This window comes from Argiope bruennichi, chromosome 5 (genome assembly GCF_947563725.1).
Source record: "Argiope bruennichi chromosome 5, qqArgBrue1.1, whole genome shotgun sequence".
NCBI classification, from domain to species: domain Eukaryota; kingdom Metazoa; phylum Arthropoda; class Arachnida; order Araneae; family Araneidae; genus Argiope; species Argiope bruennichi.
This window is the reverse complement of record NC_079155.1, coordinates 46,874,066-46,945,876: the sequence shown is the minus strand read 5'-3', so window position 1 is coordinate 46,945,876 and position 71,811 is coordinate 46,874,066. Positions and strand designations below refer to the sequence as shown.

General features: G+C 27.4%; 2 protein-coding genes across 2 annotated transcripts; one reads left to right on the top strand and one right to left on the bottom strand.

Annotated features, from left to right (window-relative positions):
* Positions 1–11,199: 11,199 nt before the first annotated feature.
* Positions 11,200–20,571, top strand: LOC129969610 (U4/U6.U5 small nuclear ribonucleoprotein 27 kDa protein-like). The gene is made up of 9 exons (XM_056084255.1): positions 11,200–11,376; positions 11,581–11,622; positions 13,811–13,867; positions 14,641–14,686; positions 15,088–15,159; positions 18,041–18,114; positions 19,252–19,331; positions 20,170–20,231; positions 20,313–20,571. The coding sequence occupies exons 2-9, from the start codon at positions 11,586–11,588 to the stop codon at positions 20,365–20,367; spliced, it is 483 nt and encodes a 160-aa protein (XP_055940230.1). The 5' UTR covers positions 11,200–11,376; positions 11,581–11,585; the 3' UTR covers positions 20,368–20,571.
* A 3,127-nt stretch (positions 20,572–23,698) lies between these two features.
* LOC129969185 (probable glutamine--tRNA ligase) lies at positions 23,699–56,244 on the bottom strand. Its single transcript, XM_056083625.1, has 19 exons — positions 56,041–56,244; positions 54,379–54,532; positions 52,833–53,018; positions 51,312–51,436; positions 50,258–50,318; positions 49,460–49,593; positions 47,867–48,053; positions 44,808–44,995; positions 42,286–42,416; positions 42,110–42,202; positions 41,193–41,330; positions 36,060–36,147; positions 35,585–35,670; positions 29,323–29,482; positions 29,072–29,167; positions 27,157–27,284; positions 26,222–26,288; positions 23,925–24,050; positions 23,699–23,803 (listed from the first exon to the last, which is right to left on the bottom strand). Exons 1-19 carry the CDS (start codon positions 56,158–56,160, stop codon positions 23,753–23,755), a joined length of 2,319 nt encoding a protein of 772 aa, XP_055939600.1. The 5' UTR covers positions 56,161–56,244; the 3' UTR covers positions 23,699–23,752.
* Between the last annotated feature and the right edge of the window lie 15,567 nt (positions 56,245–71,811).

Sequence of the window (71,811 nt, the reverse complement as noted above, 5' to 3'; positions counted from 1 at the left end):
TATGCCTTTTTTTTATTTGCTATTTCCAATTTCCTAATTATTTCAAACTATACAAACAGGGAAGCTTTAAATAAAGATAATTTATTGCAAATATTTATTAACAACACCATAACTATTAAAAGCATAGTTTAATCTTCATCGTTTAATATCCACTCATTATCATGATGCACATTAGATACTAATTGAAAATAATATTTGAATGTAATAGATTCTAAAAATTAAAATAAACACCCAAATATTAATTTAATTATGTATTTAAAATTGAGAAAGTTTTCGAAAAAATTATGATTTTTATCAGATGTTTCTTTTATATAAATTTTTTTATGGTTTTTTTTATTCCATCGTCCGCTTCTTCATATTTCACAATGCATATACACCATGATCATTGTCATTTTTTTATCACTATTTACAATGTTTTGAATAACTCTAGCAAATATATTTAAACAGTATGTGAAATTTCCACATTTGTAAAAATATGTGTTTTTGGATTTTTCTCCTCATTGCTAAACTATTATTATATTGTTAAAATAAATTATTATTTTTTAGATCATTTGCTAAAATAAGTTTTTAGATTTATGTTAGATTTCACTTGATAACTTTATATTCACTCTTTCCCATTTGTAAATATACCAATCTATCAAAAAATGATACGAAATAATAGCGAAGCAACAATTGCTGTTTGATTTTTCAGAACTCCAACCTTTAAAATTTCATTTCAGATAATTTTAAACATTTTCTATCCATTTTCTACTCATAAATATTTTTAAAAAATTAAATGGAACTACCTCAGACTTTTCCACACCCGCTCATATCGATCTCTGACTGATAAAATGCTATCTATTCTCTAGAAATGGCGAAATGCTTATCTTGTAACATTATCCTGAATAGATTAATTAACCTGTATTTAAAATTATACGAAATTTTTAAAAAATTGCTGCCATTCAAAAAAATTCAAAATTTGAAAAAAAATGTGTTTAGATGAAAGCAGAATTTAGATATGTTTTCTTTGTTATTGTTTTCTTCTGGTATTTATTTTGGAACATTTATCTTTTTTGAACATTTATCTATCAAAGAACATTTATCTTGGAACAGATAATCCAAACAGAAAAGTTCGATGACCTTCTTCAAAAATTTTCATCTGTATTGTCAAATTTCAAAGAATATTTTTTGACGATTTTTTCATCGATTTTGGAAGTCGATTTTGCTGTTAACAGGACTACATTTATCTGACTAACTAATCAGCAAAATTATGACTGTTTCGAAGTATTATTCAAAATTGATTAATTTTGTACATATTTATCAATATATTATAAATACTCCTTCTGTATATTTTTAGCAGTTCGATTTGCTGGGATTTTTTCCCTTTTGTTTTTCGAAAAATAATTATCTAATTTAATTAGTGCATTATTTATTTATTTCAAAATGCATGCAAACATGCAAACGAAGCTCTTTGGTTTTTATCTTGCATACTTAATCTAATAATTAAACGCGTTATTAATAATAATCCAATAATTAAATACACTGTCTTTCAATCAACTTATAAAAACTTTAATGGTTATAGGCAGAAAGGCACAGGGCGGCGTTATATCTTTGATACCTAGTTCTGCAGAAAGAAGTAGAACGTTTCATTTCAAACTGTCGTTTACATGTAGGCAAACGATTATTTTTTTACGTCAGAAGTTTATACGTCAGAAGTTTAAGCGATACTCGGCGAACAATCTAAATCAAGTTATTTCAAATTTCATTTGGTTCTTTTCTTAATTTGGTGAAAAAAAGTCAAATTGTTATAGATGAAAAGTATGTTAAATATCAAGCTATCATAAGTATTGATTCGATGTCATCTCGATATGAGAAATTTATAGTCGAAACGGTTCCAATTAAGAAAGAACATGTGTTTAAAATGATATCTTCCCACCGTGACGCAACAGTCGCACGCTTCACTGAATCCAAATCACACCTTTGAATGTTAAATAAATCTGATGAAAGACAATTCATGGAGTACTATCCCACAATTTCATACTTCGTGGCATTAATGAAACGTGCCATCTGTTGTGTCATGATGTAGAGTCGTATTAGAAATTTAGCCGCGAAATGAATTTAAAAAAAAAATTGTTTGGCTTGGAATAAGGCATATCTTCCAAAAAAAATGCCTTATTATTTTAAACAGGCCGTCCTTTAGTACTTTTTAATTTGCAGTAACTGTTTCAGCTCAGGACGCGCTAAAAAATGTTCGCCCAAAAGTTTTATTGCAACCCAAACCTCCAGAAATAGTCATACAACTTCTATTAAATTTTTGTATCCAGTATCATATGATAAAATTTCCTTATTTATCAAAAATTAAATAACCAACTAAAATGGCTAACTATTTAATTTTTAAAATTTGTTACTATTAAAAAATATTGATTATTTAGTTTGATTAGAATAAAGAACATTATTATTATGCTTGATTATTTTGTAATTCATATTTCTTATTTAATTTTTTTTTTGTATTTCTTTCACCTTAATTAATATTAGAAATTTTTTTCTCTAAAAAATGATTGGCTTCCATTTCATGTATTGATACAATTCTTGAAATACAAATAAGTAAAAAAATTGAAGTACCGAGTTTGCACCTATAAATATTTCTTCCCGAAGGATAAGAAAAACCATTCTAAATTATAAATTTGATAAAAGGCAATTTTTAAAAATATTCTTTTATTCATGCGCTGATTAGCATTACTTTTTAAAAAAATTTTAATTATTTTTGTGCTATTTAATTTTAGCAAAAGAAAAAAAATCTTTATTACAAATAATTTGTCCATAAATTGTTCCACTTACATGACAGTCAGATGGCGTCATTTATATGGCAACCAGTTGGTTCTATTTGTATGGAATCAAAATTAAATAAAGCCAACTGCTAATTAAGTCTTGAAAATATTTAAATAATGGATAACATCGAGAATACACTAAGTGTACAAAATTTCAAAATTCTACTGCATGAGTGAAAATTAGATTAGAACATTATATTCTAACTATGGCAACATAAAACACGTCAAATTAAGCACAAAGACTGTGGACGCCGCGAATGTTCAGATTTTTATTTTCACACATAAGAATTGTGTGCATCGTAGTATGGTAAGGAAAATCAACACTTGTGAATTTACTGCACATTAATTATAAATGATCGATCGTTGGCATGAACCAACATTTTTACTGAATCTAACATGCTGTCATTGGCGATTAATCGCTGACATAAATATCAGAAAATCGAATATGTGTCTTCGACACTTTTTATACGACCGATTTCACGCATAAAATTCAAGTTTGTACTTTGACAGTCTTACAGACTGATTTCCTGTGATTAGATTTCGTTTCAATAGAAATCTACAAATGTGGTATAAAGTGCATCTGCCACATTTCGTCCGTCTAGCTCAGGGTTTTTTTTTAGTTACCGAATCGAATTCACAGACAGACAGACAGGTATAATTCCAAAAATGTATATATTTCAGACTCAGGGATATATAAATGTATATATTTCAGACTCAGGGATATATAAATGTATATATTTCAGACTCATAAAAATTAGTCAAAATCTGTAATTCAAAGCTTTGATAATTACAATAATTTCTCTTTCTGTAATTCTCATATGAGAGGATAAAAATGACAATTTTTCTCTAAATTTGTCTGTAAAAGAAGTTGGGAAGAGGAAGGAGGATTTGAAACTCTTTATCACAAATTTTTTTCATAAATTTAACCGTTGCACGAGTCAACAGAAATTTCTTATTTTAATACAGTAAATTCCAATAAAGAATTTTATAGCATATCTCGCACTTTACAGAAGTGGGAGTTTTTTATGAGCTTATCAAGATTTCTATTCCGTTTTGTAAGCAATTGTCGACTGTTCAGCTGCCTTTTCACTTCAAACACAGAAATGAGATCGAGTTCTTTACTTATTGACATTAAAGTAGTAATATTAATGTGCTTTATCTTATATTTTATTTGATTTATGTAGCAGTAAATACATGTTTGCAGATATTTTAGTTTGATGTTCGAACTTTTCTAACGGTTTCAAATTTGAAAAGAAAAGAATGGGAACGTAGCTAAAATCTTTTTCGAATACCGTCGCAAATAAAACAATTTCACATAATGGAATCAGGACAATGAACAACGTTTTAGAAGTTCCTGCGTTGCATTGATTTAGTGGGACCTTTACATCTCAACATCAGAGTTAATTCAAATTTATATTAAGTTTTCGAATTTGCATAGCAATGCGAATAAAAAGAATTTAATATATACTATGAGCAATGAAGAAAGTTTTCCCGTAAAAAAAGGTTTTCATACATAAGAAAAATGTGTTAAAGAAATAAAAAAACAAGTAATATATTTTAAAAAAATTTAAGTCAATTCCTACTTAGGTCAACATTTTTTTTTTATTTTAGTTACTTTTTATTAAATAATTACAATTAATATAAATATGTATATACATATGACAGATTACAATATTAAGTGGTAAAATAGACAGCTTCTCGACCATGTGGCGACATGGCGACGGATATGGCGACTTTGGCAACAAAATAGAAATTACTAGAAAAATTTAATTAATTCATTAATATTTGAAAAAAACTGTATTAACATCAAGTGTCATCCACTACAAGTTTAAAAAAATGCATTTAAACTTGAGTAGATGAATAAAAAGTATTTTATTAACGATTGAAAATTTGAACAAGATATATATAGAGAGAGTGAGCTAATAGTAGGAATTGGAAAAGAAATGACTTTCGTTATAATAAAGAAAGTCCCTGTGCCATGATGCCTAGCAGAAAGAATTCTTAAAGTTGTGGAAAATCAGACAGGCATTAGTAATATTGGCCTGTAAAGCCAATATTACTAATAAAAAGTATTGGCTTTACAAGCTATATCAAGAATTCTTGATATATTTTAAGCATGAAATCAAATAACTGGCATTGAAGAGCGCAGTTTGTTAAAACTCTTCGCATGATGTAAAATTTCTTTTCACTTATGATTTAGAGTTGTTTTTTATTTTGTTCGCAATAACATTGTGCTCATAAAAAAAAGGAGGATAAATGGGAAAAACAGACAAACATAGATGACGTTACTTCATCATTTGTTTTATTTCTGTGTGAGATTCTCAACTGAACTGAAGATAAATAGTTCATATTACACATTTAATTCTCTTTCTGTTCAATCTCTCTTATAATCAGTGCTAGTGGACATACGGATTGAATTGGAATTTTCTTTAACTGTGAGTCGAATGACAAAAGGTTCACACACTGAGATACAGAAGCAGGCTGTATACAGGATAAATGTTTAGTAATTTCTTGAGACAAAATCGATTGTCTGTACCTATTTATCTTCAGTTTCTTTTTTCGCTGTTTTTAAGATATCACTCCATTTATAGAAAAGAAAATGTTTTTACTTGTTTAAACTTTACTTTTTTATGCCACTTGATTGATTTTATATTTAATTTTAAACTGTGTTGAGGTTTTTTTGTAACTTTGTATATTTTGATAATGGACTCAATTCATATTCAACTTGGAACCTGTTGAGTGCATTTTCATTTTGATTCATCATTTTGATTTTGCTCTATTGCTCATCTTGCATTAGAGAAAAGCATATAATGTCATAGCAAATAGAAGAACAACCGATTTCAACATGTAATAATATTCAGATAAATTTGTCGTGTGGCTGTGACTTAGCATAGTGTGACACCTCCATCATTCAGCAATTCAATTTTAAATTAAAATGTACCCAGAAAATGTTATTTAACAAATCATTATGATATTTTGATCTATATCAGGGCTCCAAAAAGATTTGAACCTCAAAATGCTTATTGAATATAATACTGGAATAACTTAAGATTTGACGTGTTTTTCTTTATTCAATCTATATTAACAATGATTAATGTGAACACCTTCTGTTAATGCATAACTACCTTCAATATTGTTACGCCATCTTCACGACATTTCAAAATATGTGGAATAAGTAGCAAAATCGTGAAATATTGTACAATGTTTCTACGACTTCAACCTTGTATAAAAGTAAGGAAAAGATATTTGCGGATATTCTAACTCGATGGATAACAAATAGATGCCAGATCATTAACCTCCTTTCATGAAGACAAATTTGACGACTTTGGTGACAAAAATAAAGGTTGCAGAAAATGCGAGAATTAGGACTTTTTTTCTTTTAGGAACTGAAACCTGTAGATCTTTATAGGGAATTCCATATGATGTTACAACCTATCAGAAAGCTATAAAAACGGAGATGTTTGCATTAGAATAATTCTCCTGTTAGAGTATTGAGTCGCTGAACGATCTTTCTAGTTGTGCACTCTAGGTGCTTTTGCTGTTTCGAATTATCTATTTTCTGCCTCCTTGAGTTATAAATTTTTACAAGTGATGTTCGTTAAGAATGCCTTCTGCGTATTCGCTAACTGTGTTCCGCCTTTACTTGTAGAATATAAATCATGTTCCATTATCTAAATTGTTAGATTTCTATTACTGTGCATCCACCAAACGATTTTTGAAAAATATGTTGTGCTAAAAAGAAAACTCTGCTCAATTTATCAAACTTTTTTAATTAACTGCATTGATGATTTGACGTTAACCGAAGTTTGCTTTGCTTATCTTATTCCTATTTAGTTAGTACCACGGAAGCATTCTGTACCCAAATTTTTTCGCAGAATATTTAGGAAAGTTTAAACGAATGGTGAATAGTTAAAAAAGGTCATGAACTATCACAACAGAATCAAGAAAATAATAGATTTTTAAAATATTAATATGGGAAAAAGAAAAAATTTAAAGATTCTTTTACACATGTCAGTGATGGTGGCCAGCCTAGGATTCATGATAAAAGAGACGTGTAACATTTGAGCAGCTAAAGTAGAAGTCTGACTTTATTCTGACCTAAAATAGGCTGGTTTCTTGGAAGACTTTCATGAGAAGCCAGCATACATTTGGGTTTTGCTAGCAGGAAAACTTCTATCAGCATGCTCCACAGAGCCTGTAACATTCCACAGACCGCTCATTATTTTTAGTAGATTTCAATAACCATTTCACTTTATTTAAATAAGTTCTAACTCATTTAACATTTTTAACTAATATATGTCACTAAATAATTAAATAAAAAGGCAACAATTAAACACCATGACCATGATTGAACACCAACAAATTTTTCCTCGTTTTATTTTTAAAATCTAATAGAAAATGCGATATATTACCAAAAACGGACAATCATTATTATAACAAATTTACTGAAAATATATGTACAAAAATTCTTTAAAATTCCTGCACGTGCTCCGCCAAGAGTTGACAAAATTCATTTATTGGTTAATGTGTCTATGTCAATTTCATTGACTTTGAAATCGAATATTAGTACATCGTATATTAGGCTTAAGTGGTCATATTTTTTTGAATTTCAAAATATGATTAATCTTTATTATCATGATCGATATATTAGTTTATGCATTCGATGACTACGGCACTCCAATAGGCATTATATAAAAAATATCAGTAATTTTTTCGCATCTGCGTCTGGAGTCCTGACTGAATTTTTTAAAGGAAAATGAGTAGAATTTTGCCAGCTATTATCCATACTATGTCTCCACTGACTTCAAGCATTGAGCTAAATGGCGAGTTGTTGTTAATTGTTGCTTCCGCGTTATTATTTTGGTAGCGGTGATTTTTCTGGCATTCATGCTGTCATTTGTTAGGTCTTCATAGCCACTTTATCAATCACTGAAACTATTCGTTCAATCTTGGAAATTAATGTTATTAATATGTTGATAGATGGTTTCGACATATTTTTGAAGGCACTAGATGCTTTCTGAGTTTTTTGACAAGTCAAAGACATATTGGCAAAAATATTGTTTAATATCAAAAAAAGAAAAAATAAATATTTATCATTCGTATAAAGCACATCAATAAAAATGACTATGATAAATTTATATATTTGCAAAAAATTATGAATCGAACAAAAAGATTTGAGCAAGAATTTCAAGAATTTTAATACTTCCTCCAAACAGAGACTTGTAGCAGACTTGTAACAGAGATTTGTAGCAGATTTGTAACAGAGACTTGTCCCAAAGTAAAAATTGCTGCAACTTTGTCAATTCGATTGGTCACTCAATGGTGATCAATATAATTTTATTTGATGCATTGTGAAGCCAATCAGCTTTCACAATACATTTGTGACATCATAATGAAAGCCGTGGAAAAACTAATTACTTGATAATTTAGTTTTCCCAAGAATGAATGGCAATGGAAAGCACGAAAAATAATAATAAATAAATAAATACTGGTTATTAGTATGACGTTATTATGTAATCTGATAGCAATGATAAGCATAGCAACAAAGCAAATGCAATGAAGCAAAATGATTAATATTTAGTTATAATAAAAATAAATGTGTGTGTGCATAGACACTTTACAGACCAGACAGTTTCACCAATAACTATCAAATTTGGAAAAAAATGTATCTCGTAGGATGGAAATGGGATTTCAGAGCGATTAAAAATCTAAATTGATTAAAAATTTAAGTGAATTTTTTTGAAAATTTTAGTTTTCTCATGAAAATTTTCAAAAATATTATTACACAAAAATATAAATTTCACAATGCTCCAAAATTTAATATTTTTTTAATGATATCAATTTATTAATGGTCCAAATTTTTCCTGAATTTTATCAATTTAAAAAAAAAATATTTTTTGTCAAATTTCCAAAAAACAGATTGTATTGTTACAGTGAAATTTGCACCGTTTTCATTGTTTCATTAAATCGCCATTTCATCTATTTTTTCTATTGTTGTGAAGTAAAGAAGGAGGGTTTTGCTTTATATCAACCAATACACAATGAATAAAGAAGTGAAATTGCAATACCGCAAAAGTTAGAAGAAAAGTTAGATGAAACTTACATTTGCCGCACTCTAAATTTTTATACATGGCTTAGCTGATAAAACTTTGTTGTCCCATGAGAGTAGACTTATTAACATTAATGGTCAATAGTGCTATGATACCTTCGGACAGGTCTCCGTTGCACAGGTTCATAAAAATAGAATATATATAAGAAAAATTAAAATTATACGGCTTTAATAACAGCCAATTTGGTAAACTCATAGACATAAAATTATATATAAACGATTTAACTGAAATAAAACATAAATAATCCCGATGAATCAGCTGGTCGCCAATGTCGAATAGTTTAAAATAAAGCAATTTGTTATAACAAAAAAAAAATTTATTTCGCATTAAAATTATTATTAATAGGAAATGTAAATTATAATTTTTGTTTTTAATTTTTTATCTTTTAATTTAATTTTTCTCTTTCATTACTTAAATTGTATAATTTATAAAAGAAAGTATAATTTATAAATCTATTAATATTAATTATTTTTTAGAAATAGTATAAAAAATTTTAATTTCAATAAAATTTATAAACGATAACTGAATTGGTAAGTTTCTACCCCTTTGATTCGATCCATAACTATAAAAATTTAATGTTCTTGGAAGAATATGACTAAAATATATATAAATCAACTTTTAAATAATCATAGATGATATGAGAATAAAACTAACAAATTGGATTTCGTCTGTCTTGCCTTTTTTCAAAGTTCAAAAGCATAACAAGCCTTTTGCAACGCTTAAATTTTTCCAGTAATAGTAATAATTATCATCCCCCGCAGCATTCTCCAAAATTTTACATCCTGAGTTTTACTGACTTATAAGGTACTGCACACCAAACGAAGAGGTTTGTAGTTAGTCAGACTGAAATGTTTGTCTCTTGATGAATGAAAAGGAAAAAATGTTTTCCTCCATAAGAGTATGTGCATTTGGAAATTCATTCAGACTGCACGCCAAAGATATGCACAGAACAAAATATATCAAAGTATTTATTTAAAAAATCGGAAAGAAATGATATAATAAAACTAAATGCATAAATAAAATTATAAAATCAATCAATGGAATAATAAAAAGGAATGATATGATCAAAGAAACAAAATACAAAAGAGAAACGGTTATAAATCTTTTGAATATGTTCATTATCCAAATTATAGCTATGTCATAGATTTTTATGAAAAAATTAATGACTTATGGAAATCTCAAAATGCATGTCAGAAATATAAGTTGATTAGAGACTTTTTTAAAGGTGTTACAGTTGTTTAAATCTAACTTTTTTTTTTATTTGAACACTTCATTTATTTTTATTGATGATGCACTTATAATGTCTTCAGATGATATTTTAGGTGAGTTCGAAACATGATAAATTCTCCTGGATTTTATTGGGATTCAATCAAAATGAAGGGGCATGGAAAGTAAATGATATTAAGGAGTTGATTAATTAAATTTGTCATTGTAATAACACGTCGCAATAATCTTGTAAGTCATGGCATCTCTGAGTTTTAAAAAAATCAGAGGATCGTTGGATTAGCTATTGAATTAGAAAAATTTTGACGAAATTTTTGTGTCGTGCTAGTTTTAGATTTATGACTTTACATGAAAATAGTAGAAGAATGCAAAATCGTAGAGGCATTCACACTTGCGAAGTTTATATAGCGAGGATCTTCGATGGAATCTAATTTCGAACTGACCATGTTTTTTTCGAAATGCGTCTTACCACCAAATCAACTGTACCGTAACCTGCGTAAAGTTAAATTTTTAATGAGCTAAGAAAATGTCATCAGCAGAATAAATTATTTTAATATAAACATATTTAGTGTAATCTACATTAGTTTGATGTTAGACATTCCTTAGAAACATCAAAGTAAATGGCACATTGTTCAGTATCACCCCGGCAAAGAAATCTTAGACCATACAGAGTATAGTTTGAGTTCAAGATTTCGGATTAAATATGAATTCCAGAATTGGCATATTAGATTCCAATATTATATGTTTTTAACTTACAAGTATTAAATGTTTAATTTATATTAATGTTTTAACTTACAAGTATTCAATGTTTTTAACTTACAAGTACAACAGAAAATAGAACTGTGGAAGTTCATTTATGTATGCAAATTTTTCAAGCCTCTCAAGCCTTTCAATGCCTCTCAAGTTCTAATTTTGATATAATTATAAAACATTCAATTTCATTGAAGTCATAAAAGAAAAGCAAAATTTGGGTTTAGTTTAGTTCAGTTATTAATTAATTAGAAGAGACATGGAAGAGAGATTGAAAGAACTTTTGTACCTATAACCACTAGTGCTATTTCCTGTAACCGTAATGTAAAGTTAGACGCAAAACAGAGAATTTTGGATTTTCCTGTAAAATTAGGGTGAAAGACAAAAAGAATTTCTGTAATAAAGATATATTTTAACTAAAGATCTATTTACAGCATAGAGGCTAATATTGAGATTTATTCAACTTCGTTGTTGAATATTTACAGGTAAATATGAAGAGGCCTTAGTTTTTATTCGTATGTAAACAAATAGGCCTATGACACAAAATGCATACGATACATAAACAAATATGTATTACAGTAAATCCGTAGTTATAATTTTATGTAAAGAGACAAAAATTTGATAGTATTAGACTATGTGTTGTTTATGTTTCTGTTTGGTTTTAATTCATAAATTGCTTAATTTTGCAGCATACATGGGAAGAAGTCGTTCTAGATCGCCTGCTAGACGAGGTAAGATATATTTCTGTTGATAAGAAATTTGTCGCTTATGCATTTGTCCTTTTTCTTAATGTATTATTTTTAGAATTGTATTTTCCGAAAATGTTAAATGTTCAAAATGTTATTTGAGATTCAATTCCATTTGGTTCTAAATTAAAATTAATTTACCAAAATATGTAGATACCTTTGATTTTCGAAATTAAGCACAATTTTAGTTACGGTTGACTTACTGCTGAGATCCTTTATATTTACATAAGTTTATATTAGTCATTTGAATTATTTATCACTTTCTTGTTTTTATCCTATTTTTCCATATATCTTAGCTGCTAAAGAATCAAATCTTGATCTTCAAAGCATTATAATGTCATTACCATTCATTTTCTAACAAAAATATTTAACAATTGCAAATCTAGACTTCCTTATTTATCAAATGGTTAGATAATGAATATTTTAAGCTATTTTAGAGAACTAAATTAAATCCCTTGATATAATTAGATAATTTTGATTTGAATATGTAGTATAAATATAGTTTGAGAAGATTAATTATCTTGCATTTATAATAGAGTATTGTTTTGAAATGTGTTTTCATCAAATTGATTTATAAAATATGCTTGATTAAGAAATTTAATTTATTGTAGTGCAAAATTTTATTTTTCACCGAGCAATAATTTTTAAAATAAAAATTTATTGATACATAAAAGTGATCATTTGTATAATTTATCAATTGTCATCTTTTAGACTGCTTTTCAATGTTTGATTTGAACAATTCTAATTATTCATAATATTTATTACAATTATATAACATATTTACTGTGGAAACATTTGCTAAGATGAAAATTTAAAGTAACCAAGCAAATAATCTGAAAATATTTAAACTAAATGACAGAAACATAAGAATTTTCTGACCTAAAACCTTTGTTGAGTCAATCGTGCTTAATACAGTCGTATATTAGTCATATTTTATTAAAAATCTATCTCTGCTTTTTCTCTAATACATGAATATCTGGTAAGTAAAATCCTTTAATTTATCTAACTACAGAAAGGAAATCCGTGCAGTAACATTTGACTTTTATTCACACACAATAGGTTTTTTTCTTTTATCCGGTCATATATACAGAAAAGTTTTCCATTAGTATTGTAATTAAATTTTTTTAAAGCATGATTTTTTTATGGATATAGTTTTTTTCTTTTTCATTTAACAAACGGCTTTGTCACTTCAACATTAGTATAAAGGATCAATTTTTTATTCTTACTCATAAGTAGCTATGTAAAAAGAATCGCATGATCAGTGAAAGGCAAAATGAAATATGGGATTTATCTTTTGAAATGAGAGTTTGTATTGTACTAATGGACCAATATGACATTTGCTTTCAATATTTTTAATTAATGAATTATTATATAATTTGCTGCCTGGTACCATTTTGATTCCACAATTATAAATTAGTGTTTCCTTTCAAAATCAATTCGTTTTCATAATCTATATTGCATCCCAATGCAATAGATGTAATTATAATAATAATAAATTGCCGAGAAAGTCATTTTGTAAAAACGTAATGTGCATTCTTATTTTTGAGGTTAAATATTTCAGTGCTGCTTATTATTTATATTAAAACCTCTGAGCTATTTCCTTACTGTCTTAGATCACTTGCATCTAGATTTGTAAAAGGCAAGATTGAAATTTCTCTAAACTTGGAAACTCTTCGGCTGTTGACATTGATAACATTTTAGATATAATGAATAAAATCTATTATTTGATGGTTTCTGTATCATTTTTATAAAACTGAAATTCGCTAAGTATGATTTGAGGGATTTATATCAGTAATAAAAATTTATTAATAAAAAATGTGTGATAGTAAAAATGAACCCAATGTTATAACATGCATAACAATGTTATAATTTGTTATAAAAATAAAGTTTTTAGATTCTTCTTTTTAAATTTTTATTTTACTAAAATTCTGCATTTCTTTCAAATCAGCATGAATAGAACTGTTTGATAAAAATATCTTTGAATTAAAAAAAAAAAGGTTTTTATGGATTTATTTTTTTAAACATGATTCTGATCATCTTATTTTCATTATCTGTTCTATCTGAAATATACATAAAATTTATAATTTGATCAGGTAGAAAATATTTTGTGTAGTAATGAGTGTTTCATAAACAGTTTATATTTGACATACAAACTATTTCATTTCATTTGCAGAAAGGCATCGAAGCCGTTCTCGAGAGCGAGAAAGAGATCATGAACGTAGAGTTAGAGGTAAGAATTTTGATTATTATTTTTCCAAAAAAATAAAATTTGTTCAACATGTGAATAAGGGAGTGATATTTTTGTCTTTTATATATGGTGATAAAATTTGTTAACTGATCAAAATTAAAAACGTAACTAATTTTGAACTTTCTTGTTTTTCTTATTACTTGTTGTATCGGCCAATTCACTCGTCAATGTTGCTAGTTACAATTATTTTGGTTGATGTATAGATTTGACCCTGATAATGGTTTTGTATCTTTGTCAAATGTTATACATTTTAACTTTGTAATAGATTTTAGAAAGAAAAAAAAATCATGTATTTAATTACATTATATTAATAATTAGGTAAATTTTCTCAATTTCATGAATAGATAGGATAGATTATAATTTTTTTAAAATAAATTGCTCATATTTTTGTATTTGTTGGAACAGGAGGAGGAAGTTAAAATCATGCTGATTTATTTATGGAAAAAATCTAAAGGATTTAAAAAAAACCTATTTGAAGATAGTTTTAGATTTATTGTAAAATTATTCACAAAATTAAAATTTAATTATTAAAATTTGAATGATTATTAAAAAAATATTTAAAATATTAAACTCTGTTTAGCTTTTTGGGTATTGCCCATTTTAGATATATTTTTGTTTCATTTCCATTTTGGTTATGACTCATTTCCATTCTAAAAGAAAATGTCTTGAGAGGAACTTTAACTGATCAATTTTTGAAACTGTTTGAATGATAATTATGATAATGTCTTTTAATATATTTAAATTGATATTGGCAGGTAGATATCGTAGTAGATCCCCATCACCACGTCGCCGAAGAAGCAGGTTAGTTTTATTCACCTTTTGCTAAAGGATTTATTATAATTATATATTTCTTCAAATGTCATGTTTTGCTCTAAAATTATAAGTAATTTAAGTTTTAATAAATTAGTTATTATGTAAAAATGAAATTTTAATTAATGGTAGTAACAGATGGGAAATTTTAAGAAATTTTTCATATGTATTAAATTATTATTTAGATGTAGTAATTTTATTGCATATGCGATAAATTTAGTGCTTATCAATTAAAATGTGAATGAAAGTTATAAATGACTTTGCCTGTATTAAAATTGTATTATAGTTGTTGTAGCAATTACAGTTTATTTCAAAACCGTTAAAATTATTTAATGCATTAATTTTATTTTTCATCCAAATACTTATTAAAAGAAATTTTGATTCTGTTCAAGGTCTCCAATTCGAAGAAGATCAAGATCTCGCTCATGGTCGCCACCAAGAAGAAGGAGCAGATCTGGTTCTAGGTACGCAGATTATTTTAATAGCAGTTTAAAGCTAAATATTTTTTGTATAAATCTAGTACCTTTTTAGGGTCTTAACAAGTAATGTCATTTAAGGGTACCTTACTGTTAACTTGGCATCAGTCATTGTGAAGCAGGAATGTAAACATGGGAGAAAAAAATCATTTCTTACTACGCCACATAGTTACTAAAATTTGCAATAAGAAAAGCAACATCATGCCATCAAATTTGTGCAAAATCATGCTTTCCTCAGGAAAAAAAAAAAAAAACTGGCTGCATTAGATGCTTAAGGTATTCATTTTCATTGTTGAGTTAACTGAAAATGCACTTATATTAGTGTACATGTAGTTGATATTATTTAATTATCTTGTATGTTGTTGATTTTTGCTAGGATTTGTGCAATTGTATAAGCACAACTTGAAAGAGAAAATGCCATTCTGTGGAATATGTCATTATGTTAATCAAATTTCGGAATATATTGAAACAGGTGAGTTGATATAATATTTTCTGATTCTATTCATCAGTTTAATAAAGAATGAACAAATTAATAATTTCAGCATATACAAGTATAACTAAGGAACTTCCCTAAAAAAATGGAACCTAGCATTATGTTTATTGGAAATTAGTAACAAATATGAATCATATTTGTTACTAATTTCCAATTTGACATGAAGAAGTGGTTTATTTTTAGGTTCTCTTTTTAATATAAGAGAAATTAATTTAAAAGGGTTATCCTTGTTGATAATGAAAATTTAGAATTTGAATAAATTGAATAGGAATGAAATTCAAACTAATCTATGTAACTAACACTCTTAGAATTGCAGAATAATTATTAAATTTCATCAAAATTAAATTCTATTTGATTTAATTTATAGTTTGTGCCAAATTGATATAAATATCTATCATATATTTATATCATATAAAATATAATATCATATAAAATTCTCTTTTATCAGATATTATTTATTACATATGTTTGTTTTTTATCTCTTCTTGTATACCTACTGTTCATTCTCAGATATGAAAACTCTCGATACTTTTGCACCTGCATCAGGATGAATGTATTTAGTCAAAATAGGGGTGAGAAGAAAAATTAAAGAATATGTTTACATTTGACAATAAAATGAGCTCGGATTATTCATAAACTTAGAAAGTGAAAAAATTGTTGAACAATTTTTTTATTTACTGTAAAAGACCCAAACTTTAAATTCTGATGATGAATGAAATAAAAGATTTTTGTTCTTAAAATTTGACAATTCACTTTTTTACAAAATAATGATTTTTGTATGCTAAAGCATTTCTCTCGTGTTTGTTATTGAATTTTTTGATAATATTTTGAAAATAACATTAAATAATCCTCAACACATTTAATGATATTATATAAAATATTGTTTGTGTCACACTTGAAAGCTTTTCTGTTACTTGAACAAGTCAAATAAGCAAGCAATATGCAATTTTGATTTTTTTTTTTTTTTTTTTAAATAGTATGTCCTGAAACGGCACAGCACAAACATACATGTGGGGAGGAGGGTTGAATGAAAAAGTATCTAATGAGGTGGAAATCAAAGTTAAAGAATGATGAATTCCAGAAATGCACTCATCCTTCCCCATCTCACTCCTTAGCAAGTTAGAATTGTCGAAAAAAAGATTTGGAATACTGAAACATAGTATATATAACATAAATTATTGGAAATTGAAATTATCCATAAAGACAAATACTAATCTTTCATTATATTGACGATTTTATATGTTGACATTTAATTGCTTATCAGAATCCTTTATTTAAGTATGAACTATAGTTTGATCTGTGACTTTTTGTGTGCATGTGCATTGCAAGAAAAAGATTTTTTGGAGGAAAACTACTTCAATTCCTTCTAAAAAAAATGTTAAATATGAATCCTAATAACCTAATAATTGAAAAAAGTTTAGTAATTTTTAAAAAATAGCATTTCTTTTAATTAGCAATCAGATTTTTGAATTTTTTTCCAGGGGGGGGGGGGGCATTGCATTGTTAAGTGTGTTGAATACTGAAAGAGCTATTTTGGAGGTGATTTAATTTTTCATAAATAAATTTAAAACTTATTATAGTGTCCATTCATTTTATAAATTTAATATAGCATTAGAAATATTGTGTTTATTTGGAAAAAAATTTTTTAATTAAAATTAGAATCTGAGAGTATTTAATATCGGATATATATTTTCATAAAATGTTACAGTACCAGTGTATACATAATATATGAATCTTCACTATATGTTTTCACTTCAAAAATGAAGTGAAAACATTTGTGATGTACCAATTTTAAAATTTCTAATTTGGAATCAATAATGTAATAAGATTGTTAAATCAATAATGATAAAATGTTACAGTACCAGTGTATACATAATATGTGAATCTTCACTATATGTTTTCACTTCAAAAATGAAGTGAAAACATTTGTGATGTACCAATTTTAAAATTTCTAATTTGGAATCAATAATGTAATAAGATTGTATTAGCAACAATATAAGATGTATTAATCTTTTTTATTTTTATTTTATGGCAAATCTTTAAGTGTTTTCTCAAAATTTATTTTCTAATTTAACCATCAGAAGTTTTTGTTACTATTCGACCTTTATAATCATTCTATATGTAAAAGTTCAGGCTGAACCTTCCAAGATATGGCATTTTCTCTATCAAGTAAGTAATATAGAAAACACATTGGGGAAAGTAATTTTTCAAAATTTTGGATTTTTTTTTTTTTTTTTTTTTGTAAACAGTTTATTGTATTTCAAAAGATTTCAATAATATTGCTTTCTTTTTTTATTTTTGCGCTTAGCTTAGAATACATTTTTATTTTATTGAATATACATAAGTTTTACTGGATAATTTTTATTTGATTTTCAGGGGACGCGAATCTACTAAAGAAGCTCCAAAAAGGGCTGTATCCAAATTTTTAATGGAACGAACTCCTATTACAGGTATTTATCAAGGTTTTGTCATCTTATTTAAAAAAATATTTATTGGTATTGTATATGTGTAAAATAAAGAATTGGAAATAAGTTTGAAATAACATTTTCAAAAACAGTATAATGTAACGTATGAATTACAGTATTCTTTCGTTGGAGAGAAATCTCCCCAAAGGTTAGTAAGATTATTGAAACAAAAGGAATTGAAAAGATGAAAAAATCCTTGTTTAATGGAATGTAATGCTGATGACTTTTTTTGTTAAACATTTAACAAGAGCTTACATTGCTGGTTAATCAATGATTAAATAGCCATAATAAAAAAATTAAAAGTGGATTTATTTCATTGTGAGATAACTCAATTAGAAGATTTGTCATATATATATATATAGCGAGAGAGAGACAGAAAGAAAATTTTCATATATATATATATATATATATATATTTGTTTTTTATAATTAGGAATATTAAATTTTGCAGCCGACTTTTATAAGACAATATTACAATTATTGATATGGTTAAAAAGTGGAATGGAATTCATCGTATATCTTCTTTAAAAATGTTTAAATAAAATACAGTTTTGTTTACTTGTGAATAAATTCTAGATGAGTTTTGCTATCTAAGCTGAATATTTAAAATTAAGGTCTTGTGTGAAACAAAGAGTGCTAAAAAGGTTATACTCTAAAAATTCTTAAAAGCATGCTTTTATAATTAAAAGATATAGAACAGTTAAAGATAACTTTTTACAATAGCCTGAAATATTAATTTATATTGTTTTCTTGCTTTTATATTAAAGGATTCTACATTCAAATATGATATGATAATAAATGCTCAAAAGAGAAGTGTGAAATGAAATGCCTTTTGCTCTTAAGGCTTTATTATTTTTCATTTTATTTGAATTTATTTTATTATTTCTTGAATCATGTTTTGTGTAATGGTTTTTTTACATTTCCCAGTTCATATTAATACAAAATTGTTAACAAACTATATTTTGAAATATAAGTTATTTTTTTATGTGAAATATTTTGTCAGTAAATAAAATTACAGCTTCAAAATTTAAGGTGCCATTACTTTCTTGAAAATATTTTAAACTGTCAATTGCCCTCCCCTCCCTTAAGTCTACAGTTTATTTTATTTTTATTTTTTTTCCAGATAAAGATCTTGAAGGGAAAACTGATGATGAAATAGAAATGATGAAGATAATGGGATTTGGTAACTTTGATACAACGAAGGTAGGAAAAAAGTTATATCTAAAAGTTTAATTTTTTTTACTTCTGACTCAATAGAATCTTTTGATAGGACAATGCAGATGCCAGATTTTTACAGATAATCGAATATATGTTTCGAGAATTTTATCTTGTTAAGTCTATTGGCAGTATTTTGCTATGTCAACCACAACTACATGAATAATATTAAAAGTTATATAGATTAAATTATATGTAGGGAAACAATTCAATATTCGATGGAGTTTAATCATATGTTTAATAAGCAGAGGTGTTTTATTTGAGGTTAGCAAAATATTTTCATTTACTTTTGTATAATTGTGGTTAAATGAAGTAAAGTTGTAGTACATTAACTTTTTAAAAGGTGTATAATTGTAATATTCTTACTTTTTTAACTAAGAAATGAGTGATAAATAATTTATATTTTTAAATACCCTTAACAATTAGCAGAGTTGGAGGCTGATCAATCTGAAAAGAAGGAGAGAAAGAAAAAAAAGTTTGAAAGCAGAATGTTATTTCATTTTCATGAGACACTTCCATTTGTATACAATAACAAGTCATCCACTACACTTTCAAAAATTCTATCTTCTTGAAAATATATTAAAAGGATGAGCATATTTCTTTAATATTTTTCCTTATGTACCTTGCTTTATTTAAAATTATTAGAATGATCAGACTTCAGATTTATCTAATTTCATTTTTAATATAGTATGTTTTATTAACCTTTTAATCAAGTGTTGGGATGTATTTCCTTGCAAAATAAGTTGTAATAAGTTTATAACCTGGTTGACAGGTTAAAATTTAAATTATTGCATGCTTCATCTAATTGAGATTTTTAATTTTAAAGGGTAAACATGTTCCAGGAAATGTTGCATATGGTGTACATGTTATTCATAAAAGAAAGTACAGGTATGTGTTCATTTTATGTACATATTTTTATTATGCAATATTTCAAATATGAAAACTATATTATTCTTACTTCTTCTTTAGGCAATACATGAACAGAAAAGGTGGTTTCAACAGACCTTTGGACTTTGTGGCTTAATTGAATCATCATTTAGTATTTGTATATATGCACATTATATCCTTATGGCTGTTTTTATAAATAAATTTCAGTTACTTAAATGAATACATTCATATGTATGTACTTATAAAACTATATTTTTTCTTTTCGTAAGATATAGGTTAACCATTTCATTAATAACAGAATTGAATCTGTATTAGTTTTTGAAAGTAACATAGAAATGTAATACTCTTATAAATAAAAATCTTGAATTTTTAAAAAAGTCTGATTTGAAATTTTTGTCTGAAATCAGAGCTTTATTTTAGAAATAGAAAATATACCAACATGTATTGAGTATATTAGTGAAATTAAGATAATTATTATTTCAAAAGATGTCCAACTGCATCACTAACTTCCTTAATTAAATCAATTACATCAAGGAGAAGAATCTAAATGTATTAAAGCATTAATATTGTGATGGAATACTACACCATTTGGTAAATATATGTTAAATTTATTGTAATGAGGACACATTAATTTCTCAAATATATATAAAATAGCAGTGCTCATATATGTTTTATTTTTAAGTCCTGTGCTAATTTTTTACAAATCTGATCCAAATTATCTTGAGAATTTTAAGTCGATGAAATCCTCAATCTTATTAGTAGGGAAAAAGTTAGGAATCCAATAATATATCAATAGAAGTAGTACTATTATGCTTACATTGAAGTTTACAAGATAGAAAATGCTGTCTAGTGTGCATAGAAGTAAACTTATATACTCTTTTAACGCTTAGATGTATTTACTTTCTGACTTATAAAGTGGATTTAAATTTTGTGAAGTTCTGTAATTGCAAGTTTCTAAATGTTCAGTATTAATTTTGGTGATTTAGTTACATTATAAGATTTTTTAAATATTTTTATTTTTCATTCTGTTAATGTCGTCAAAACGAGAATACAAAATGAAACATGTCATCAGGGAGTTAAGCAAACAACAAAAAAAAAACCTGTCAGATAGTAATAAAAATGAACCACTTGACTAAATTGCATTTTAGTATAATATGGAAATTGAAAATAACTTGCATTCATTTGTAATATGAATAAAGTTGGCCGAAACTGCAATGCAATAAAATTCAAAAGAACACGAGATGTTATTTGAATGGTAAAGTTAAAGCCACGCATTGACCTACTATTCTCATTAGTCACTGGTGTTATAACACAACTGAATAATTTTTTTTTAAAATACACAATTATAACACTTGCTTTTAAATGACATTGTTTGTTGCAATAATTAGATAATGACAACTTTGAAATATAACTACCAACCTGAATTGTTAAAGTGGCAAAACTAATCTAGTTGTTGAAGTTAAAGGCTCTGTTACTATTTTATACTTCAATATCTCTTGAAATGGGGAAAATTTCAGATTAACACTGATGATATATCCTAAGCTTGATATGAAACATTTTTTTTTTAATTGATGTAATTCCTATGTTTAGAGATCTTTATTAAATATCCCTAGAGAATGTATAGTGAGGCAGGGTTATCCCCCCTCTCAATTTATTAGGAGAATAGAGTGTGGGCTGGGGCTGCCAATCATTGATATCTAGAAGCCATGAGCTTTATTATGAAAGTTTACGAGATAAACATTAAAAATCATCGTTATTACTTAATTTTGTTAACATTAATATCATGAATACTGCTAATTTATTAGCAAAGCATAAGTCAACTTTATTTTCCATCTATGCTTATGTTTTAATGAAGGTACAATACAAAATCACCAGGTGGAATTACTTTGCTTTGTGCGAAAACAACTACCAAGATTAATTCTCACCTAATTAGGCTAAAATTTTTCATATCACTAACTTACCAGCTATCTTTATGCAGTTGACGTTCTGATGGCATTATATCAGAAGCTTGTAATAATTCATTGTTTTCAAAAAATATATATGCTATGCAAGTTGATACAACAATCATATCTGTATAAGTTTTAAAATACATCTTTTTTGTATGAATAGTTTCAAACTTGCCTAAATAAGATAAAGTGCATTTGCATATCAAAACAGCTAGGATTATATATAACCTAATATTACATTTGTTTTGAAGGACCAATTAAAAAAATACATATATTTCCAGGAAAATCAATTTGCAAAAAAATTTTTTTGTCAGGCTATTATTTTTTATTAAGCCATTTTTAAAGATTTTTTTCCCCAACCAGACAAAATTGTAATAAGATGGCTAAAGTGGTTACAATATCTGAAACCTGAGTTAACGGATTTCTTTCATCGACAATTCTTAACCTCTGAAAATGGTTGTTAAGTAGTAAAATAACTTTAATTCAGTTACATTATGAATTATATTTACAATGAAGCAGCATGTGAATTTACTTTAAAAAGAGAGATTTACATTGCAAAAAAAAAAAAATCTTAGCAATATCAGCCAAAAAGAATAAATCGTATCCAGTTGCTGCAAAGAAATAAAGGAAGAACCAATCTGAAAACTTAGTTACTAAGAAGATTCAGAGAGAGAGAGAGAAAAGAAATTTTCATTGAAATTGCAATAAACAGAGAAACATAAGCTAAAAATGTGAAGATTGAGCAAAAGGTTTTAACTTATAAGAATAAAATCCAAGGAGTGATAATTTTCATGAATTTTACTAACTTAATAAAATTAAATTTAAGCAGTGATATTGCTTATCAGTTTGGTCATTAATCACCTATAGGGGAAAGATGTGCTACACATCAGCATGCAATTGTCACAAAAGTAAAAATGATGTTCTCGAACCTTTTGATTGAGATTGTATTTTGGAGCACAGTCAAAAATCAATTCATAAATCTTTTTCCATTTTCTATAAGGTATTGAATACTTTGTGTGACCTTGCTGCGAGTTACAGAAAACTGTTTTGGCACATACACCTGTGAAAGTCTTGCCACCACAAGTGGTTAACTGTTTTTAGTTGAGTTGTAATTTGGAGATATCTTTAATGCTGCAAAAATTCTTGATTTCACTAAAAAGAGACTATGCATCTTTAATACTGTTGCTGTCTTCTTTCTTGTTATGTTACAATGTAGGTTTTAACTTGAAATAGTAAGAAATAAACTTGACAGGAAGTGTTGCTGTTATCTTTAAATAACAAGACAAAACTTTTGCCCAGTCGAATTTTTCTATTAGGAAACAATAATCGGAACAAAATTTTAGAATGATTAAAGAATACAATTAGTTATTCTTATAATCAGTATATTTTCCCTACATATTAAATTCACATATTTTACTTGGAAAAGAATGGAGTCGATAGTAAATTTGTTTTGGACAATAATTTAGTTACTAGTACAGTGTATGTGTTTCAGATTCATGAACATTAAAGATTTTAGAAAGATGCAATTATTTTGAATTTATTCAATCTTTTAAAAAAATGTAGTCCTCATGGGTATCACTCTTTTCCAGCATCTTCTTTAAGGCTAACAGTTTGATTGAAAACTAACTGTAAAAAATCAACAAAACAAAGAATCGGTTACTTATATATTAAATGAGCATAAAATAAATCAATATTACATTGAGAAATTTCTATAAACAAGTAAAAAAAAATGTTGATTCACACTTACTTTATCTGGTGTAGAATCTGGATCAACACTGAAGAAACCCACTCTTTCAAATTGGAATTTATCATAAACTTTAGCTCCTATCACATATTTGTCCACCATCGCATTTTTAAAACATTGAAGTGAATTCTGTAATATTAAGACAAAAAGAATTTCATATATTTTGCCTTTCCATTTGTTTTGGTTTTAGTATAGAAGTAATGGAAGATTTCTTCCAGAGGCATTCATGTTGAGGGGAATTAGTACCCTCTATATTCATGTATCTTTCTTTAAAAAAAAAAATGTATAAAATATGCAAGTATGTATATATACAGGGTGATTATAATTAAAGTTACGATTTAAAAATTGATTGATATTTTAGAAGAACAATCGTCAGGCAGTGGTATTTTGTTTGGCGAAGGGGAAAAAAATAGTTCCAAAATGTGTCGATAGATGACACTGTCAGAGGAAAGACCAAAAATGGATTCGTTAAAAACAGGAATATTGTTAGCCAAAAAGAAACAATAGAATTCAGAGGGATACTAAAAATTTATTAGCAATAAGACAAAAATACATGTTTATATCGACAACATGATAATGTAAAAAAAAGGAAAAAGAACTTCATGGAACAAACGCTTTACCGATGTTTGTTAAGGCATAAGTTGTTCGATATGTCCTCCGCTTTGTTCCGCTACTAACTGGAAGCGCAAAACAGCATGCTCCACAACAGATCGGAGGGTATCTTTAATGATAAAATGGATGTGGCGTGTGATGCTTACCTTCAAATCTACTAGATTCTCAATCCGCCCGCTGTAAACAACATTCTTCAGGTACCACAAATCCAGAAATTATACTGGTTTAAGTCGGCTGCCACATTGATGGAAAATGGCGGCTTATGATCCTGTCATCTCCGAAATGAGCAGCATTCAGCAGCTGCTTCACAGGAGTAGCAATGTGCGGAGGAGCGCCATCTTGCATGAATATTGTGCGATCCACACACTGATGCTGCTGAAGTATCGGATGGACATGGTTACGTAAAAGTACTTCATAACGCTTGACAGTAACTAAGTGGATCCGCAGGGATCTCCTTGAAGAAAAATGGATAGACGATTTCATATCACTCCGTGACCTTTTCAGATTGAAGAGCTAATGGCTGTAACTGGAACGACTTCTCGGTTGCCCATATCCTGCAATTTTGCTTATTTATAGAACCATGCAAATGGAAGTGGGCTTCATCAGACCACATAATGTTTCATGGCCATCCGTTGTCCACTTCCATCGGGCAAGAAATCGTAGTGCAAAAGATTTACGTGCTTCCAGGTCAACAAGTAGCAACTGCTGCACATCAGTTTTCTTGTACGGATAACAGCGCAAGATGTTCCGTAGAAATTAACGCACGTGCTGATCGGCATACACAGCATTCGGCCAATTCCCCCCTGCATTGCTGATTCCAGCATCACTGTTAATCTGTTCTTGTAATGCTGTAGTCACATCTTCCACTGCCACAGCCGAAACTGGTTTCCTTCCTCTACCCCTTTTCACGTCAAATGAACCGGTTTCTTCGAATTTATCAATCCTTTTTCGCAGACTATTTGCCAAACAAAATTCCATTGCCTTACGATTGTTCTGCTAAATTATTAAATCATTCTGATCAGTAGTTTTAAAATTATCGATTTTTGAAACCGTAACTTTAATTATAATCACCCTGTATTTAAAATTTTAAGTAGGAACTTTTTCTAACATGAGATCACTTCTATTAAGAAATATTTGGGTGATATCAGAAAAATCCTACTCCAATATATATATATATATATATATGCATTGAAAAAAAGGTGTATAGTATTTTGAAAATACTGTTCTGAAATAATGCAATTTGAAGAAGAAAAAAAATACAATGTACATATGTCGAAAAGAGCATGGTACATCATTGAAAATGTCTTTTTAAAAATACTTTTTGTAATATTTTTAATTTCTAATATGAGTATGGACAAAGACTTGCATCATTGGAAAGGTCTTGAAATAGAGATTTCAGATACATAAAAATCAAGATTTTGAAAATCTTCAGACTATTGATACCCCTAAAAAAGTCATAGCATAAATTATCAATTATTTCAGATATTTTGCAGATAAGCAGCTGGTTTAATTTACAATAACGTATTCAATGCTTTTCAAATAAAAGAAATTCAAAATTAATGCTTTACAAACTAAATATAATAAATTCTAAACCTGCTTATTCTAAAGATTATAAAATAATTCATATTATATTTCTTGAATAAAACAAATGAAATTGACATTTTAAACCAGACAAAATAAGTTCTTACAGGATTGCAATCTGTAATAAATCCACCTGGTACTTCTTTTGCGTCTTCTGGATTTTTATGATTGAATCTGGAAATTATAAAATCCAAATTATGAAAACTTAAATACAAAACATTTTTACAGATTTTATTAATATAAAAGATTGCCTGGAGATATTTGATATGGTCATTTTTTTGCAATTTCCAAAATGAAGGGCAGTGTAGTAATGGAAAAACAAGCTTTTGTAGAAGTGCAAAAAAAATTGATTACATGAGAACCCTAACAAATCATCTGTATTAATTTAATTCACTTTGAAAAATGTACAGATTCTTTTATTTCTATTTCTCAAATTTTCCTAATGAAGGGGGGGGGGGAACTACTCTTTTTCTCTCTCTTTTCTTTTCTAAATGTATATTTTTTATTTCACTTTAATCTGTGACTTTTTATACAAAACCTTTCCAAGACATCTTACCCGAATAGTATTTATCACTAAATGGATACTTAGATAAAATATTTAATATATACTTTTTATATGTAGCTTGAAAATATAATTAATCTGTGCATCATCTAATTCGTATATATTTTTAGTATATTTGGTAATTTAACATATGCATTTTTACAGATTTCTTATATTAAAGGTAACAATAACTATGAATAAAATATAATAGAAGCAAAATAGTAACATCTCCATAATTGTTTTATTCAAGGAAAAAATTCTTTACCTCTTATGGATTAACTACTTCAAACTTATTAATAATTATTAAAGATAAATAAAGAATCTTGAAATATTGAGTTCTTGTAAATAAAATATATTTCATGCTACATTAAAACTTTTGAATCTTTAATTAATGATACGAATACTTCTTAAAATTCCAGACAGTTTTCTCAACAAAAAAAGCAAATTTTTTCATTTAAAACTGAGCAATGATATATCAATGTAAATAATATAAATACTTACAATCGTTCATACAGTCGGACTTCACAAGTAACAGGTTCTGAAACCCAATGAATGAAAGCTTTTGGTCTTTTGCTTACAGCAACAGGTGTGCCAATAGTTTGGACCTCAATTATTTGATTATTTCCATCCTGAATATAAGTGGAAGTATTTTAAAACTAAATATAATTAATAGGCTTTATAACAAATTACACTTCAGAAATTTCAGTTTTTCAAGCAAATAGATTGGTAGTAACAAAAACAAGTTGGCATTTCGTAAAATTTATATAAATGTGCATTGAATTCATACCAAAAAAAATTTCTTCATACAAATTAAATAAACGGGAAAGTCAATAGAAAGTTCATAAAATATTACTGTTTAATTTGCACAACATTCATTCAAAATTTCAAAACAAAAAAAATCAAAATTTTTGGCCTTAAATACAGGTTTTTGCAAGATAAAATGATTGTAAATCAGTATAATACTTTTGATTAGGAGATGATAATCACAAGTGAACTACCCTTATCCCACATTATCATCTTGGTCAATCCATACAACTGTCCCTGTCAAAGTGGAAGACAAAAAATTGAGGTTCAGTCTCAGTTTCCTGCATGTCAGTTATGATACAGTTTTCCTATAGGAAGTTTCTCTGCCATTGGAAGGAGTAACTTGATTTAAGCGTTGCTAATCCCATTAGGGAAGCCAAATCTAACTAATTTAACTGCAACCTTCTCATTAGTAATAAAATAAATTACACTAATTAATAAGTTATAATAGTTTGCAATTTAACAACTTGTAATAATTTTATTTAAAAATTCACTTTATATGTTGATTAGGAGATGATAACCACTGGTACAAATTTACCATAAGTTTAAACTGGTTCATTTCAATTTTTTAATAAGTGGATTGTAATCTTATTTAAAATCAAACGACAATTCGAAAGCCAACTTTTTACTTCATCGAGGTTCACCGACCCCGCAACGACTCAGTACGAAACTGTTTTGAAAACTGATCCCATGTCAGCAGGGTTACAATACATTTTATTGCTGAAACTAAGTCAGCGCATGGTTGCCATTCTTTAACAAAAAGCGCCAACGAAGCAATAACAACCACAATTGAGCTACCCTTATCTCACATTATTATCTGGGTCAATCTTTACAATTATCACTGTCAAAGTGGAAGATAGGAAATTGAGGTTCAATCTCGGTTTTGTACATGTCAGTTATGATACAATTCTCTCATAGGAAGTTTCCCTGTCACTGGGAGGAGTAAGGCCATTAAGGAAGTTAAATGCTGCTAATTTAACTGGTACCCTCTGATCACAGCAAAGGATTAGGAACTAATAAAATAAATTTTATTCAATATGTAATAATAGTTTGACAATTTATTGACCTATAATTTTATTTAAAAATTCGTTTTATATATCATGGCAAAATAAGATTTAAAAAAATGAAGTGATTATTTGCAGGTACTGCCAAATTCTTTCATATGTTAAATTGTTTTCTCTGTTATTTTTCTTAAATAATTTTTAATCTTCTCCTTAAGATTCTGAAATATAAATGTACTTTGGAAGATTTTCTAGTATTTTGGCAAAAGTATATGATGCTTTTGGTTTGTATTATCTGGCTTTAAACATTTATTTCCCAGGAATATGATTTAATATCCTAAAACATTTATCAAAACATTGCTTTATGAAATTGCACCTCAAATTTTAATCAAAGATCCAATTCAGATGAGCTCCATAGAATTGCCATTTATCATTAAGAAATTTTAAATAAGCTGTTATTGTAGATCCAAAGTTAATAGGGTTTTTTTTTTTTTTTTTTTTTTTTAAATTACAGTTTTCATTTTAAAAAATTACCAAATCATTAACGGACATTAACATTTTTTCTAACCAGAGTTAAAAGAAAATATAATACAGCATTTTATTTCACAAACCTTTATAACTTCGGTAACTGAAATAACATATCCAGCATGCCTTAGTCCAACAGGTTGCCCAATAGTCAGTCTCTTATATTGGTTATTGGGCAGAATCTGCAAAGATTTTCAGCATAGAATCTAATATATCACTAAACTAATGAAAGTGTCAAAAAATATCTATAACAGTCAGAATTTTAATAAGTTTTTTAATGCAATTAACTTTTTATTATTCCACTAATTTCAAAAATTATAATCAAAAACAGACATACCTCTCTAAAATCCGACTGATCAATGTAAATTACATCTGAAAATGTCACTTTATGATGTCCTCTAGAGGGATCTGCAGGAAAATCAGGAACATCAATCACGATAGGGGTTTTGCAAGGTAAGCTAATTCGAACTTTCAATGGTTCAACAATAGCCATGGTTCTATAAAAAAAATTATTTTAATAATTATTATTATATTAATATCAAAATATATTTAACATATATAAGAAAGGAAAAGTCATTTTGTATTGTAGATGCATCTGATATAATGCATAAGAAATAAAATTTATCTAAAGTAAATTTAACAATAATACATACAAATACAGTACTTTCATTAATATAAATAGAAGTAGGAAATAAAATAATCATATTTTATAATGAAATGAATACTAATAAAGCATAATTTTATCATCATATACTCAGATGTTTTATCATACCTAAAATGTAGATATGTTTATTGTACAAAAGATAGATTCCAAATAATTCCTTCTGCGAAGAAAGTTACCAAAATGCATCTGCATTTTGGTTTACAACTTGATAAGCGATTATAATATAAAACTATATTAATAATTATAAAAGAGTCTTCAGAAAAATCAGGAACTTTAATCAAGATAGGAGTTTAGCAATGTAAGCTAAGGTATCGATAAACTATAATATAAAAATCTACATTGTTTTTTTTAAAAGGCAAACTGTTTTCTTCTATCACTTATCATAAAAATTCAAGAATATTGGATTTGCAAAACAAAACTGGCCTTTCATAGCCCAAATTCTTTCAATATGTGGTGCTAATTCCTTAAGATATAGAGCAATTTTAAATATTTCTGGAGTAATAAAAACATCTTTTCGAACAAGGCATTGATCATGAATAAGGAACAAGAAATAATAAGAAGAAAAAAATAAAATAAAATTTTAAAAAAACAAGAAATAAGAATAAGAAAAAAAATTGAAAAAGATTAAACAAAACATAGTTTCAATATAAAAGAAGCTCCATAATTATTATATATACATTAAACCTTGAACAAAAATCTTCAACATTTTTTTTTAATTTGTCCCAGAACAAGTGTACAACATTTACTTTTTGTGTATATATGATGAGTGAAGCCTACAATTTAAAGAAAATAACATCTGACAAGCAAAAGGCCTAGTCAAAATTTAAAGGAATGCAGTGGTGGCTTGTTAGGCCTGAAATTAGCAGTACTGCAATATATATATATATATATATATATATTAAGACACTACAATTTTAAAAAAAAAAGCTACTCTGCCCATAAATGGTTAAAAAGTTTTAATTTCAAATCCTCATTTGAAGTTTCTTGCATTACAAACATTTTAAATGACCAGTATATGATATAAATCCCTTGTTGATTTGTCAGTAAGAAGTTATATGGATATTAAAGTGATAATGTAACAAAAGTATCTGTCTCCTACTACCCACACATTTTTGTCTTCAATTAGTCAGATTGATACTGCTAGTCCAAAAATGAACTGAAATATTTATCACTGCTTACATATATTAATTAATAATAATAAATTGCTCATAAGAATTTTCATCTTAATAACATTTTAGCAAATTAACTATTCAGCTTTTTATTTAAGAGTTTCATTTAAAGAAAGTAAATATTTAATTTGATAAAACAGACATGTTCTTGTCAAGACAATAAGAATCAAAAACAAAATTCACAAACATTCAGTCAGAGAATTGGAGCGAAATACTCAGAAAACAAAGATGAAGATTATGTTAAGAGCGAAAAAATATATCAGCATACCCAGCTGAGTAGCTTCTCACTGCAGTCTAGCTAATCTAAATTCAAGAAGAGAAAAAGGTAATTTCTGATCATTCCAATCTTCATTTCTTTTGTTTGTTGATTCATTTTCTAATTTTTATTCTTTTTCCCTCATTTTCAGTTATTGTTGAACTTTCAGTATAGAAAAGAAGTGAAAAATTTGATTTACAAAAAATTTAAATATATCTTGAAGTGAAAATTTGAGGGGAAGGGGGGGGAGTTTGAAATTTTAATAAAAAAGCCATACTGGAGAAATGCTGAACAAATTCATTTGAATGCATGTCCTAGCTAGTGTGTGTGTGTGTGTATATATATATATATATATATATATATATATATATATATATATATATATATATATATATATATATATATATATATATAAACTCTATTTCCTTATGGACTTAATAGTAAATTAAATGGGGAAGGTTACGGAGATTTAAACAATAACTGCATTTATTACAAATTTAATATTTTTAAAGATTTTCTAAATAAAGAAAACTATAGTAAAAGATTTAAGAGAGGTAAAGGTAAAGATAGCAATTTGCAAATTATATTTCAGGAATTTCAGAATTATTGTAATCTGGAACACAGTAGTGAAAACATTCATAAAATTAGGAAATATATTTTTGGTCTTAGAAATAATAAAACTAAATGGTTAATAAATAATAAATTTGAAGATTTAAATTTTAAAAATTCATACATTAAATGCATAATTCTTGATCTAATTAAATGTGAGCTTAATATTGGAAAAAATAATTTATTAATTAAAATAATTTAAATAAAGAATTCTGTGTGATAAAAGTTTTTGATATTAACTTCGAAAAGCTAAAATTACCTAAAATTGTGCATAACGATAATATATATTTTTCCTTTAACGGATAAAGCAACTGTTTCAATAGTGTTTAGTTATACATCAACTTTAAGGAAACAAATTTGTAATTATAATTGCTATAGCAAAAATTTAGATGAAATAAATAAAACAGTTTGTAACTATTTTATTGTAACTGTAGATTCTAACTATAGTTATAGATGTGGATAAAGGTCATATTATTACAGGAAATTTAAAAATTATTGAATCCAGTTCTTTAAGAGAGAAATGGAAAGAGGTACTAAATTTAGAGAAAAAATAAACAATAATAAAATCTTAATTTCTATTGGAAAAGGTTTGGATATTTTTATTGCTAAATTATCTAGAAAATACCATTGACCTGTAGGAGGTTTCGGAGAATGGAAAGTGAGAATTTTAGAAGAAATTAAAACAAAAATGAATACAGATATTGACAGATCTAAAGAACAAGGGATTTATTTTAGCAAAACATTAAAAAAAGAAATAAAAAATTTAAAAGAAAAATTTGTTATTATAGTAACAGATAAATCGGCAAATAAGTTCTGCTTAATTTGTAAATATTATTTTTAAGAACTATTAATTAATGAATATAACTCTAATGCAACTTATATTTTAAAGCACATGGGGAAAAAAGAATTAAAGGATTAAACTAATAAAAAAATGCTAGCTTTTGCAAAAAAACCAAAATTAAGACTTGCTCTCTAAACTATCCTTATTTGTTCCCAACAGTTAAATTTCATTAAAAAAAACAATCAAATTCAGATTCATGACTTGACTTGTAGCACTGGCAGTTATAATTACTATATGGGAAAACATTTACTTAAATACTTAAAAATTATCCTGGACAAAATCAAAGAGGAAGATAACTTTATAATTAATAGTAACAAAGAAATTTTGGATTTTCTTAAAGATAACAATATTAATATGCTTAATACTTATGATTTCGAAACTTTATACGCTAATCTGCCTCATGAAAAATTAATAAATGTTTGTATTTTTATATGTGACGAATATTTAAATGAAGGTGTTATTACTAAAAATAACTGGTTAGAATTATGTAATTTTAATATTACCCAAAATTACCTTTTTAATGGAATTAATTTTTATAAACAAGTAAAGGCATCCAATGGGAGCAGCTTTCTCAAGTGCTTTAGCCAATATTTTCCTACATTACTATGAGAAAAAAATAAATATAATTTAATAAACGGTTGGAGGTATATTGATGACTTACTTTTGATAAACTTAGATAATACCAATATTGTGACTAATAGCTATCCAAAAGATTTAGTGCTAACTAAAACAAACAAAAATGAACTTGAAGCTACCTATCTGGATTTAAAAATTGAAATTTCTAATGGTAAAGAATTAGTTGGTATCTACGATAAAAGGGATGAATTCAACTTTAAAATAATTAAGCTTAGTAATTACCATGCTATTCTAAACTCTAAAATTTTCAAAAATTCAATTTTATCACAATTTAATAGGAAGAAACGAGTTTGTAATAACAAAATTTCTTATATTGAAGCAGCAAATAATCTGATTAAAAACGTAACGACTAATGAATTTCCCAGAAACTATTGCAATATAGAAGTTTTATTAAGAGAAAGCTTGGCTTCTTACTAATCTTTTAGCACAACTAAAAATAGACTTTCGATTACATGTCAACTAACTCAATAGATAGTGCTGAGACCCTCCAAATATTTATTATTTTGAATGACTTAGCGTTATTTTGAATGACTAGCCCCCTTAGTGCAGGGGCAGTAAATGATGCGGGAAGCAAGAATAGACAGTGATGTGAGCCTTTTTTTGTAGAGGTTTTACCTGCTACTGTTATGTTCTTTCCTTTTTGTTTCAATAATTGGTTGTGAATGTTCTTTTATAGTTTGTATTATGTTATTATAATTTTCACTTAAATTGGAGATTGTAATTTATTATTTTATTTCTGTAAAAAATGGTTTATCTCCAAGGCCACAATTTCAGAGGATTTTCGGGTCACGAGGGGTCAATATTGTTGGACAAAAGTCAGACCCCTCACAGAAAAAAATCCTTTGTTTGAATCCTTTGGTTTAATTTTGATTCTATTTTTCTTTTTAACTTGGTATTTATTACTATTTAGTCTAGATTCATCTGTGTTTTAGTAGTAGCTGCATATGCGCTCTCTAAATATAATGGTGTATTTTTTACATTTTTTAATTTTTAGTTTGATTCTGAAATAATTTTTAGTTTCGATTCCGAACTAATTTTAATTTTAGATTGTTTCAGAAATAGGTTTTAATTTCATAATGCTTATATTTTTGTTTACTATATATATATATATATATATATATATATATATATATAAAGCATTATTTTATGTGAAGCAGAATGCAGTTTTGAAGACAGTGAAGAAACTTTCGATTTCGTGACGTTATTTTATTTCATCTTGGAGAAGCACGCATTATTTACAGCAGAAGCGATGAGCAACACACGACACAGAAATGAGGAAACAGCACTTGAACATTTTATCCCTGGTCTTATATAACCTAAGATTTTGATAGGGAAAATATTTCTTTATAGTGCTAATATATAATGAGATTTCGATAGGGATTTTCGTTACACGCGCCGACAAGGCAGGGGAAACACAGGGACGTTTTAAAAAGAAAGTGCTTACTGGACATTTTTCTGTTCCTTCTCCCGGAGCGTGGGAATGTGAAGTTTTTAGCTGATTCAGCAAATTTACACAGCTTCTCTTGAATTAAGTACAGAAAGTGGAACTGGATCACGAAATAAGAGATTATTTTAGAATTAAGTTACAATGGGCTAAATTAAGATAAAATCTTGGAAATTAATTAAATTGAAATTAGAATTAAAATATCATTACATACATATATATATATATATATATATATATATAAAGGATGTCCCAAAATTAATGCAACATTTGAATTTGCTACCATTCATGCAGTTAAGTGTTGGCAATCCTATTTAAAAAATCAATTTGAAAGCTGATAGTTTAAGGTTAGGGTTAATAAAAATGGAGCGTTTTATGATAGAATTTGAATTAAATAAAAAAAAGTTTTTTTTTAATTGTTATATTTTTATTGAATTGTAAAATACACAGGATAGCGTTATGTGTGGAATAAAACATAGGGCAAATGGCCTCCATGGCTTTACTGGCACATATGCACTCTTTTGTCAAAATTTTCTATGACCATTTTGCATAAATGTGACTGAATTTCATTGATGCACTGTTGAATTTCCTCCTTCAATTAACACACACTTGTTTACTTCTATGCATAGACCTTTGACTTCAAATAACCCCATAAAAAGAAACCCAGTGGTGTTAAATCACACGATCCAGGGGGCCAATTCTCTAATTTTTGTAGTGTGGCCATCAAACTTTCATTATTTTTTATATGTTTTTCAACAATGAAAACATGTTATTCTAACTATAATGCTTTATTTTTACTAATCCTAAATAATTAGGTGTCAAATGTTTTTTTTTTTTTTTTTTTTTTTTCAAAAAGGGTTGTGAGCATTTTATTGCATAAATGGTGGCAAATTCAAATTTTGCATTAATTTTGGGACACCTTTATACCGTCTATACTGTATAAGATCCATTATAATATATATGCATATATAAATTCTAACCTTGGTGCAGTATTATTGAGGACATCTCTCACATGGGCCTCCAACATTTGGGGATCAACAATAGACTGTGCTCCAGTAACTCCAAGCTGAAAAGAGTAATGTAATTTAATAGCTTCCCAAATAACTGGCAATAAAAGATTCAATAAAAATTAATTATAGGATAAATGAAAAAAATGCTTTATTATAAACATTAAAATAATATTTTATGAAAATATTCTTTTAATCATTCTATTAACCATATTACAACAACAAATTTTTACTACAAATTTAATGCATCTAGATAAATGATATGCAATAATGAAATTATCAAAAAGAAGGGCATTTAAAATCAATCAAAATCAAATAATTATACAAAGGCACATACAGAAAAAATCAATTTGCAAAAATTGATTTCAACATTTGATTACTACACCATGAAAATTTTTTAATGTGATGCCGAAAGAAGTAAATTCTGTTATCTTAAAAATAAACATACCTCAACACAAAATTTTTGTATGGCTTCAGCCGGTACACCCCTTCGTCGTAAAGCAGTTAGAGTAAAAAGCCTTGGATCGTCCCAATCCCTATGGAACAAATGAATATCAGAATAAATTTTTAAAAAACATGTCAAAGAAAGGCCTCTAGTAATTAAAATTAGTATGAAAAGGATATTTTCAATAAAAATAAGGGGGAAGGGAGAATTTCAATTTGAGTGGCTATTAAGATTGAATTGATACCTAGTCGTGCTTTAGCAGATACAGACTATTACTCAGTTGTAACCCATGATTGTGTACTTTTGAATATTGATACAACCAGTAGGCAATTCTTTCCTTGTTAGAATAAAACTGAGTACTTGGTTTGTACTGATTTTCATATGTGCACAGATTAGTATTAGTATCTTAAGTTAAATGTTCCATTACACCCAATAATTTTTTTTTATTTGATACACCTGACAACTGATTCTTTTGCTGTCAATAAGTATTAAAACTCTATTTGCTAACAGATATTAGATTTAAAGACAAATACCTTTGTCCATATTGCTAATTATATAATTTGGAATTTAATTACATAATTATGAAATTAAATTAATTTTATTTTTGCACTTTGTTTTTTTAAAAGTAAGGAATTTAATAAAAAAGACTGATACTAAGAGTTTAAGATAAAAGAGTTCTCTTTGCTAGTATTTTGTAATATATTTATTAAGAAAAAATTTATATTTTTAAAGATATAAAGATTTTCTTTTTAGTACAAAATATACATATTTTAGTTTTGTAGCACCTCTATTTCCCCTTGAGCATAGAGCGCTCCTTTCAGGCGTTTTGCAAAAGACAACCAGTTGAATGGTTCGACTGAGATCGACTTTTCCCCATGCGCAACCTTTGCGCTAACGCCGAATACTTTCAGCTGGAAACCGTGGAATCCCTCCACCATACTGTTCTTTAACCTAATTTTCTATGTGTGTCTGTAGTAATAAGTGTTTGTGAATTTTGTACTGTAGCTGTGTTTGTGAAGATTAAAAAGTGTATTTAAAACTGGGCAGTTCCTTAGAAAACCACAACAAACCACCATAGTTTTAGTACTTTTTTAAAACATTATATTTTGAAATTTCTGTTCAGATTCAATGCTTAGTATTTATTTACTTTCAATTAATTTATTAATAATAATTCTGTTGTTTGAATCACTTATTTTTTTGAATAAAAATAAACTGTCAAAGACAAAATACATTTATTTGTTCATCGAAAATTTCATCAATATCTTAATACATATTGCAAGAAAATATTAATATGTAAAAAATACTTATATTCCAGGTAATGGTAAGAAATAATATATGTGAACTGTCAGTTAATATAATATGTGTGTAGTATCACAGGCAAAAAGACAAATTAGAAATGTGTCTGATATTTTATGTTATCTAATATTTTATTATATGTTGATACAAGTATTACCTTGGCACTTTGTACCATGTTGATACAAGTATCACTCTATTATACCTTGATTTATAAATTATCAGCAAACCCTAACTCAGACTGAGAACTGATATGAATATGATGCCAAAGGGTAAAGGGCAATTATAACTAGGGATAAAATATCTGTAGCTAAAATCAATCACACAAGCCTATACTATTACTAATGCAGGATGCTGAATATTAAGACTATATCGATCTAAAAGTTGTATCAGATTGATATAAAATCACCAAATAAAGTTGAAAAAATTATCAATTGAATCAAAAAATTGATATCTTATACCTGACAGTGTGTATTATCAATCACTCTTAGTGGCTATATCTTAAAAATGAATTTATACCTAAAAAATCATTCTATTCCTTTAAATTTATTGAAAAAATAAATTTTGTAGAATTGAAAAAAATATGCATGAAGATGTTGACAGAATAAAGAATTATTTCTTTTAAAAATAAATTATTCATTACAATAAATTAAAAATTTATTATATACAGGGCTTGGCAGAAAAATCAGGACAAGCAATTTTTAATATAGCTTGATTAAAAATAAATAAATTAACAAAATATAATGAATAATAATAAGAGCAGATTTCTACAAATAAATAAACTTAATTTGATTCAAAGTGGCCACCTTTTGCAGCGATACAAACTCTCATTGAAATTTTCAGCAAGGGGCAGCAAGTCTTCTACCTTTAATCTACCTCATTCCTGCCAAAGCTATTGATTTAGAGAGTTCACACTTTTATGTTGTTTAGTGTAAGCCCTAGACTCCAAAATGGACCATACACTGTAAGCATGGGACTGAGATTCGGTGAATATTGTGCCCATTCTCCAGATGATATCAGGTTCGGAAAATGCGCCTTGCACCACTCTTCTGTCTTTTTAACCTTGTGAGCTGGTGTGGAGTATTGTTGAAACTCCCACTTTACATTGCCGAAGTGCGATTTAGCCCGCGGAAATACAACAGCTTCTAGAATGTCCCGCTTGGTACATTTTTTTATTTATTTTAACGTCGTCATCACCAAAAACCAGAAATGTTTTGTCGCTTGCGCAAATTCCGTCCCAGACCATGACCTATTTGGATGTTGGCGATGTTCAACAATTTCTGAGGTGCTTGGAGCGTCTACAGACCAGGCCCTATAATTCTGGAAATTATAAGCTTGTTGCATGGTAAAGAGCTTCTCAATAGTAAAAAGAAATCTCTCCCAGTGCTGCCAGTTTTGCCCGTTTCAAAAGTTTTCAGCGTCTTTGGAGCCGCACGAGTTTGTTTTCTTCAGTCAGAAGCTGAACTTTTTGGAACTTGTAAGGTTCAGTCTAAGCTCTGTTTATGCCATTCGCCGCCTTAATCGGTCACTTATTCCCATTTTACGAATGATCTTTCTCAGGGAAACCCACGTATTTCATTGAACTCGCTTTATGATGGCCTTACGATTATTGGAAGTGTTCACCATACGTTTTCCTGCACTTCCTGGACGTGGACCATCACTGCCAAGCTCTTTGAAACGACAGATTACATCAAACACTGTTTGTCGAGGCACATTAAGCAAACGAACGAATCGTTTTCCTTGCTTAAACAATCCTAAAATTGCAGATCTTTTGCTCGACTCCGTAAAAATGCAAAAAACTATATGTAAACTAAAGATACATTATGTTATAATTGAAGTGGTAGGCAAAATGAAATGAACAAAAACTAAAATGAAATTAATTAACTTCTATTCTATGTTGTAATAACTTTATCCGTTTTTTTTTTTTTTTTTTTTTTTTTGCAGCACCCTTTATGTATGTATAGGGATTGCAATACCGGTATACCCGGGATACCGAATACCGGTATTTTGAGCCATTTTACAATTTCGTAATACCGGTATTCACAAGTTTAAATACCGGTTTTTCGGTATTTACTGGAAATTTTTTAAATTGTCTCCACTATATGTTCAGGGATCGCCAACATAGCAAAATAGTATACGTTTTTGTTTTTATGTCTCGCTAACGGGCGAAATTAATTGGCTAATTAATTGCTTAAATCTAAATTAGCGAAACATGGATTATCCCTGAAAGAAGATATTGTATCCATAACGACTAATGAAGCAACAGTTATGAAAAAAATTTGGAAAGTTGATTCGTGCAAATCAGCTATTGTGCTATGCTCATGGAATTCAATTAGGAGTAATAGATGTATTATACCAAAAAAATAAAGAACAGAAGAATTCAAATATTGTGGATATAGAAACTTCGGATTCCGACATTGAAGAGAGTGAAAGTGATATTGACAATGAAGATAATGACAATGTAATTGTGGAAGTTGATATTGCCCCATCAAAAATTGCTTCCCATAATTTATAAAGTTCGAAAAATTGTTAAGATATTTAAACTTTCCCCTACAAAAAATGCCATATTACAAAAATATATACTAACTGAAAATAAAACAGAATATATGTTAATAATAGATTCTAAGACACGTTGTAACAGTTTACTCCTAATGATGGAACGGTTTTTGAAATTTAGAAATCCAATCCAAAAAGCAATAATCGACTTAAACCTGCAAATTAATTTTTCAGACAGTGAATTCGACTTAATATCCAGAACTATATCAGCTCTACTTCCAATAAAACTGACTATAGAGGCATTATGTCGGAGAGATTTTAATTTATTAACAGCTAATGCAACAATAAATTTCATGTTGCAATCGTGAAAGAACAGCACACATCACTATCTGAAGAATTATATATTACATTGAAAAATTGCACAGAAGAAAGGCATATCGAAATAGAAAATGTCTTATGGTATTTACATAATTATAATGATTTTAAAAATGAAAATGAAAAAGAAGAAAAGAAAATAATCAATTCAAATCTGATTAAGTTTAGAGTAAATTTTCTTACAATTTTTTACCCACAAACCTATCCACATTCAGAAGAATTCGGTTCAGTTATCGAAGATTATGATGACACTAATATCGACAGTGAAAAGGAATTGTCTCTTGAACAAAAATTAGAATTAGCAATAAATAAAAATAAAAAAAATCAATGAACTAAAATACAGTACAGAAATCAGCTATATCCAAAACCATCCGACGAGGAATCGATTTATTTGAAGATGAGGGATTTAGAGGTAAATACTTGGAAAAAGTATATCGCATATTGCTAACAGTATCACCAACTAGCGTAGATGCCAAAAGAGCGTTTTCGACAGCTGGTAATTTTTACACAAAATTACTTTTCAGCTTTAATGACAGTACAATTGATGCATCATGTTTTTTTAGATCACATTTCAAAAATTTGTAATAGTACCACAGACTGAATAGTGATATTTACACTTTTTTTGTGATTTAAATAAATAAGTTGTTCCTTTACTTTTTTGTGATTCTTTATATACTGTTATAGTTTATAAGTTCCATATTATTTTTTGTGATATTTACACTCTCTTATAAAATTGGCAAATAAAACGCAGAAATACCCATGTTTTCTTTCTTTTTCGTAAATTTCTAACACTGGTATTAAAACTGGTATCCCGGTATTAAGATCTAAAAAATACAGAATACCGGTATTGACATTTTGGTCCAGTATTGCAATCCCTAAGTATGTCTGTATGTATATTATATATATATATATACTGATAGTTCATTCATAAATTCATGTTCTAAATAAAGAAATCGAAAATACAATAATAACCTTATAATTCCTTCAGATATCAATTTAAGGATTTTACGCTTTGATATCACAGTATAATTCATATTTAAACGTCCATATTCCCACTGGACCGGGCAATAAATGTCCAAAGCATTACATAGCCAGTAGTATGAAGATCGTCTGGAATCAAAAGAATATGTTGTTAATTCATGAAATAAGTTATTTTTATTTGTTTTATAAATTAAAAAAATAATTATAGTGTCAAATTACGAAATATATAAATAATAAAAGAATAAATTTTAATTTCCAAAAATCAAGATATTCAATTAACTTATCAATAAAAAAGTAAGAATACTTATAAGTAATGAGTTTGAACTGTATCCATTCTTACACTGATATTAAAAGGAAATTTCATCATGTATTTCTTAAATTCAGAATTTAAGAAATAAATGCAATGAGTAATTCTTTTAGCTAAATGTATTCTAAACATCTCGTATGAATTCTTAAAAATAAGAACAAAAAAATGTTTTCTCTTTGTTGATATTTTCACTTATGAGAGAGTTTATTTTATAATTACCCTGATATGATTAATGATTAATGATTAAAACATGATTAAAAAATAATGAATTTCAAAAAAATCTCTTAACCATAAATTTATATATTAGATTAAAAAAAAAAGATCAATTCTGATATCAGATTAAAAAAGTATAATATACCTAAAAGTAGAAGCATATATAAATCATAAAAATATATAGATTTAATTTCGTTATTAACTTTTCCAGAAAAAATAATCTGTGCCATTGTAAGTGTTAAAACTTCTTTTAGTCACTATACAAAAAAATTCACCTATGATAGACTAGTATACCTGCCTTTAAATTTTATATTACTCATGTTTGAACATCACCACAAAAAAAAATTAAAAACAGAAACAAACTTAAAAATAAAGCTAATTTAATTACCTAGACTGGAATTCTTTTGTACACAAAGAATGTGTGATGTTTTCAATAGAATCACAAAGGCAATGAGTAAAGTCATAAGTAGGATATATGCACCTGAAAATAGAAGGTTCTCTTTATCTGTTCAACACAATTTAAAATTACAGAAAATTAAAAAAAAAAAGTATAACTCAACAAACCATTTATTTCCTGTCCTATGATGAGGTAAAAATTTAATACGATATGCAACAGGATCTTGTTTACCTTCTTCCAATGTTACTTTCATGCGTAATGTTGCCTCTCCTTCACCTATTTTACCATTTTTCATATCCTACAAAAATATTAAATTATATAAGTTTACAATAGAACTAACCAAATCTTTCCAGTAATCAACATTTCCAAAGGAAAATATATTTCCCTAACAATATATTTATTAATAATTACTTTTAATCATTATATCATAATTTTTAATCATTACTTCTATTCATTTAGAAGGGAAGCAACTTAATTACAAATACTTATAAAATGAATGCATAATTTTGTAAGTGTTGGTGCAGTAGATTGCGCATAGGTGCTACAGAGCTTCAATCTTGCACAACTTTTTTTTTTAGGGTACAAATTTAATGGTACTTGTCGGTTGTAACGGCAGCCAAAACAGTAAGAAAAAATTTTGCTAATTTGGTAGTTTCAATTGGCAGCATGTGACTTGATCTATATTTTTGCATATGTATACAAGTATATTTTTATAATTTGGCAACAATTTTTCATGGTGCTTTTTGGCCACTGTTAGCACCAATTTAAGAAACAATCACTTTAATTTTGCATGTAATATTTGATGTCATCAACAATCAAATCCCATTTTCTTTTCTTTTAAATACTTTTAATCTTCAGAAGAAATACAGAAAAGAGTAAAATACTGAGCACTAAATCTTTTTACTAGTTAAAGAGTGTGTTCACTCCTTTTCATAATGAAAAAAATTTTATTGCAGGGCTGAATTTTTCCTATTATTAACACCATGCCATCTGCGTGTTTGATTGGAATTCTTTTGTTTAACACACGAACAAAAGAATTCCTTCTGTCCTTGGCGGTTTTTCAAGTTTTGGGGATATCATATTTTGATTTTCATAAAATAAATAATTAGCAAAAAAATAATTCTCATAATAAAAATAATAATAATAAATATTAAAATAAAATTTACAAATTCATGTGGCACCAATGTGGTGTCATTGACATTTGCCCAACAATTTTGAAATAACACCAACATGGTGCCACCAGATGGTATAGTGTTAATTTTCTTTTTTTAAGAGTATAGATACAGAATGCAGATTTTAGTTATGTTTTTAAAGCTTATAGAAAAAGAGTGAAAAAGTGCAATACAAAAATGCTTATAGAAGGAGAGAGAAAAAAACCTATGTTATAAAAACAATGTTTCTATGTGAAAATGATTTTTATAAGCTCTCCCCCCCCCAAAAAAAAATTAATTATAATAAAATAAATAGGTCATAATTTGAAAAATATTGAAAATAAATCTTTAAAAATATTGAATAATTGATGATAAATGAAAAATTAATTTAAAGTGGGTGTTGGTTATCACTCAGTTTGAAAGAAATATTTTGTGATCAATTACTATAAAAAAGGTCTTATCCCAAGAGTCAACCAGACATAAGGGACAAGTTTTATTTATTTATTGCAGAAAATGAAACAAACAAGATGTAACAAACTTTTAAGGATGCTAACACATAACATTTGATTTTAATTTATTTTTCTTTCATGTCATAAAAGTTTGCCTTGTAACTTGATAAGAAAAGCTCTCTACATACATTTTTTTTAACTCAGTAATACAAAAAAGTAACCGAAAAATTAATTTGGGACTTGGAATTTTTAATAAATCTCTAACGAACTTATCGATTTTAAATTTTAAAAAATGTAATAAACATATTACTTTACTAACACAACATCAAATGATCCAAAATTATATTAAAAAAAAAGATTTTAAATATGAATGATTCCAATATGTATCATTGCACAGCAAAAGACCTAAAACTACAAAACTCTCACGATTATATCACAAAAGTTGTCAATGATTGAGAGAAAGAATTTATCTTGAAGTTTACCAAAGGACACAAAATATAGAGATTTTGTTTAATGTGGGAAATTACTAGTTCTGAAATACATATTTTTGAACTCATGTACTGATATAAATTAAGATTTATCATTACTTACCATTTATTGTCAGGAAGAAATGGTATACTTGCTAACAATATTACACGATTCATGATATCTGCATTCTTCTTTTTCTCTTTATTTCGAGATATAGAGATTATGTTTAGTTCATGCATTCTCAATATTTTGAAAGTTTTGGGTTTTTTTGCAATATTGAAAAATATTATAATTCTAATTAAGTAATTCATTCACCTATAGATTTTTTTAAAATTTTGCTTATTTATATTGAGTTAGAATCATTTAAACTTTGCTGACAACACAATGAAATAAGGTTATGACTTATGAGAAATTAGCCAGATATGTTAGAAATTTATTGTCAAACATTTAAGATTTAGTAGAATATTTACAATAAAATATAGTCAATATATATAAAATTACAATAATATATAGTTTATAGAATATTTGTTATGCCAGACAGCATAAATTCAATTAACACTTAATTTTGTTTGCAACTTTATCTAAATTATGTACATACATAGAATAAATGGAAGTATGTACCTGAAATAACTGAAGACTTTCTTCCACAGGACGATTTCTCCAAGGAGATGGAGGGGGATTGAAGCCTTTAAGTTCTTCTTGCTTTTGGTGACAAACATAAGCCAAGTCTTTTTTAATCAAAGTGCAAGCATACTCATATAACTGGTCAAAGTAATCGGAAGAATGTGATATCATTGCTGGTTCATACCCTATATTAAAGAAACAATTTGTCACAAAACTCAGTAGAAAAACAAAATTATAGCAATTCTCATTCATAACACAATTTCAAGTGAGAACAATATAAAAATAAAAGATAAAGGAATATCAAAGGTAAAGATAAAGTAAAGGAATAAGGCAATATATGCACAGTATATATCAAAGATATATACCATATATACTGCATGCATATACTGTATATAGTGTAAACTTTGTAGGAAGTGAAGAAAAAAAACAGAAGTAGTTGCCTATTTTATATAGATACAAATCAAACAATTAAACAACTTTTAAGAGAATTTTTAAGGATTTAAAAATATAAAGCCTACTTTTACTCTTTATATAAATAAAATTTATATAAAGAGTAATATATTGATCTTGATTATATATTACTCTATATATTATTATATAAGAGTAATATATTGATTGATGATATTAATATATATTGATCTCTTTCTATATATAAAAAAATATATAGAAAGAGATCAATATATAAGAACACTACAAAAAGTGATTTTGAAATATATTAAAAGAATAAAATCACTCAAGGAAAGAACATTAAAAAAAAACATCCTATTATCACTGAAATTTCATTATCCAAATTTGCAATCTATCAATTATATACAAAGAAATAATGTGCTTTAGATAGAATATAATTCTATACAAAATTTGAGTAATCACAAATTGAATTCCGGAAATGTTCTAATGATTAAAATATTTTTTTCATTCTAGAGACTGAATATAAATAATCAATAATATGTAAAATCAATAATGTACACAACTACATTGCTTGTGTAAAAAGATTATAAAAATGAGTGCTCAGTTTATAAATCAACTGGAGCTGTCTCCCCAAAACTTTTTTGCATGCCTTCTAATAAAGGTGTTATCTCACAGAACGTTTTACATGGCATTGGCATATAATAATTACAAAATATAAACCTTTGGCATGAGTTTAGCATTTTTAATAGATCTATCGTGGCCTTTTTTGTGATTGATACCTGGCATAGTATCTGAAAATCGAATTTGTGTTATAAATGTGTTTTTCCCAACTGATTGAAACAAAAGTTTTAACACATTTGTATTCACAAAATCATGTAATAAATTTCATATATTTAAGTCGCTGCATTTTTTTAGTTATCGCAATTATATGTTTTTGAAAATACAGACAGATAAATTTTCAACCAGTTGTAGGATTTGGCTCAAAATTGGACTGATGTTACCAATACAGATATAAATTCGTGTAATGAATTTTATCCATTTAGCTATCTTTGTTTTGTAGTTATGGCAACTCATATTTGTACAGCTGGACAGACAGTCTTACTCTGAATGGATTTGTTCAAAATCTGATCGTAACCTACAAATTTGGTGTAAAAACGGTATTCCAAATTCCATCCATCTAGCTTAAAGCTATTTTTATTTAATTTTGTCACAAACAGACATTTTCCAAAAAATGTATTTTTTTAAACTCAGATAGTTCTAAAACATGGAGATTCATCAAAATCTCGAGTTCAAATCTGTTGATAATTACAATATTTTCTCTATACTTTGCATGTAAGAAAGCAAAAGATAGAATAGAAGCATTCAGAATTCTGAGTTTCTAGAGTTTTGATTGAAAGATTTAGAGCAATATTTAGATTTGGATACTCTCTATAAATTATAAAAAATTTTCAAAATGTTCTGCAGGGCAAACCACTGAACAAAGAAATACTAAATTTGGTATGTAGTTACTTCTTAGATAATAAATGATTTTTTAAAATTAAAAATCTTGAAAACTCAAAAGAATTACTTTATAACTTTACCAAAAGATCCGATATAAGTTTTCAGTATAAAATTAAACTCATTTTTAATAACAGAAGTTAAAACAAGTATATGTTACTCTAATCAAAACCCAATAGCTAATTTCGAATTCATTAGAGATAGGCATATAGTAGCAACTAGAAAAATTCTTTGAGACATATAGAATTATAATTTAAGTTGCTGTTAGTAACAAATAAACTGATTTCAAATTTACAAAATTTGAATTTTCATACAATTCCTGAGTTTTATAAGTCATATTTAGTAAAATATTTCTGGCATCCTAATATTTAAAAAAAAAAAAAAAAAGCTTTCATGCTTTAATAATAAAAAAAATCTGATTAATTTATGACACTTAGAATTTTATTATTTTATACCAATCAACAACAATCTTGAGAAAAGGTTCATTGTTTAAATAATCTTTCTTAAGGTAGCCACAGAAATAATATAAAATAGTGATTCCAAATCTTCACTGCTTGATCAGTTTTAGCAACAGAATTCATTTTTTTTTATTTAAAATTTTAGAATGCCAAAAATGTTTTTAAAAATGTGACTAAATGAACTTGGAGATTATATAAAAATATAACTAATAGCATTTTTAATGTCAGAAAAAACAAAAAATTTATTTATAATTTTTTATATGTTTGAAGCATATTTCTAATTAGAAATATATGTCTACTTTTAAAGGTTTAGAAATAAGTTACAGGGTCATAATCAGAGTGAATATTCTGTGTATACAATCTCCGTACTTTTAACTGAAATTCAGTTTATGAGCACTAAATTTAAAAAAAAAAATGGTTTTTCTATTATTTAATCCATGAAATATATGAGTAAAATGTACTCAAAGGTACAGCATACAATAAAAAAATCAAAAGTAAAATTTATAATAAAACATACATCTAGAATGCAATTATGAAACTGAGATCATATAAATTATGTATAATGAACTAGAAGTATGATTTAAAAAATAAATGGAAAAATCAAACAATATTTCATTTTGTATAAATTAAATGAATAGCTTTAATTTTCAAATTAATAACGAAGAAAAAAACGAAAGAGGAAAAAACAATTACCTAACCATCGAACCATTTCAAGAATTTCATTAAAATACTTTTCTTCTTCTTTCTCTGGATTTGTATCATCATATCTTAAAATACAGAGACCACCATGAGCTTCAGCATATCCAAAATTAATATTAACAGCTTTTGCATGCCCTATATGTAAAATTCCATTTGGTTCAGGTGGAAATCTTGTTCTTACCTGCAAAAATAATGCAAAATATTTTTTTAGAATATTAATTTAGCTCTTTTACTTATGACCATATAAAATTATTCAGAATTCAAACATTTTATTATAAAAAATTCCACAAAATCTTTATGGAAATAATTAACATAACTCAATCTTTTTTTTAGTACCCACTTTCATGAATTTGGAGAATGAGATTGAAATAAAACAATTGATGAAAGTTTGGATATGATCATTATTTTTGTAATAACTCATATTTTTTCAAATTTTTTTAAACTATAACTTTTTTAATATCATAAAATATGTTTTTAAAACTTCTAATATTTAACCCAACTGCCTTTTGATGATGCATATTTTGCAGGATCCAAGCATATTAACAAAGAATTTGTTCAAAAAATATGCAAATGTGATCAAAATATAAAATGAATATAGCAATCCATATAATTCATTCTTTTATAGCAACAGACTATCAATAAATAAAATCATTATCTTTATCTTATGACACAAAATGGTCCTAATTTACCCAGGTGTTTAATCTATAGCAGCAAAGTACTCTGTGTAGTTAATAATTTATTATTTACTGTATAGTAAATAATTTATTATTTACTATACAGAGCAAGTTATTTTTATTGTGATTATTTTGTTTAGCAAACTGAAAATTATGAAAAAGAACCATGTAGAATAAAATATTAAAATAGAAACATTTAAAAAATGATTATTTCAAAGGGAAAACAGCAATTCATTTTTATATAGCACTAGATATGATTTGAAAGCAAAAATCCTTTAATTTCATAATAGTTGTTCATAGACTGAAATTTATACCTCACTGAAAGATAGTTTTTAAAAAATTAAGTATTTATGTTACTCCATCTAAATATATCAAGAATATTTGTATTATATAAATTGTGAATTAAAAGCAAAAAAAGAGTTGTAATAATTTGCTTTTAATAGAATATCCCTTTTTAATTAAGAATTGCAATTTCAAGAAAAGATGTTTTGAAAGAAATATTTTAGTAACAAGAAAAAAAAAAAAAAAAAAAAAAACAGTTAATCTGACAGTTAGAAATCCAGTATACAGAAAATTCCAAATTCAAACTGTCAATAATGTTGCACTTTTAACTTCGGCAATAAACAGATCATTTCAGTTTATAAAAAATTGCTGTCATAATAAATATGAAAATCAATAATCAAAAAAAAAAAATTACTTACTTGCCAATAATTATGTTTTTTAAAATTCTTTTAAACAAAGTTTAAACAATAAGTATATATATATTCCCATTCCAAAAGTACATAATGTTAATTTTAACATCTATGAACCAATTAATTCAAAAATTAGATATGCATAATCAAAAATAAACTTTGTTTCAAATACATTTAATATTAGAAGTCAACATCAGATATTCAAAAGACAATTGTCTTACCTGTCCTTTTGTCTCTTCCAAATGCTTTTTAAGAAGATTCATAGTATTTGGAGTAATAACATAGCCATCAGTTTTATAATTTTCTCCAGGTTTGTGGAAATTTAGTCTCTTCATCATGCTTGTAATAGTTCGAGCTAAGAATATGATATAATATAATTACTATGCAATTAACATTTACACCTGAATTTATAGAAAGATTTGTGATGTGCATGTTTATTATGCTTCTTTTACGATATTAATGTTTATTATATAATACAGAATAATAACATAATAAAGAACCACTATCACTTAAAAATCTGCAAGTTGCATTTATCTTTGGAAAGTGATTTTTTATACATAATTCTGATTATTTAAATTTTTTTTCTAACGTTAAGCATGATTAATTGTTATATAAATAAAAACAATTGAAAATTTCCTTAGTTAAAACTTTTGCATAATTTTAATTATGGAAAAAATTTATAATGAACTTTATTGCATGTTTAAAAAGTTTAAGTATAATTTGAGATAGAAAAACTGACATAAAAAGAAAATTCTAAAAGCAATTATGTTAGAATTTTTAAAATGTAGAATGTTTTCATTTCTAGAATCGTTTTTATATAAATAATAATAACAGTAACATTAATTAGAAACTATGCAGAACACATAATTTTTATTATAGTAGATTAAATGCAATAAATATGAAGCATGAATTTCTCTATCCATTAAAAAAAAAGTTATTAATCAGCACTATGAAAACATGTTCAATCCAAGTTATTGCCAATTTAAAATTAAAAAAAAAAAAAAAAAAGATTGCCTTACGTTCTTCTTCTTTCGGAATTTCAGTTTCAGATGATGTAGCTTCTTTCTTCTTTTCTTTTACCTTGAAATAATATTTTAGTGAATTAAAATTAATTATGGAGAAATATATGAAGAATAAAAACCATAAGGTTTCATCACTTCAAAATATTAGTTATTTTAAAAAAGAAAAAGAATAAATTACAATACTTGCAATAATTACTATGGCTAGAAGTTTACATTTAATAATACAATTTAATTGAAATTTATTTATCCATGCAGTGCAAAATTCATTTTCTTACATCAAATTCAAATATATCCTACAACTGACAAATGACATTTTCAACATAATTTTTATTAATTCTCATTTCAAATAAAGCCAAAAAATTAATGGATGGGAACACAAAGGAAATTTTTTTGCTAGTGCATAATCCTGGGCAAAAGAAAAAAAAAATTAAAAATTATATCTTGTTTCTTAAATCCAATGTGAAATTACAGAAAAACAAATTAAAAATGAGTTAATTGCATGTATATTAAAGAATTCATTTTTTAACCAAATGATTTAAACTGATAAATATAGAGAAATAGTATTTTACATAATTTTATATATGACTTTTAATACTGTTTATAATGATTTCTGAAATACAGAGCATGAGCAATAATAATAATAAATAACAACTACATAGCAAACAAATTGGTCAATATTTCTCAGATTTTAGAATTTTTCAGAAGAAATAATAATGAAAAAGATGTCAGCATATTCTTTTTTCAATATCAATAAACAAAGTTTAATCATGGTCAGTGCTAGGTTCTTCAATTTTAATAGAATTTGCTTTATATTAATAAATAACAAATAAGTTACTAATTATAAAGTTGAGTAAAATAATTTAAAAGCATGATTTATACTTTCAAATTATTGCAAAATTTAAAAGCATTTCATATTTTTTTTTTTTTTATAAAATCTTGCAATGAATACAAAATTATCTCCATAATGATTAATGGACATAAACGGATTGAATTCCTATTCCAGAAAATTTTCTTCTCATGCTGAAATAATTTAGATAACTTAAATATTCACCTTTGTTTTAGCTGCTTTTTGATTATTAGAGCTGTCTTTTGGTCCTAAGAGATCTAAAATTTGGATATCAACTTCATTCTTAATCCATTTACCATCAGCAAAAGGAAGTTCAGATCGAGCAGCAGCTGTAGAAAAAATTGGAGATATAAGGATGCCATATATATGGGAAAAATAATAATAATAAATAAATAAGTTATACCAATAAAAAAATATACAAGTATTTATATATAATTGGTTTTAATATTACATCTTAAATTCTAATAATGAAAATAAAAATAGAAAACAATGGAAACTATCAACTGTTAGTAACTTTATAAGAAGTACAAAATTTTAGAAACGTTTTAAATATCTGCTTGAATTTAAATTCAAATGCTATATGGGCATTTAAATTATTATGTAACAATTAATAATTTTAACTAACAATAATTAGATTTCTCAGTAAATCTAATAATTTAATTTTCAAATAATTATTTGACACACTTGATTTACATTTAATCTAGCATTTAAAAGTTAAAATATTTCAGACATCTAAAATTTAAAAGACAAAAGATTAAGCAACAAGTTTGAATTGAACAGTAAAATATAATCATCAAACAAGTTGTAATGAGTCATAGTCAAATATTGTAACTTCTGCTTTATTTTTATATTTGTTTACATTTACTATATTTATATTTGCAAAAGATCCAATTCTATATTAAAGCACCTTCAAACATGGGTCACAATTCAAACAGAGTTTGTGAAGAAAAATATTGGACTTAGAAAACTGTTATAAGATTGTCCTATGTATAATTAAAAATTTATAAACAAAAGAAAAGAATTTTTTACTATTCATTTTTAAACTTTAGATACAATGAAATATTTTACAATGGAATTAAGAGGAATAGAAATTTTTTCCTAGTCTTAAAGTCAGCGAGTTGGCATTATTGAGACTTAGCACCAAATAAAAGTAAGTAATCCAAAAGTTGGAATATTCCTATAAGATCAGAAAGCTATTCTGGCCAACAACTAAAACGCAAAGTTTGTAAAATTATATAGATTGATTTTGAAGAATTATGCAAAAGTAACTGAAATGTAATAAGTTCATAAGATTCTTTCTGCAATTATAATCTTTATTAATCTGTATAATTTATGACTATAAAGTATAATTTGAACCTATATTTAAACTTCTTTTGCCAAATTTACAATTTCGGATAACACTCAATATCTATGAAATTATATTTTTAAAATCAAAAGTTGTCTTTCTTTATAAACAAATATTTAGCACACTATTGTGAAACAAATTTAGCTGCGTATTTCTTTTTTGTTGAAGTATGGAGCTTGAGAGATAAGGAAATTGAATCAATGTTATATCAAATTTTTAAAAAAATATGAAAACAGTTAATAAATGATGGACAAAAAAGCAAAGCTGAATTATAAGAAACAAGGGGGGAAATAAACATTAATTGTACAATATGTCTAAACAAATATCATACAATATTTTTATGGTGAATGTTCTTTCATTCATAGAAAAATAATTATTACCCATGAGAATTCCCATATTGAAAGTATATCGTTTTTCAAGAAGTTCCTCTTTGTGACTAGCAATTATTTTTTCAACAACTTTTTCTATTTCTTCAGGAGACACGGAAATTCCAACTCCAGAGGCTGTTTCAAAATTTTTAATATCAACATTTTCTTCAGTATGATCCATCAAGTATTTGATAGCAGCTGAAAAGAGAAACAGAGAGAAAAATCATTTAAATTCTCCATTGCATTTAGAATAAAATAAGAAAACAATCAAATTAAGACAAAATAAACAATCATCAGAAGGAACCATAAAAAAGTATTATGCCTTTTTATTATTTGAAAGTAAATGCTGCAATTGAATCTCAACTATAAAACAGCTTTTTAAAAAGTAGTTTCCCTATTTTTAAACAATTTTTTAAAAATCACTTTAATTTTCATGAGGGTACTTAAAAATTGAAGTTTTTATGCAGCAATTAAGTTTAAATATTGCAATAACAATACTCGTATAGTAATACTAATCAAGGAAAATATTAAGATCAAATACTGGTAATCCATTTAAGTAGTTTTAAGTAGCATTAAAATATAGGACATAATTATCCATCTATTTGCAAAACCAAATATTTTTTTAAACATGCTTATTTTTCTAATCACAAAAATTATTTTAACAATTAATTGAATATATTTTTATATTTTTTAAAAAAAATTCAGAAACATTTAATATTAAGTTCTAAACATGATATCATCTTCACTATCAAATAATCACTTCAATTATTTACAAAGAAAATTAACTATTACTGTAATTCTTTAGATCTATAAAAATTTTATGCAAGTTTTTATATCACTTAACAAGCAACCCCACCTACCTCAATTTTCCAAGTTTTAAAAGAAGAAGGGGGGAGGAAATTGATTGCTTTCACAATCAATAATAAATATTTTTGATTTTTATGATATTTCCAGTTTTATGTTAATATAAGATGTTCATATTTGTTACCAGTTTCAAAAAATCCGTTTTATTTTCGAAAATTAGGAAGTTTGGGTTAGGTGACTACATATAAATTTTTTTTAAAAACTTGCTACCTTTTTCAATTTTTTTTTTTTTTCTATTTGGTCAAAGTAAAAAAAGAGAGAGAGATTTAATTAATTTTTTTTCAGTTAAATTTTCATTTCCTGTAAAAAAGAAATGACTTTGAAATTTTCAAAATCATTCTGAATATTTAATGTAAACTAGGAATGCTAGTAATTTCTTTTTTAATTTATGCACTTAATATAGAAAGCTAGTGATATTAATATATAAAAGAATTTTTTTTTTATGTTTCAAAAATATAAAATGATATTACACATCTATGAAACTCGACAAGACAAAACTACATAAAACAAATTCTCAAATCACTAAATAAAACTAAAAAGTTGACAAATATTAGTATTCAATCAAAGATTTAAAAACATAAAAAAAAGAATACGGAAACAATAAAAATAAAAGAATACTTCAAACAATTAAAATGGAAAATGTATTATTTAAAAATAATTAGTTCTAATAAAAAAATAATTTGATACAAATTACCATTAACTTTGATTTCAGTATTAAGTTTCTCTTCTGCAACATATTTCACAAGTAACTCAACTTTAGATTGTATTTGAGGCTTGATTGATGTTCCAATCTTATACAATAAGTTTCCAGTTGATTTAGATATTCCTTTTGGTGAATACTTAGTAGCCTGCATATAAAAAGAGAGAATCATCAGATAACTGTCTGTCATTAAATAAATGCTCTAATTTTTTTTATATAATAAGAATGAAAAATCTTACAAAATATTTATTATTATCTCTTTGATACTTTATTAAATTTCATTATAAATTATATCAAAATACTGCTTTTATGCTGAACACTAACATAAAATAGAAGTTTATTTCAAAAACTATGATTACAAAAAATTGAAGCAATAACTGATAATAAATATATAACTGATAAATATTACAGATTATGATACCAATTGTTGTTTTTATGTGATTATGGATAAGTGATTTTTTTAGGTAAGAGTATACTGAACTCTTTTTTTTTTCCCCCTTATTAAAGCAATGAAACAAAATAATGTTTATAGAGAGAAGAGAAAGAAGATGAGACGTCTTTAAAATTTAATAATTCTTTTGAAAATAAAATTTCAATAAGACATAGAAATCAAAATTTTCAAATATTTATTTCCTTCATTATATATTTATTTTTTTACCCCTAAATAACATTCTAAATTACAAAATCTGGCTCTAATGCCCATTTTTCAATTTTCAAAACAAGGTGATAAAGTGATTTTCAAAAATCAAATAAACTGTTGATAATTCAACCATCTTTCAATTATTAAATAAAATTTTGATAATTAATCACTTAAAAGTACAATTTTCTCCACTATCTTATCAAATGACACCTTCTATCTTAGAAAAGAGTTATATTTATTCAATTAAAAACTCATGGATCACTTGAGATATGGGCTAAGTGCCTTTTCTATAAAGGATCATAACATCTAGAAAAGATTTAATTTTAGATAATTTGTAGAATACAATAATTTGATACCCAAACTACATTTAGACACCATCAGTTAGCAATTAATAAAATCATATGTATAAAGTATCATTTAATCATTCACAGATTTTCACATTTAAAATGTCAATTTACTTTCTTCATAGACTTTAATTATATTATTTAAATGCATTTCTTACATTCAGCAGTAAATTTTCATCATTTTATTTTCATACCAACATGTATGATTTAATATGTTCATTCAATTTATGTGAAGATTAAAAAAATATATATATTTACTATATAAATATATTTGATTCGCAACACGATTCCAAAATGTATACACAGAATAAATCATATTAAAGACGGCACCCCCCGCCCTTTTACTGACACTTAGAAATCATTACAGTTACTATACAGCAGATAAAAATAAGACCTGTAAGTAACTTAGCCCATAATCTTATTCGTAAAAAAAATCAACTACAAATGTAAAACAACTTTTAAATTGCACACGACACTTATTAATATGCGATTATGGGCAAGAGCCTTAAATTTACAAATTATTAAAAATTGATAAGATAAAAAGAAATGAGGAATAAAACTACCGAAATGTGATAAAAAAAACAATCATATGATAAAAAATTTTTATCACAATTAATAATATGGAAAAAAACACATTCAGACTGCATCATTATTTCATCCTGTCGTACTTACAGTATTTATGATTTCTATTAATTGGTTGCAAAGTTTTTCATTTTTTGCAGTTTCTTTTGCTTTTTGCTCACTGAGTCCTATACTTATTAATTTATTCAAGATATTCATATTTTCATCCATATTTGCTGACCTGCCGGTGACTAAGTCGTGGCGACAGTGTGTACCGTACAACGTGAAATGTGGACGAAACCCGACTTATTTACCTCTTTAATTTTTTATTTTTATTGACATTGCTTCTGATGCCAGAACCATGCAACTGCATCAAAAATAATAACACTTTAAACTCGCACAGAATAGAGATGCATAATCCACGATTTTTTGATTAACAAATAATTTTGCTATTGTTATTTTTAAATATTCGTTTCAAATGTCTGTTATTTCAATCATATTATTAATTAAAAATTATTAATTATTATTAAATATAAAATTTATTAATTGTAATTAATACTTAATTTACTATTTTCAGTAACGTGTGATTGAATTAATTTATCTAGTTCATCTTACTTTTTAATTTTAATTTTTTTCAAAACTATTAATTTCATTTATTTATTGGAGTAAACCATTTTCTGAAAAGTTCAATTCATAAAAAAAGTCATTTCTTTAGTTCTATATTCTGCCAACAGATGGCGCCTGCAGAGTGAAAGGAATGTATGCTATTAGAGAGTCATCTTCATACAATAACGCATTGTCAAATGCGAATATCGGAAATTCAAGCGGAGCGGTGATGATAGCTTTCCTGCGATAGCTACACTTTCAGTGATGGATCGCCACGATTGTTACTTTCCAGTGAAGTCATCGCTCCTATAAATTTCAGTGATATGCAATTCAATATATGATAATTCCAAGAATAACCGGTCCGTTCACTTTCCAATCCATTCATAGATTGTATGATTGAATTCTTGTTTGAGAGCTTCCATTGGACAGATCGTATCGATTGTTACTTTCTATCGTGATCCAAGACCTTTAATCGAAATATCACCAGTAAGATCATGTCAAGGATTTGAATCACACTCCTTTTTGAAAGGTATTGATCATTGGTATTTGTGACTTTCTGATATTTGTTACTTAATAACCGCTCTTAAAATATTCGTCATCCCTAGTACATAAGCATAGTGTGGTGAATAGCATATAAGCCAGTTAACAGCTCTGTTACCCGAGCAATTGTTTTGGTAACATGGTCATGTTACTGGACTGCGAACCACACGATCTCAGGTTCTATCCTCGCGCATCGCCAATACCGCAAAATTGGTGACCTCGGACGATGAACCTTCAACCTTCGTACAGCTGTTGTGGCGCCATCTACCCGCAACTAAAGTCGTCAGATTCACTTGACGCAGCAACCTCTCACCCACATACACTCGCTACTCAACTGGGTACAGGCCCATTAAACAACAGCTAAATACATCACCACTCAACAGTCATATCGTTCGTCTAACCTCCGACTCACTGGAGGGAGAGTCTGTGGTGAATAGCATATAAGCCAGTTAACAGCTCTGCTACCCGAGCAATTGTTTTGGTATCATGGTCATGTTACTGGACTGCGAACCACAAGGTCCCAGGTTCTATCCTTTGTGCATCTCAATCCGCCATAATACTAATTCTTGCTAAAAAACGAACATCAAATGAAATTTCGGTAATTAATGTTTAGCTGCAGTAGATATTTATGTTGTAGAGAGAAAAATGTTATCGCAAGTAATAGATCATGATGCATCATGAATACTAAGCTCAACTTACTTTGTAAAATAGAATATTAGGACATAATATAATGGGACAAATGAAATAAAATATCAGTAGTAAGTATCAGGTGCTGATGAGGAGAATATATTCATCTTAATGATGTAATGTTATTGACTTTTCTTAAAGAAATGTAAGCCATTATTCATCTATATCAAAATAATCATGTCTCATCCACTTTTATTATCGCTGCTTTATACAACTAATTTTCAACTTTCACGTAGACCTATTGGCCTCTGCAGGAGCACGGTAGTGAGCGAGTTTGAGATCCGATGGGGCAAAAGTAGGGATCGAACAGCATGTAAAAGTAATTCAAAGTTTCAAATTTACGATTCAAAAACCTTCGTGTATATTATAATAAATATATTATTTCAAATTTCAACGTATGGTGTTAAACCTCTTTGTTCATTAAGTCCCTTAACTTTCTATTTCTGTCTTGTATTTTTTTTCCCCCTAGTATTGAATTCATTAAGTTTCCTATTGCAGGTCAATCCTATGACAGCAAAATATTATTAAAAATGCTTGTTTAGTTTCGTCTTTCTCTATTTTTTGTGGTGTTATAACTTTTATTTTTAATTTGATTTGAAAACTACAAAGATATTAAACCGCATTTTTCATCTTTAACTTGAAAATGAAAGTTGTAGCTTCAGCATTGAAAGAAAAACTCACGATTAAGTAGTTTATTATACTATACTATTTTTGAGAATTATTGTGGGAAAATGCCTAAAATAACCTTAATTTTAAATTAAAATTTAAAAAAAAGTCGTTCCGAAGTGCACATTTCCACTATACAAGGTATATATGCACCAAGTTTCATAGTTGTAGGTCAAACGATTTGGTCTCTAAGCGCTAATATACACACGTACGCACGCACTCTTTTCTGAAAGTTTCGGGAAATTTCTAAGAGTATATAAATTAGTGATGGATCAGACTTCACAGTTCCATTACCGTGATTGGATACTATTATTATAGGTACAGGTAAAACAATGCAGTAATATCTGTTTTCATAAAGATTTGATTTGTTATGTGAGTTAAACTGATTACTAAATAAAAAACAAAATTATAAAGCTAACTGGAATGCAATTTAAAGAAATCTCTTTTTATCAACCATTTTTTCAATTTTTTGAAGGGAAATTTTAAAAAATGTGATACAAATAAAAAGAAAAGAAATTGCTTGCCGCTAATGCTAGATTGAAAGAAAACTTATTATTATGAAACTACATATCAATTTTTACTTGTGAAGGGATATGGTTTTCAAGAGTATCTGAACTCTATGAAAGCTCTTAATATTATATTTCGTGTTATATCAATATTTATTTTTAAAAGATACTGCTGAACTTATACTGCTTACTTCTGATGAAACTGATTTTTAAATATGCTATAATTCACATTTTATATTTATTCGGCAGTTTTCTTTTGAATAATATTTCAAAGGAAGAACTTTTACTTCTATAATAAATAAAGAGAACAATATTTAAAGAATTATAAAATTTTATTTTGACTTTTTTTAAAGTCTTCAATATTTGTCCCATGAAATTTATAAAAATATATAAAAATTCAGGAATATTTTTGTTTATTGAATAATCTGGCTTTTGAACTTTTAGAATTGCTTTTATTAGTATGTAAAATCAATAAATTTTCAAGAATTTATGCAACTAGAATTTCTACAGAAAAAATTTTCTCTTTCAGTTTGTTAAACAGAAATTTCCAAATCTTAAATTAAAAATTTGTAAAAAAGAAAATAATAACTGGTATTTAATTATTTATTAACGAATGAATACTTCAAATATTATTTCATAAAAAACATATCAGATAACATTTAAGTAATTTTTATTTTGTGCAAATTAATTTCGCTTGATATTTCACTCTTTAAAATTAAAACAAAAAGGTCTTTGTCTGAATTCGTGTATCATCCATACAATTTGGCATCTATAGCGAATTTAAATTCAGAAGGGACATTATTCTGATTTTCCACATCAATGAAGTTGCCTTTCTTTTTAATGGATTGTAGCAACTGTAAATTATGGAGCACCAAATATGAAAGACGAAAAGAAAGATTTTGTTCTTGCTTTTAAAAAATAAATTTTACATAATATTTTTTTTCACATCATACTCCATTAAGAAACAATTTATTTGCAAACTTTCGCGAAAGAAATAATCTTATTTATGGGCATGCGTGCATTAATTATAATCAAAACTATTCCTGCCACTACTGTGTCATTTCAATTTTTTGAACATTTCAACAAAAACAATTTTTATTATTCTGCTCTTAAACATAATATATCTAAGTGGCTTTCCATAAGAACAGTGTTAAAACGATTTGTTTATTTTGACGGATTATGTTTAAACTTAATGTTGTAGGACATGATAAATATTAATTCAAAGGTCTATAAAACCGCAGTTCTATTTAAAAATAATTTATTTACATATCAATTATAATTCGCATATACAAGTTTAATTTCTCACATTCAGTCGCCCCTGGTGTCAAGTAAAATCAGGTAAGTATCGGATACTGCATGTTTACAGACTAAATAAGATTGACGTCACTACCAGGTGTATCATTTATATTTAAACTTTCCCTGTAATTTGTATTGAAAAAATAAGATTGATTTTAAATTAGAAAGTTGTTGAATATGTAAACCTCAATAATCACGATTGGTTATAACATATTTATATATTGGTAGACAGGGCCTCGCATTTAAAAACAGACAAAAAAAAAAAGTAACTACAAGCGAAAGGTTATAAAGCTTTATTTCTTTCAGAAGAATCTACAAAAATTTTGTTTGTTTACATTAGTTTTGGAGAAAGAAACATTGCTAGATGGGCCTATGTTGGAAAAACATTAATATGATAATACGCCGTTAGATTCAATATATTTCGCGTAAATGATGGAATATATGAAGTTTTCCCGATAGATTTAAAGAAATTAGAAAAGTAATATTTTTATTTTTATTAAAATCTCTCGATTAATTTTTCTAATCAATGTTTCACACTTTAGAAATTGTGATAAAACGATTTTTCTTAGAATTAATAGATTTAAGAATTAAGGACTATACTGTTCAAAATTCGAGAACTTTAATAGTGAATAAGAAAATTAAAAGAGGTTGTCCGGCGAAATTAATTTTCTAGGTGATCTGAAATAATTATTATTATAAAGCAAATTATTTTTATGTTTCCAACATGTTTACTTAATTTTATTCAGCTGAAAATCTATTATTTGAACTTCTGCCGATTGCTGGATCAACATATTTTTAATAATAAGCCATTTTTGAACGTGTATTTTTAATAAATAACCGACTTTGGCAATAAGCTGTCGCAAATAACTTTGACTGCGCTTACTTTCAACTAAATCTCTTATATATGACTTGTTGCTCATGATTCCTCAACGAAATGTTTTTAAGAAGTATCATTTTGCGATAAACATCAAAACCATTTAATTCTGTTACGAATCTGTAATATTGCTTCCCAGTTCAGTTAGTTCCATCGTAGAAAAGGCCAATTTACGTTCAGCTCTCTTGGATGCTAATAGGATGCCGGATCTTGGCGATCATTTGACGACAAAATAGATGATACTAGAATCTTCAAGAATTTTGGTGATAGAACCAATAGGAGCTGGTATATGCTTGATTGTTCGAAGACCTTTTATGCATTGCTCAGGAAACTATAAAAGGCCGGCAGTCCAAATCGAAGACAGTCGTGTACTTGGTATAAAGTCATATAGCGAGTCAACGGCGAATTAGTTGGATCAGTCTAGCGAAGCGCAAGCGTTGAGTGGAACTCAAGCGATTAGTGAATTGTACTGTGCGCCGAATCATGGAGTTTATTATAGAAGCAGCATCGAGTCGTGTGTTGAGAAACCAGTCGTAAAGTAAGGAGTCGGCAGTTGAATACCGCTAAAGCGAGGAGACAATGGAGAATTGCAGACGTTTGGAAAGACCGTATTGAACAGCTATAGGAGATTCTCTCCTCCTGCAGAGTTTTGTCGGGCTGTTTTGTGTGATGTGGCGGTTGTTACTACCGATTACTATGTACGGGCTGCTGTTTGTTCTATTGTGCTGCTGTGTATTAGGGATGACGAATATTTTACGAGCGGTTATTACGTAACCAATATCAAAAAGTCACAAATACAAGTGATCAATACTTTTCAAAGAGGGGTGTGATTCAAATCCTTGATACGATCTTACTGGTGATATTTCGATTAAAGGTTTTGGATCACGATAAAAAGTAACAATCGATACGATATCACTGAAATTTACTGGAGCGGTGACTTCACTGGAAAGTAACAATCGATACGATCTGTCCAATGGAAGCTCTCGAACATAACAGAAAAGAAGAAATCTGTGAACGGATTGAAAAGTGAACGGACCGGTTATTGGAATTATCGTATCACTGAACTGCATATCACTGAAATTTATCGAAGCGGTAACTTCACTGGAAAGTGTGATGTCGCCGCTCCACTTCATGAGAGTAACCGGTCTTACTGGTATTCGTATGTGTTGATGCACTGTTCCATACAAATCGTTCTTAATTGCTTGTGATTTGAATTTGCATATATTCCATTTACTTCTGGTGCCATCTATTGGTAGAATATAGAACTAAAGTAAACAATTTAAAGAAATGACATTTATATTTAATTCAAATTTTTCAGAAAATGGTTTACTCCAATACAGAAATTAAGTAAATAGTTTTGAAAAAAATCAAATTTAAGAAGTAAGCTGAAATAGATAAATTAATTCAATCACACGTTACTTAAAATAGTAAATTAAGTATTAATTACAATTAATAAATTTTACATTTAATATTAAATAATAATTTTAAATTAATAATATGATTGAAATAACAGATATTTGGAACAAATATTTAAAAATAACAATAGCAAAATTATTTGTTATTCAAAAAATCGTGGATTATGCATCTCTACTGTGTATTGCTTTTGTATATCTCGGCTGTGTTTTGTTGTCTGCATATTCGTGTCTAAGTGTTAATAAAAGTCGCCATTTGCTATTGAGGCCTGTTGACTGTGTTATACCATTCACTTATTATGAGCGAACCCGTTGACTTTACGGATTTAGCGGAGGAAGTTCCGAAACAATAGCCTTACACCGGCTACTGTACATTGTCAATATGAATAATCCTAATAGAGTTAAGTCCCACGACATCAAAGGACTATTAAAAACGTAAATGTCCGCTTCCTCTATCTTCTAAACTTTACGATATTTATTTTCACTTTCTTATTCTTCAAGATACTTAGCACATTCTTGCTCCTTTATACTTCAACGATGGACGAAAATCACTCAATTAAATATTTAACGAAAAAATAATTTTAAAAATTGAACTTCATTTTAATAAAGTAATTTATTAGTAAAAATTATGCAAAAAAATTTGAAAAAAATAACCAAGATTTAAAAAAAAAATTGCACGATAATTAAATTGATATCGTTAAAAAGACAATATTTTAAAATTGTGGAAAGAAATCAGTTTTGAGCAATAATATTTTGAGAATAATCGTGAAATAGTGTCGAAATTTCACTTTTCAATTCATTAAAATTTCAAAAAAAAAAATTGCTCTAAGATGCCTATTTCAACTCTTCATGAGACACTGATTAACAACAACAACAAAATCATAATTTATCCTGGAGTTTTATTTTGGCAACTTTGATACTTGCTTTGTAATGAATTGAACGCTTACGTGTTAAAAAAAATACATTCTGTTGCATCAGCAATTGGTATATCAACAAATGCATTACTGCAACGTTTCTCAATCTTTCAGTATTTGCGGCGCCCAGTTTTCAATCATAATTTTCATCGCCCCCCCCCCTCCCGCTTACAATAAAATGTATACAACAATAATGCATATTGAGTATTTTGGATTCTGTTTTTAAATTATTTTTAACTAACTGCCAAAACAAGAGTAAAAGCAGGCCAACGTTGGCGAGAAACCACATCTTGCATTTTGGACAAGCCGTCAGTAAACAGATGAAACGAATGAAAGCGGGGAAAATTTAAATATTATATTTGAAATGAAAGCCAAACAGGGAGACAACGTTAAAAGAATATGAAAGTAAAAAAATTCGTTAATGAAAGTTAACCTAGACGGGATGAGCTAAATTTAGAAACTGGGAATACATTTTTTCGAATTATAACAGAAATAAAACAGAAGCATGACTAAACAAAAGTGAAAAAAATAAGCTATGTTTGTGGAAGGGAATCCACATGATCTATGCCGTCTCGAGCATGCGCGGAGCAAATGTTTTCTCATAGGAATAAGGAAAATGTTCGATAACGCAAGTTTCAATTCCAGCCAGTCACATTCGAATCCATCCTTTTATGCCTATCGAATATATAGTGAATGTGTATGTTATATATGTTTTCGTGTTAATTGCAATTCACCATATTAAATATTCACGGCAGTAGATTTATGCAGACTCGTGGATAAATTTTTAAGCGGAAGTAAGCAAACATTAGACGATAGTCAAGCATCAACAAGTACACAGACGAGAGTGATTCCGAAAATAAAATCCAGAAAATATTCTCAAGAATACTTAAATTATGGGTTTACCAGTGCTGAAGTAAATGAAGAAGAAAGGCCCTTGTGTATCATTTGCTCAAAAATGTTGGCCAAAGACCGCATGAAATCTAATAAACTTAAACGACATTTGGAAACACTTCATAGTGAGTACGTCAACAAACCCAGAGAATTCTTTGAATTAAAATCATATAAAAAGCAAAAATCATTTTTAAGGAAACTTTGTCTGTGAATAAAAAAGCTTTAATTGCATCTTACAAAGTTCATATAAAATGGCCAGATTTAAAAAAACCTCACACCATTGATGAAGAGCTTATTTTGCCAGCAGTAATTGCGATTGTAAAAACTATGTTTGGAGATAATTTTTCAAAATAATTGCCGTCCATACCTTTTTCAAATGATACTGTTTCTCGTCGAATTGGCGATATAGCCGAAGATGTACAGTGTCAGCTTTTTTCGAAGTTGCGTGACACAGAGAAGCTTTGGCTTCGAAAGCAATGACTCCTGGTCTGAATATTGTGTTAACTACGGTTGTAACCGTAGTAAATTATATAAAAATGAGACCCCTGAAATCGAGAATCTTTTCCGCACTTTGTGAAGACATGGGTTTCAATACATTCAGCATTACTTTTTTATTGTGAGGCAAGATGGTCATCACGTGGGAAATTTTTTCAAAGTGTTTATGAATAAAGAGAAGAAATCGCCAATTTCCTAGCAGAAGAAAACAAACAGACGGAGGCCGAGAATTTTCGTGATGGTTTATTTGTGATAAAATTGAGGTACTTGGTCGACATATTCGAGAAATTAAATAACTTGAATCTTCAACTCCAAGGAGCAAATATACATACAGTGGGTAAAAAAAGTTTCCGTACGGAAGACTAAAATAAAAATGAACTAGCATAATTTCTAATCTTTGCTTTTTATCTTTATAAAATACTTATATATTGTTAATATGAGTCTTTAAAAGGGAGTTTCAAAATAAATTTCTCTTTTTTACAAAACTCAGCAAGTCCTTTTGCAATTTTTATGATAAATGACGAAGTATTATGCAAAAAAAGTTTCCATACACAATATGCAAATTCCTCCTGACGTTCTCTACAGCTAATCCACATAAATATTCGAAGTTTCATGGTTTGTCAAAGTGAAGAATACGACATAACAACAGTTGTTTAATTCCAATGTTTCGCTGATCGTCTTCAAATGGAAATTCAAAAATCCATTCGAGAGTTAGTGATTCGGTTGAGAAAAAATAGATTATTTATGAAAAAAAAATCAGTGAAATGACTTACAAACCAAAGTCTACAGTGGAGTATATTATTAAAGATACCGTGATGTGTAAACATTTGAGGATAGAGATCGATCCGGAAGAACTCCGAAGTTAAATCGCTTGCATAAAAGCAATATCATGTGTAAGGTCCAAGATAATCCCTCGAATTAGTAGTGCACCTCAACTTGCAACTGATTTAACGGTTAATTACAACATTAAATTCGCATCTTAAATTGTAAGAAATATCATTTAAAAAAATGGTTATAATGGATGTGGGGCCCTGTAAGACGCCTGTTATAAGTATCTGCTACAGAAAAAGCGTCTCGAGTTTACAAAGAAGCATATAAGCAAGCCTTTATCTTTTTGGGAATCGGTCCTTTTTAGTGATGAATCAAAATTTAATATCCATGGGTCAGATGGTTGAGTTATGATCTGGAGGGAATCAAAACAGCCTATGTTACTTAAGAATTTATGTGCAACTGCATAAGTACGATAATGATTGGAATATGGTATGGGGGTGCATAAGTGCTGCTGGTGTCGGATATTTATGTTTTATAAATGGAAATATGTATAAGTATTTTCATCTTGACATTCTAAAACAAAACATTTTAACCAATGCAGATAAACTGTCCCTTGGAATAGACTTTATTTTTCAACAGGACAACGATCTTAAACACACCTCCAAGATTTGTCAAGAGTTTTATCTCTATAATGTTAAAAAACAGTTTCATAGCCCTCCCCAGTCACCCGATTTGATCCTTATAGGGCATTTATTGGAAGAAATCGGTTGTGAACTAAAAAAAATATGACATAAAGAACAAGGTTGAACTCAAAAGGGAGTTGAGTTGAGTTCAGTTGAAGTTGGAGTCGTATTTCTCCAGAAACAACAAAAAAAAAAAAAAAAAAAAAAAAAAAACTGATGGGGATTATGCCACAACATCTGAGAGAAGTGATAAAGGCCAAAGGAAGGCCTACCGATCATTAAAGGCAAATTGGTCAGCATGAAAAAGATTTTTCAAGTACTATATAAATACCGTACGGAAACTTTTTTGTTCCTTATTAGTGGCATTTTTTTATTCTTTCAATTTAAGCATTTAATTTTCGTCATAGTTTTTCCTTTACAATATTCATAAATAATAAATGACATTTTGTTAAACCAATTTTAAAATTTTCATTTTCATAACAAAATATTTTGTGCTAAAAATAAAACTTTTATTAACAGTCATAGCTGCGTACGGAAACTTTCTTTACCCAATTCATGTTGGATACGAGTGATAAAGTTAATGCCTTTTGTAGAAAATTGGAATTGTGGAGCAGAAATTTAAAGCAAAAAACCTGACAATGTTTACAAATGTGGATGATTGTACTAAAACTTACAAGGCTGAAGTAGAACATGTAAAAGTTGTTTTGTAACCATTGAAAATCTTTTAGCCATGCTGGTTAAGATTTTAAAAAGTATTTTCTTGTTGACGACAAACTGATAGCAAGTTACGAGTGGGTTAGGGATCCATTTCATAAGACTTCCGAAGGACTCTCAATTGATGAGGAAGAAACATTCATACACTTCACGATAAGTGACGAAGCTAAAAGACAATTTATTAATAAATCGCTATTTGAATTTTGGGCAGGAGTAAGGATGATTTTTCTGCACTAAAAACAAGGGCATTTCACCTTCTATTACCATTTTCCCTCCAACTTTTGTGAAACTGGATTTTCTGCTGTGGCTTCTTTGAAGACAAAATATAGAAACAGAACTGAGAGGGGCTATTTCTAATATTAAGCCTTCCTTCGAAAAACTTTGCTTTGCAAGACAGGCCCAAGAAAGTCACTAATAATTATTAAATTTGTTTTTAATTTAGTATGCTTTGATTAAGTAAGTTGTTTTACTTTAATAAGTTATTAAATATGTCGAAATGTATTTTGTTTTCTATGCGTATGTGTGCTTTCCTTTCAGTCAGTTAATCAGTTTTTTAAAATAATATTTTCTCTTGGATATTCACGCTCCCCCCCCCTCTAGTGTGCTCGAGCCCCCCTAGGGGGGCGCTCCCCACAGGTTGAGAATCGATGCATTACTGACAAATTAATATTTTATATAATGATTTTTAATTGCAGTTGTTTTTATAATACGAAGATACAGATAAAAAATATGTATACTATACACCTAGAATTCGAATTGCACAGCCTCCAATGAATGACCATCCATTTGATATTTTTGGAGAGGTTCAATAATGATGGCGGACCTTTTTTGGTTGTTTTAAAGATTTTATTGTTTCTCCGCTTTCGGGAGTTGGTTTGAGCTTTGCCTTTCGGCGTGCTGCTACGTCGGTGATGTTACAAAGACTGACGGTTTTTTACATATACCGCTAGAGGGCGTTACAAGTGAGAGTCGGGTTAACATGCTTACGTAACAATTTTCACTACGTCTTTTAATGTTAGTACCCGAAAAATTAAGCTTAGCTCAACCTTTTTTTTTTTTTTTTTTTTGTAAAATTGTAAATAAAATCTTATTTTACGGTTCGACTAAACTTATAAACGAAATCTAATGAAATTGCAAATGCGTGATCGAACGTGAAAAGGATGCATAGGAGTCCTAACAACTACTCCATCTCTGATATGCTTGTGCAGGCCACGTATAGATACATGTCAATATTTAGTTATAAAAAAAATATTTTGTGAGTATGTGTAACACGGGAGTGTTGCGTCTTATCAGGAAAGACATCTATATAGATAAGCTTAAAAAGCTAAACCTTATCTAAATATAAAATTTGATTCGATTCGGTGCATTAATTCCGAGACACACGAAATAAATTTATATATATACGAGAATTGCTCTTTTAAAGTTATAAGATTTCACTACTTCAGATATGAATAAAAAGCATGCATAATAATTTGTTAGATATTTTAAAAAAGCAACTAACTTATTAATTGAAAATTTAATTAGAGCTTTTCTAATTAAGCACGATAAAAATAATTGAATGAGAGTGGCAAAGAAGAGGGGGAACATTTATCAATCAGATATATTGACTAAAAGAATAAAATAAATAAATAAAAGAACTAAAAAGTATTTAAATGCATCTATATATAATAAGCCAAAAAAGAATATTATATTTAAAAGCTTAAAAAATCGATAAAGAATTAATTTTTAAGTTCATTCTTAAAAATTTAAAATAAGTGGACAGACTATAAAGATATGAACATGACAGATTCCTGTTCATATCTATAAAGATATGAACGGGAAGAAGGGGACAGACTATGAAATCAGAATAATATAAAAATAAAGAACACCGGAGTCAAAATTGTATACATAAAACCATGAATAACTGCACAGAGGCAAACTTTTTGAATTTATTAGTAGTTAATATTTTTTTACCACATAATACATAAAAAATAAACCTTTTAACTTTCCCAGGATGCAAGGAAATTACAATAAAAACTTTTAGAAACAGCTATAATTTCATAATTTTCATGAAACAGTATTTGAGCATATCATTAAATATATTCAACAATCTGCATTATTACAGGAAACTTATTTTTGCTATTCATGGGGTTTTTAAATTCGAAATTTTAGTAGAAATAAGAGGAAAGCAATAGATTTATGCAATACATAACCACTAAAATTTTTAAAACATCAATAGCATAAATTTCTAAAGTTGTTTTTTTTTTCCCTTTTATTTTAACATAGACTTTCAATAATGTAACAATATTTTACTGTGCGATGAGCTAAGTAATAAAAATAATGATATGTCCAAAACAAAATACAAAACATTATAAGTAATAATTTCACATTTTGTTACTATACATTGACAAATAAAAAAATATAATATATAATGTCTTGAAATGAATATTTTAAATTCCAAATTAAAATTATAAAAGAAAAAAAAACACTACTTAAATATATATTATATTAAGTAATTTTCTTTAATCTATCAACTGAATTACTTTTAATCACTGTTTTAACATTCCAGGTATGAAACAGCAGGTATGAAATGTAATTCAGCATGTTCAGCAGCAATCTTTAATTCGATTCTACTATCATTTTAGATTTGTAGCAATTTACATATGCAAGTTGAAATGTTAAATTAACATACAAATAACTGGAAATAAAAAAAGAATAAAATATAATTAACTAAACAATTGGGAAAAATACAAAAAAATATTAATTTTTTAATATATAATTTTAAAAATTCAGTCAAATTTATGTATAAGAGTGCAGAAAAATTTATATAATAAAAAACAAAATATAAGCATATTTTTGTGATTTTAATATCATAAAATGAGATAAAAGTATTTATGTTACTATTTAAAGCCAAATATGGGAGGGGGGGGGAGTTCTGGGTATTATTTGCACTACTTACTAAACCACTGATGATGGTTGGTGCAGGCAAAAGATGCTTGTAATAACTCTTGCCACAGTATGCATTTTATTATGATTTTCATTGAAATTTTACATTTATAGTTTTATAAAATTATATAAATCCCCTCTACAATATACTAATCTAAAATGTTTACTTTAGTTTTCAAAGAAGTAATTAAAATTTTTTACATATAAAGGCTTTTAAATTTTAATTATTAGTATTTTTCAAAAAAAAATCCTGGAATTGAAAACCGGCAAATCATTGAAACTTAACTTTTATACTATTAGATTTGCCCTTTCTTTTCCTGCTTTTAACCTTCAATCAATTTAACAATTTTGTTAAACACTATATGTTTTAAATGGGTTAGGATGAATTTTAGACATAAAATAGGATTATATTCAAAATTAAATATGATTGTCTCACATTGTGTTTTTGAATGATACATGGGCAGAAATCTTTCGTAAGTTCTGCTTTTGATACAAGAAAAAAAAAAAAAAAATTAATAATATTACAGATTCAGTAGTCAAGAATTTGCAAAAGCAAATGGTTCTTTATTTAAAATTTGTTGCAATTCCAATGATTATAATATATCAATTATCAGCCTAATTTTCATCAAATGAAAATCAGCAGTAATATCAATAAAAATATGAGTTATCAGCCTAATGAAAATCATCAGTAATATCAATAAAAATTCTATCTGGATAAACTAAGTTTCATTATTTAAAAAACAGCATTAAGCGCACATTGTGTATAGATATTTCAAACTGTAAGAGCACTTTTTATCAATATTTGATAGAATATTGTGATATATTATATTGGTATTTTTTTTACTTAATTTGCTTTAAATATATTAGTAACTTCTTTTGAAATAGTATTTTAAAAATCTAAATAAGTTATTACTTCATATAGAATAAACACCCAGTTAAGTTGGATTTTCAGTATCTTACACATATTGCTAAATTTTTGTTCTTTAAAAAGGAAAAGTTAAATTAAAAACATTAACAAAAATAGACACAACATTCTGTATAAACTATTAATGAAAACTTAAAAGAATTTTTCATAATTTGCAAGGTTATATTTAGAAAAGCAACAAAAACAAACTAATTTATTAAAGAGTTGCAAGCAAAAGAGTTCAGTTGCAAAACAGATAATCAATTCTCATCTGAAAATTTAATTTGGCTCTATAAAAAGTTAAGTTCATTCATTGTGTATGAGGCAATGTTTTTTAAGTTTACTTTTGAAACTAAAACTTTTGTCACAGATTTCACACTGAAAAGGTTTTTCCTGTGTATGAGTAAAGTAATGGGATTGAAGAGTACCAAGTTGAGTAAAGCATTTGTTGCACTCTTGACAAACATATGGCTTCTCTTTACTATGAATACGATAATGGGTCTTCAAGATATTTTTGCGAGAAAATACTTTATGACATACATCACATTTAAACTTCTTTTCCTTTGTGTGAATGGCAGAATGTGCTCTAAGATATCCACGCACATTAAAAGCTTTATCGCAGATATTACATTTGTAAGGCCTTTGGTTGGCATGAACAAAAGAATGTATTCTAAGATTTGCTTTTCGACCAAATTTCTTAAAACACACCTCACATTGAAAAGGTTTTTCTTTTTCATGGGCAGTATAATGCTTTTGAAAATCTTCTTTAACAATGAATGAAGTGTCACAAATTTCACATTTGTATGGTTTTAATACACAAATGCATTGTTGATTAATATTGTCTGGGGAATTTTGGCACCTATCACAGGAGTTAGATTTTACATTAGTATGCATCTTACAGTGAGTTTCAAAGAGTTCCACATTATAAAAAATTTCATTGCACACATCACATTTAAATGATTCTTTGTTTCTATCCCTATGGCTGTGATAGTGATTGT

Bases quoted from the DNA above. Each gene is read 5' to 3' on its own strand.
- LOC129969610 (XM_056084255.1), top strand. From the start codon at position 11,586: ATGGGAAGAAGTCGTTCTAGATCGCCTGCTAGACGAG. The intron at 18,115-19,251 runs GTATTTATCAAG...TTTTTTTTCCAG, and splicing joins GGAACGAACTCCTATTACAG to ATAAAGATCTTGAAGGGAAA. The intron at 20,232-20,312 runs GTATGTGTTCAT...CTTCTTCTTTAG, and splicing joins ATTCATAAAAGAAAGTACAG to GCAATACATGAACAGAAAAG.
- LOC129969185 (XM_056083625.1), bottom strand. From the start codon at position 56,160: ATGGATGAAAATATGAATATCTTGAATAAATTAATAAGTATAGGACTC. The intron at 36,148-41,192 runs GTTATTATTGTA...TTTGTTCCATAG, and splicing joins ATATCTGAAGGAATTATAAG to GGATTGGGACGATCCAAGGC. The intron at 23,804-23,924 runs GTAAGTGTGAAT...GATTTTTTACAG, and splicing joins CAGATTCTACACCAGATAAA to TTAGTTTTCAATCAAACTGT.